The following is a 71,602-nucleotide window of genomic DNA, read 5'->3' on the forward strand; positions in this document are numbered from 1 at the left end:
TATCTTTTAAAAAAATTTAAATTTTTAATTAAAAATTTTTAAATATGTGTTTTGAGACAGGGTCCTACCCTGCTGCTCAGGCTGGAGTGTAAGTGGCATGATCACTGCTCATTGCAGCCTTGGCCTCCCTGGCTTAAGCAATCCTCCTGCCTCAGCCTCCTGAGTAGCTGGGACTACAGGTGCACACTGCCATGCCCAGCTAATCTTTGTATTTTTTGTAGAGATGGGGTTTTGCCATGTTGCCTAAACTGGTCTTAAATTCCTGGGCTCAAGTGATCCTCCCGCCTCAGCCTCCAAAGTGCTAGGATTACAGGCGTGAGCCACTGGGCCTGGCCTTCTCCATACCTTTTGCTCCTCTGCCATCTTCACTTCCATTGCCACTCTGCTCCACACCTCAATCCTCACCTGTGGCCACTCTGTCCAGCTCGGTCTCTCTGCCTGGCCCCTATTACGTCCTATGACCCACACCCTGCTTGCCCAGTATTTTCCTCTGCCACAGCCCTGAGCAGCTGCTCACCTTCCTGACTGTCATGGCTCTCGATGCCTCTGCTGGCCTATGAAGGGCCAAGCCCTCAGTGCATTCGGGCTGGGACCCCAGCCTTTTCTCCTAGTCCTCGCCATACCCTGTGCTATGGCCAAGTGAAGGTCTTGCTCCTGGTTCTCATGTGCTCTTCCACCTTCGTGCTGTCTCTGCACATTCAGCCTATCTCAGTCCTCTTATTGTAAGTTCAGATACCTCCTCGATGGAAAGCATTCCTTCATCTTCTCAGCCTGAAACCCTTTCACTTTTGTCAGGGAAACTTCTGCTCACCTCTTGTGAGCATCATAAACAGATTTACTAGATACGTCTATTTGCCCTCAAAATCCTAGGTGAGAAAGGAACATCTCTGGGCATCAGAATTGGAGGGGAGGGGCTAGAGAGAATCTCAAAGTCAGAGGTGTTAGGTTAGGAATGGGGGCTCCAGGGAGAATTGAGCCCAGCCAGAGCCCAGCCAGATAAAGTCACCAAGGGGCCCCTTTAAAAAAAGAGTTTAATTGAAGTATAATACTTACATAGAAAAAGCCATACATCATAAGCATGCAACTCCATGAGTTTTCACAGTGAACACATCATGTGCCCAGCTCCTAGAATGCCCATGCAGCCATAGGAAGGTGGAGCTAGGACCAGACCCCTCCATGAAGCAGGGCTGCAGAGGCCCGGCACTTCTGTGAAAAGTAATCCAGAAAATTGGCCCTCTAGCCCAGAGAAGCACAAGGAAGCCTGCCATCTTCCCAGGGCTCTGGGGAATGCCTACTCCCTGGCTGTGAATTTATACAACTGCAGGGAACAGGACAACCAAGTTGAGATATTCACACAAACTTGGTCTAAGACTGGTGGGACCCCTGGGTCCTTGAAGAAGCAAACAGAAAGGCCTCTTAGGGACCCTTCCACCACCCAGGAAGCAGAGAATGCTGGAAAAAATACTCAGTATGAATGAGCTAAAAAAAAAAAAAAAAATCACAATGGGCACTTTTTTTTTTTTTTTAGACGGAGTTTTGCTCATGTTGCCCAGGCTGGAGTGCAACAGTGCAATCTTGGCCCACCACAACCTCCGCCTCCCAGGTTCAAGCGATTCTTCTGTCTCAGCCTCCTCAGTAGCTGGATTACAGGCATGTGCCACCATGCCCGGCTAATTTTGTATTTTTAGTAGAGACGGGTTTCTCTGTGTTACTCAAGCTGGTCTCAAACTCCCGACCTCAGGTGATCCGCCCGCCTCAGCCTCTCAAAGTGCTGGGATTACAGGCATGAGCCACCACGCCCAGCCACAATGGGCACATTTAGTCATGCAGTATAAGTGAAGAATGGAGGTCACTCAGAAGACACAGTTTTTCATTACCTACAAAGTTCTACATCAATCCACCCTGGTTCCCCTACCTCCCGCCGCCCCCCTACTCAAGCCATGTGGCCTCCCTGCTGTTCCTTGACAGCCTTGTTATGGGGCTGAGTTGTGTTCCCCCAACAGACATGTTGACATCCTAGTCCCCAGGTACCTGTAAACATGAACTTATTTGGAAACAGGGTCTTTGCAGACGCAGTCAGGTTAAGATGAAGTTATTAGAGTAGGCCGTTAATCCAAAATGACTGGCATCCTTCCAAGAGGAGAAGACAGCCTGTGACTATGGAGGCAGAGGTTGGAGTGCTGCATCTACAAGCTGAGGAATGCCAAGGATTGTCGCCACCACCATGAGCTAAAAAAGAAAAGGAAGGATTCTCCCTTACAGGTTTCAGAGGGAGCACAGCCCTGCTGACACCCTGATTTTGCATTTCTAGCCTTCAAAACTCAAGACAACACATTTGTCTGCCTGGTTTGTGGTATTTTGTTCCAGTAGCCGTAGGAAATGAATACAAGCCTCAGATGTGTTCCAGTGCTTGCTGGTCTCTCTGCTTGCAAGCTCTTCCCCAGACAATGCCCTCACTCCCTGCAGGTCCCTGCTGAAATGCCACCTTTGCAGAGAGGCTGGTCCTGACTGCACTACTGACCTGGGCAGTTGTGGCCTCTCTCCCTTCCTCCACCTCCTTTAGCTTTCTTCTGGTCCCTAGCCATACCTGACAATACGTTGTATGTCTTTCATCTTTGTTGTAAAACGATCGTCTGCCTTGCCTTCTAGAAGGTACATTCCATGAAAGTAGGGACCGTCCAGTTCATTGCTACACACCCAGTGCCTGCCATGTGCCTGACAGACTGGAGTCTCCCATACGTTTGTTTCATAAACGAATGAGCTGTTTGAGAATGTTGTTTGTTTTCCTTTTCACTCTTTTATCCTCTACATGACCTAATGTTTTGCTCATGGTAGATGGTCAGGAAATATGGGCAGATGGATTAATAAACCCGTCACCACCACTGCGCTGAAGGCTCTGCATGGTGAAGAAGGGCAAGTCAAAATGCATGGCATGTTGGCCTGGATTTGGTGGCCTCTTTGTTGTAAAATGATTCTAGGGACAATTGATCAGATTTCTCTGAGTAATGATTATAGCTTACCATTTGTCACATGCAGCCACTGTTTCTATTGCCCTGAATCCCTCCTGATTCCTCCCTTCCCCAGTTCTTTTCCTGATTAAGGAATCAGAGTTGAATAATCTAAATTTAGTTTGTGTAGCTCAGAGGTGCCAATCATGGCAAATAATGAATGAAGAGATTTCCCACCCCTTTCCCTGAAGCACTGAGCTGAAACCAACAAATTCATTTTATTTAGGATCACAGGCTGCACTCAGAGTGGTGTCTGTGACAGGTGAGTGCTTTATCACTAATGAAGTCACCAGGCCCCAGACAAACCCTTTCCCTCCTGTTTGGGGTGCTCCTTATCTCTGTTAGCCCACACACTGTGCCTTTTTAGCCTTCTGTTTGCTAATGGAATTGGTGTGTCATTTTGTTAAAAATATGTCAAGTCGGAAAAAATTCATATTATGTATATCATATGGTTCTGCAAATTTCTTTAGCCTTTCAAGGGCTTTTCTGGCAAGCCAGTATTTAGAGTTCACAATTTCTGGGTTAAGGACTGTATTTTCTACCAGTTTTGAAAAGGACCAACATGAAGCACATTTTATCTGCTTTCACTGCATAAGAACATAAAAATTTACTCATTGGAAAGCTGTTATATTCAATGTTTGTAAGAAATAAGCCATAGATTAGGAATAACAATTGTTATGGTACTCTCTGTTGGGGAAAAAGAATGAAGTTCTGTTTTCAGTTATAACCTATGAGTTCTTAATATGTGCACCAGGAGGTTTTAAACATGAGGAATTTTGAATGAGTTTTTAAAAGTCAGTAAAGGCACCTGTAATCCCAGCTACTCGGGAGGCTGAGGCAGGAGAATCACTTGAATCTCGTAGGTGGAGGTTGCAGTGAGCCGAGATCATGCTATTGCACTCCAGGCTGGGCAACAGGGTGAGACTCCCTCTAAAATAAATAAATAAATAAATAAAAATTAATTAATTAATGAAAAAATAAAAAAACAAGAAGTCAGTAAAAATGAAAGTGCAAGATGTGAATAAAAGAAATGAAATGATGCTGATTCATTAAAATATTTAATAAAGTATGTCTCGCTAGTTCCTTAATCATTTCTGGACAGAAACAAATTTAACCCGTGCCATCCATTGATTTTGTATTGGTGAGACTTGGCACCTTTATGCCTTGTCACTAATCATCAGCGTTTGCCTGGGAGGGACCAGAAGCCCCCTTATCTCTACCGAGCAGGATGGCCCAGCACCCTGGATGGAGGGGATGACTTTCTCCAGGGCCTCCCAGAGGGGACAAGAAGAGCCTTCATAACTCAGACATCTAACACCCCTGGCCATTTTATTCTCTGGCCTTGTCTACACGTCTGCCAGCACAGCATTACGAGGTGTGCAGCCTTTTAATTTAGTTTCTTTAGAAGAAATGGGTTCAGGCCGCGCATGGTAACTCATGCCTGTAATCCCAGCACTTTGAGAGGCCGAGGTGGGTGGATCACTTGAGGTCAGCAGTTCGAGACTGGCCTGGCCAACATGGCAAAACTCTGTATCTACTGGAAATACCAAACAAACAAACAACAACAACAACAAAAATGGGTTCAGACTGTAGGTAGAGAAGTATGTTATCCATGAAGATCACCTCTTTACAGGGCAACTTAAGGAGACTATAACTTTTGTTATGAGGGAAGAGAATTAGCCACACATATGAGGAAGGTGGGTTGATACCTAGAGCAGGTTTTATTGTGCTTTTCTCAGGACATCCGCTTGGATATGAAGATCATGTAGGTAATATGAAAGGCTATCCATTTAATTTGACATTTTGCATTGGGCTTATAACCATCAGGAGGACCAACTTTAATAAGAAATAAACTAATTCCATCAGTAGCACATATTTAAGCTACAGAAAACTGGGTTTCAGCTGAATCTAGACTCCATCTTCCCTGAATGTTCCTATGGCTTGCCCCCTTTGCTCAAATGTGTATAAGGCCTTTGCTCGAATGTGTGAGACTCTGATCAACCTGCTTCAAATTGCATTAATCCCTTCTCCCACCTTACCCCATCTCTTTTACCTTGCTTCATTCTTCTTTTGTCCTGAGAGGGAAAAAGAAGAGGGGAGGCCATGGAAGGGCTCCATCATTCAAAGTATTACATATTGTGATTATTTTCTGTGTCTCACCTAACCCCATGTAAGCCCCCGTCTGCTCTTTTCACTACTGTTTTCCCAATGCACATAGTAGGTGCTCAATATTTGTTCAATGAATACCGATGCCTGAGACCTTTCTGTACCAAGGGCTGGTTTCCTACTCCACAATGCATTGAACACATATAGGCAGGGTGGGCTGGCGGAGGTGTAGGAATGAAATGTGCGCCTGTTCCTCCCCGTGGTCTCAGTGTGCGACCTTGGGGGCGGGCGGGCGGCTAAACTGGGAAGATGCGCGGATATGATACAGACAAACCTCATCATACCATCCCTCCAAGAAATGCACTTGCCAGGCTGGCCTTCACTTTTCCTAATGCTCTTCTGAGTCTCACCTGTCAAATTCAGCTGCACAGAGACGGTGCAGAGAAACTGAATAATCCCTTTTTCTATTCTGAAAATAAAGCAAAACAAAACAGGATCTGCACACTTGTGCTGTGACTAGGCAGGCAAACTGGAGAACTGAGGCAAAAGCATCCTTATATCTAAATAATAGTAATGGAAACATCGAAAAAAGTTATTTGCTGAGTCATGGCTGAGGATCCTGACTTCGCTAGTTTGGCAGATGCAACCAGGGCACGCAACTAGGAGTCCAGCAGGTTTTGCAGTAACTTGCGATGGTGGTGGGGAGCGGGCTCATAGCTCAGCCCCCGCGCCCATTTTCACGCAGGGAGCGGCGCCCAGCTGGGGCGGGCTCTCCGAGAGGGGCGTGTCTCTGCCTGGCCTCGCCCGCCCCGGCCCGGCAGCGAATGAGCGGGCGCGCCGGGAGGGCGCGAGGTCAGGGGGCTGGGGTCGCGCGTGGGGATCGCTACCCGGCTCGGCCACTGCTGGGCGGACACCTAGGCGCGCCGCCGCGGGAGGAGCCCGGACTCGGGCCGAGGCTGCCCCGGCAATGCGTTCACTCGGCGCAAACATGGCTGCGGCCCTGCGCGCCGCGGGCATCCTGCTCCGCGATCCGCGTAAGTGGGTCTGTCGCGGCGGTCGCCGGGGCCAGGGTCCCTGAGAAGGCGTGGGCAGAGCGGGCAGCTGGCGCCCGGGCCCTGGCGCCCGGGGGATTCCGGGAGCGGCCTTGGGGGTGCTGCGAGCAACCGAGCGAGGGGCGTCGCGGAGAAGGGAGGGGTGAGGGCAGCACTCAGGGCTCGGGAGGCCGCGGGGAGGGCGCCCGGATCCAGGAGGCACAGGTTCAAGTCCCATCGGTCGGCTGGGTGGCTTGGAGCAGTGGCTGGAATTTCCCAGAGCCTTGGTTATTGTCACCTACAATAACCAGACTGTTGAGAAGATTACGCGAGGGAAGGTATGTTATGGGCCTGCCATAGAGGACAGTAAGGAAGGTATCGTCATCATCACCACCATGGACATCTGCCCTGCAGTTCCCTCCCTGCTGAGGAAAGCCCATGGTCCTTGGTCCCTCTGTGCCCACTTCTCCTTAGCAGCGGGACCCACCGTGGGGCAGCCTGGGCTAGCGTTTTCTAGAGATATCTGGGGAACTTGTAAGACCCAGGAACAGCCTCCCACGTTTCTGATGCAAACCGTGAATAGGTTTTGACCACAGGATGAACTGATGGGACTGTGGATCGCACACACCTGGCTGGGACAGCATTTCCAACTGTGACACCTTGAACAAGGCACCTAACCTCGCCAGAGCTTTGGTAAATGTACATTGAAATCCTAATTTTTTTTTTTTTTAAGGCTTGCCTTGAACATGAGCACCTTGCCTGGCACACAGTAGGTACACAGGCATCCTCAAGATGTCTAGCCATTCATGTAGAAGGCTGCCACACACAAATAAGATGCTTATTTAATGCATCTGAACGGTGACTCAGATTGGACATATTTTTCTAAGAAGTTCATCAGTCTGACACCTACTTGGAGTGGAGAGAATCCCCTCTGAACCTCCATATCTCATTAGAGGTGCCTTTGTTAGGAGAATAATAAGGACCCAGTGTACAATGAGGCTAGCTCACTAAGGGCGCTGGGGGACAAAGGGCATTGTTTTTTAAGAAGAGGCAGCGCAGTGCCAGTCGTGGGGCTGAAAGAAGTATTAAACTAATCTTTTCTTTGACTGACCTTTCCTGTGGCAAATAAAGTCTGACAGGTCCTAGATTTGAGGTTGTGGAACAATATGTGAAACTTTAAATTATTTGTAGTCTAGGTTAAAAGTGGAAGGATTCAGAAACTCTAGCAGAAGTAGATTTGGAGTCTATTTGTGTTACAGACTTTGATTTGAAGGTGTAGTTATAATAATTTATCATTTTGGTTGATAGGAAAAGATCAACTTCTGTGTGAGAAAACACTGAGGATTATTTCTGAAAATGAGTTCTGAAAGTAAAAGTGGAAAAGCAAAGTTTTATACTTTATGTATTTAGCATATTACAGAATTAATAAGAAGCTTCTGGGAGTGGGCCATATATTATCTGTCTGTTTAGCTATCTATATAAATTATTTTTTTCCTTGGTGCCTTTTTCTTCCCAAACTTCAAACGTTTTGTTTGTTTGTTTTGTTTTGTTTTGTTTTGTTTTTTTAAGAGATGGAGGGTTGCTCTGTCGCCCAGGCTGGTGTACAGTGGTGCCATCATAGTTCACTGCAGCCTTGAAATCCTGGGATCAAGTGATCCTCCCTCCTCAGCCTCCCTGGTAGCTGGGACTACAGGCATGATCTAGTGTGCCTGGCCCTCCAAACTTTTTTTTTCACTGAGCATATATTGTCTTATGTAATTAGAAAAACAATTCCAGGATAATAAAAGAGTTGTAGGGTTTACATAAAAGACATTAGAACATTTTGGCTCCATATCAGCAACTAACCAATATTTTGAAGTACCCACTATGTTTATTAATAGTTACAATATAGAACCTTATTTCTATAAGGTTAATTTTAAAATGGTGCATATTTTATAAGTACTTTTGAAGTAATCCTCATCTCCTATGTGATAGAAAAGGGCCATTATAGATTTCAGTACTCGTGTATCTCGCCTTCTACCCTCTTCTGTCTCACCCGCAAGGATACAAAATATTAATTTGGTTTTGAAGAACCAGTTGATACTTAAGGACTTTTTTTTTCTGTTTTTCCTTTTTCTTTATTTCTTTTTTTTTTTTTTTGAGACAGAGTCTCGCTCTGTCACCCAGGCTGGAGTGCAGTGGCGCGATCTCGGCTCACTGCAAGCTCCGCCTCCCGGGTTCATGCCATTCTCCTGCCTCAGCCTCTCCGAGTAGCTGGGACTACAGGCTCCTTTTTCTTTATTTCTTTTTGCAACAACATGAAGTCATAACTTAGGAACTTCTTAAGTCATAGGTATACTTCTGAATGATAACCTGCTGGATTTGTCCAGGAATTATGAAGTTTGTTTTTTGAGAGTTGTTTTTTTTTTTTTTTTTTTTGAGACTGAGTCTCACTCTGTTGCCTAGGCTGATCTTGAACTCCTGAGCTCAAGTGAGCCTCCTGCCTCAGCCTTCCAAGTAGCTGGGACTACAGGTGTCCACCACTGCAGGAGATATGAAGTTTTGTTTTCTTTTTTTTTTGAGACGGAGTCTTGCTGTGTCAACAGGCTGGAGTGCAGTGGCGTGATCTCAGCTCACCACAACCTCCGCCTCCCAGGTTCAAGGGATTCTCCTGCCTCAGCCTCCCAAGTAGCTGGGACTACAGGCGCGTGCCACCACACCCAGCTAATTTTTTGTATTTTTAGTAGAGATGGGTTTCACTGTGGTAGCCAGGATGATCTCAATCTCCTGACCTGTGATCTGCCCGCCTCAGCCTCCCAAAGTGCTAGGGTTACAGGTGTGAGCCACTGTGCCCGGTGAAGTTTCGTTTTCTTATGTCATCTTCTGTTTTGCTGCTTATCTCTCGGTTTGATCATTTTTATTGTCTGTAGGCCTTCTTTTCTTCTTTTTTTTAATGAAAAAAAATAGAGATAGGGTCTCTCCACGTGGCCTAGGCTAGTCTCAAACTCCTGGGCCCAAGTAGTCCTCCTGCCTCAGCCTCCCAAAGTGCTGGGATTACAGGCATGAGCCCCCATGCCCAGCCTGTTTGTAGGCCTTCTAAAGGTAGATCAGTTACCCGTGTAAGGAGGAGGGGCAGAATTACTTGGTCTTAGTTCATAAATGGGCAAGTCTATACTATTGGATATTCTTCACCCCTTTGCTTAACCACATGCAGTGTGGCAAGGCATTGCTCTTGGGGCTAGACATATTTTTCCTGTCTTATCTTCACAGCAGCCCTGCAGAAGTAGCCTTATCACTGTTTTGCAGATGAGAAAAGTGAGACTCGCAGCATCTCAGTGAGTTGCCCAGGCCCAGCCATACGGCCTCTTGGTCCCGTGTGGGATTTCTGCTCAGATCTCTCTGGTTTCCGAACACGTACTCTCTACGCCACGCAATGCTGCCTGTGCCATCAGATTCTCTTCAGCTGTGAGCTGAGTCTTTTCCAGAGTCTCAGTTGGCCCTTTGAATGTTTACTTTAAACTCCTTTAGCCCGGACAAATGCTAATTGTTTGGTAGGAGACACTCTTCATTTTTCTAGAATCTTCAGATCATTAGGGGAGAGGAGTGTTTTGGATGAGTCCTTGAAGGGTGAGTGTATTAATGAACCTGAGTGGAAAGGGTCCCTTGGTAGCAACATCATTCTCCTCTCTGAGAATCTGGAGAACCATGGAGAAAATAATTTTGTAAGTAGGACATGGTAATAGTTACGCAGCTTGAAAAGCTACTAGCTCCCAAATTTATTAGGAAATCCTCATCTACTAGTTGGAAAATCTAGTCCCTCCCCACCGCTTCCTTCTTTTTTTTGAGACGGAGTCTCACTCTGTCACCCAGGCTGGAGTGCAGTGGTGTGATCTCAGCTCACTGCAAGCTCTGCCTCCCGGGTTCATGCCATTCTCCTGCCTCAGCCTCTCGAGTAGCTGGGACTACAGGCACCCGCCACCACACCTGGCTAATTTTTTTTTTTTTTTGTATTTTTAGTAGAGATGGGGTTTCACCGTGTTAGCCAGGATGGTCTTGATCTCCTGACCTCATGATCCACCCGCCTCGGCCTCCCAAAGTCCTGGGATTACAGGTGTGAGCCACCACGCCCGGCCTTTCTTTTTTTTTTAACTCCTTAAATTTTGTGTAGAAACGAGTGTCTTGCTATGTTGCCCAGGCTGTCCCCAAATGGCTGGGCTCAAGCGATCCTCCCACCTCAGCCTCCCAAAGTGCTGGGATTACAGGTGTGAGCCACCACACCTGGCACTCCTTCCTTTTTTTAGGTTTGAAGGAGGAAATGTCATTTTATTACAGGTTGAGTACCCCTTATCCTGAATGCTTGGGACCAGAGATGTTTTGGATTTCAGATTTTTTTTAGGTTTTGGAATATACTTACAGATTGAGCATTCCAAATCTGAAAATCTAAAATTCAAAATGCTCCAGTGAGCATTTTCTTTGAGTGTCATGCCGGTGCTCAAAAAGTTTCAGGTTTTGGAGCATTTTGGATTTTGGATTTTCACGTTTGGGATGCTAAACTTGTACCAGCAGTCAAATTGTGGAATGCCAAGGTTTTATTCTCATAGCCCATGGAATCTGATACAATCTCACTCATATAAGGAATTAGGGACATTGCAGCGTGATTAGGAACCTGGTTAAATCCCACGATGAAGTTCAGAATTAAGCTTACGCAAAAAAGGAGATGTGAGTTGGTTTGAATTGAATTTTTTTTTTTTTTTTAAAAAAACACCAACTCAAACCAGATGGAATCGAACTTCTTTATGGAATCTTTGCACTTCCACTTTGAGTTGGTAAAGATTATTCAGCATAAGCTGACATAATTGGCTCTGCTGGGAATGTGCACAGTCTGGATGGTTGGAAATCTAATGGCCTGGAGATATAATTCTCTTATGTTTTACAGACATGCTAGGGGATAAAATCAGAGCAGGTATAGTTCCCGTCCTCTAGAAACTGACAATTGAAACTAACACCAGCACTAATCACATGGTGGACACTGCAGAGCGCTTCACTCCTCTGCTCTACTACTCCTTACAAGAATGCCTGTAGCAAGGTATCATTTTACAGGTGGGGAAACAGGCTCAGGAAGACCTGGCCTCAGGTCACATTGCTAGTAAGTGGCAGAGCTGAATTCAGAGTCAGAGCTGCTTGACCCATAGCCTGAATTCCTCCTCAGGGTACCTTTGCCTCTTAGGAGGAGGAGGGCAGGAGACTGATCGCAAGCTGGTTTCTAACCGGCTGGTTTGAGAATGGGGAAGAGGTCATGTGCATAGCACCAGGCGCCATAATAACCGCCCTCTCACATGGCCATCTTCAGTACTTCCTATATGGCTTCAGTTTCATTTCACTGGATGTTTAAAGACCAGTACTCTTCATATGACAGCTGAGTATGGCACATGATCTCCTCAATTCGGGTGGGTTCTTCCGGCCCACTGCCACCTCCTGTGGGGCCCAGGACAAGGGTATACTTGAAGGCACATATGTGGTATGTGGGATATAGCAAGCTAACAAACTGGGAAATACGTTCTGTCCTCCTGTGTTGACAAATAGACCTTGATCACAACCTGGAAGGGTGAGCTCTTGAACTCCGAGCTCCTGCAGAAATGTAGAGGCCTTTGGAGAGTTGCCTCTGACTCACACGCTTTCCTGCTTCTCTTCTTGCCGCCGGCTCTTTCTGGCCTTGTAGGGAGCCTCACACACAGCCTGGATGGACTCTCTGATCTTCATGCCCAGTTCCACTCTTGCCCCTGCAAACAGTTATCCCTTGGCCACCATTCAGGTCAAGACTTGATACACTGATGGCACAACCTCCCTCAGGAGGATGGATCCGAAAAGATGCCTGCACAGACCCTGGGAGTGGGTGTGGAGCTTGGGGGACAGGGAATCCTGGGGCGCTGGGAGCCTGGTCTGGCACGTGGGATGTGGACTCCTGGGGTGGCATGTCTCCTTGGTGGTAGAGACTGCATACCCCGCGGGGTGGGGTGCAGTGGGAGGAGGGCCAGAACAGGTCCTGGGAAGCAGAGGCCCCTTGTCAAGGTTCAAGGGCACTACTGGGTTCTCAGCACCAGTGCTTTCTGAAGAAGCCTTGGAGGCAGAAAGGAGAACTGCAGCTATTTGAAAACTGGCCCACTTGCCACTCCCGAAATTGGCGGCTTTTCACTTTTCTGCAGCCCCTTCTCCTTCCACAGGAGCAGCACGCTACTGTCAGTCATGTTGGTCTCATGCAGGGGTTCTCGTGAAGCATTGTATCAAAATCTGCAGCCGAGGTGGGGAGAGGAGGTGTGTGTAGTTTCTAAAATGCTTCTCTGCAGGCTCTCATCGGCCATCCTAGGGGAGCGATCCTCCACCCCATCCCCTTGGAGAGGCCTTAAGTTCCTTTACCTGCCTGCAGAGAAATGCTAGGAAAATCATTTCTGCCATGGCATCTCTTTAAATTTGAAAGTCAGGAATTATGCTCTGAGGACCTCTTCAGAAGAAATTACTTTCTAGCTAGATTTCATGCGAGCACTTTACTTTTGTCACAGTGGCGTCCAGCAGCTGGAGGGTCTGTCAGCCATGGAGGTGGAAGTCAGGTGCAGCTGCAACGGCTGCCGCCACAGAAACAGCCCAGCATGCCCAGGGTGCAAAACCTCAAGTTCAACTGCAGAAGAGGTATGAGTCTAACATCAGGTACAAATAAGAATTTCTCTTTATCGATGCAGACACCAGTAGACACAAGCTGCCTAGGAGGAAAGGTGCTGGGAAAAGCCAGTGTGGAAGGAGCGATTTTCTTGGCTTCCTTTCAACAGCTGTTAAACCATAGATTTTACACCCTCCTTCCCCACTGGATCCTTCCCCGCGACAGGGCTATTCTTAAAAGACACAGAGTTGAGTGCAAACAGTCTGCAAATTGTGTTAAGAATTTGGTTCTGGAATATGTCACATAACACAAATTATATATACTGGAAATGTATTTACGAACCTAACATAATTATGCCTATGAAATGTATGTTCTGTACAGGATAATGAATAACTGATCTACCAAGAATTTCTATAGGAAACTAGAGTATGTTTTTTATCCCTTAACACAGTGAACGTAATTATAAAGGAAGTAATAGGATTTATCATCTATTAAAGAAGTGAAGTACACGTTTCATACCTCACCTCTTCTGCTGCTGGTGGCTGGCAGTAGGCATGGCATTATTGCAAGGGTCCTCTTTAGTAACAGGAGTCACAACTGCTCCCAAGACTTCCTCTGTACAGAGGCAACAGAAGACTATAAAGGGAAGTTATCGAGATGAGCACATAGAAACAGCACCCTTTAACATCAGGCAGAGTGAGAGAAAGTAGCTGGGACCTATTTAACTCCATGACCTTTCTGCTAGATCACACATTGTTTGATGAAAATTATACAGGTATGAATATATATATATATATATACATATATATGTATATATATATCTTTTTTTTTTTTTGAGAGAGTCTCACTCTGTCTCTCAGGCTGGAGTGCGGTGGCACAATCTCAGCTCACTGCAGCCTCCACCTCCCGGGTTCAAGGAATTCTCATGTCTCAGCCTCCCGAGTAGCTGGGATTACAGGCACATACCACCACACCCGGCTAATTTTTGTATTTTTAGTAGAGATGGGAATTCACTATGTTAGCCAGGCTGGTCTCAAACTCCTGACTTCAAGTGATCCGCCTGCCTCGGCCTTCCAAAGTGCTGGCATTACAGCTGTAAGCCTGTAATTTTTTTTTTTTTGAGAGGGAGTCTTGCTCTTTCACCCAGGCTGGAGTGCAGTGACTTGATCTTGGCTCACTGCAACCTACACCTCCCAAGTTCAAGCCATTCTCCTGCCTCAGCCTCCCAAGTAACTGGGATTACAGGTGCATGCCACCACACCCAGCTAATTTTGCATTTTTAGTAGAGATGGGGTTTCACCATGTTGGCCAGGCTGGTCTTGAACTCCTGACTTCAAGTGATCCACCCACCTTGGCCTCCCAAAGTGCTGGGATTACAGGCGTGAGCCACCGTTTTTATTTTGAGAATGAGTGTAGCACTGTCACCCAGGCTGGAGTGCGGTGGTGTGATCATGGCTCACTGCATCCTTGAACTCCTGGGCTTAAGCGATCCTCCTGTCTCAGCCTCCCAAGTAGCTAGGACTACAGGTGCACGCCACCACACCCAGCTAATTAAAAAAAATTTTTTTCTTGTGAAGATGGGGTCTCACTTTGCTGCCTAGGCTGCTTTTGAACTCTTGGCTTCCAGCAATTCTCCTGCCATGGCCTCCCAAAGTGCTGGTATTACAGGCATGAGCCATGAGCCACTGTGCCTGGCCAGAACCAAAATTTTCTCTTTTTCTTTTCTTTTTTTTTGAGACGGAGTCTTGCTCTGTCGCCCAAGCTGGAGTGCAGTGGCACAATCTCGACTCACTGCAAGCTCCGCCTCCCGGGTTCACGCCATTCTCCTGCCTCAGCCTCCCGAGTAGCTGGGACTACAGGTGCCTGCCACCACACCCAGCTAATTTTTTGTTTTTGTATTTTTAGTAGAGATGGGGTTTCACCATGTTAGCTAGGATGGTCTCAATCTCCTGACCTCGTGATCTGCTCGCCTCAGCCTCCCAAAGTGCTGGTATTACAGGCGTGAGCCACCGCGCCTGGCCAAAATTTTCTTATTGTATATTATTTTTTGCTATATGATCATGGGTATGATGATTGAGTACTGTGTAACCTGGGGTTAGTTGGGGATGGGCATTAGATACCTTCTTCATCTGGCAGCCTGCCAAGCACGGCCCATTCTGTTTCTCCTTGCCCCTCCCAGCCCCTCTTCCCACCTCAGCCATATGTACTGAGGGTTGGGATTTGATAGAAACTGAAGAACTGATTCAGTTTGGAATCCTAGAAGAAAAATTATTTCATTCGTGTGTTATTCTAGTGGCAACTCATTAATATAAGTAGGCTTAATATTATTAAAATTAAATGAAAATCTTTAAATTCTACTAAGTAACTTTAGATCATATTTATATAAAATAAATGGGATCATTTTAGAGAATACAGATAGGCAAAAAAAAAATAAACATTATGAATAATCTTACCACCCAATATTTTGTCTCTGTCTCTCTTCTTAAAAAAAAATAGAGACGAGGTCTTACTGTGTTGCTCAGGCTTGTCTTGAACTCTTGGGGTCAAGCAGTCCTCCTGCTTCAACCTCCCAGAGTGCTGGGATTACAGGTGTGAGCGACCAGCCAGGCCAATTTTGTCTGTATGACTATTAATATTCATTCGGTATGTATTTAGCAAGATGTGACCATACTGTACATCATATATTTATAATGCCCTCTTTTTATTTATCATCATATAAATATTTGTCTATATTATTTTAGTAACTGAAGAGTATTTTATTAAGTCATAAACTACCCTGTCCAACATTCTGGGACACGTAGGTGATTTCTAGTTTTTTAATATTAGAAATGGTGAAGCAGTGAGTGTCTTTGTGGATTCTTCTGATGGCAGACATTATGAAGGCATTGTGCTGCTTAATGCTTGGGCGGGACTAGACTGCAATACTAGAGTAGACACTACACTAGGCTAGGGGTTGATGGATTAGTTCTGTAAAGGGTTAGGTAGTAAATTTTTCAGGCTTTGTAGGCCCAACTCTCTCTTTTGCTGCTATTCAACTCCGCTGTTGTAGTGTGAGAGCAGCCATAAATATTACATAAACAATGAGGGGAGCTATGTTCCAGTAAAACTTTATTTACAAAAACAGGCAGTAGGGGTGTATGCGTGTACACAGATTTAGTGCATGGGCTATAGTTCGCCAAATTCTGTTCTAGAGGCATCATAGACCCACAGGCCAATCATATCTTAGAGGTTTAATGAAGAGCTGGGATCTTACTACTTTTTCTTGAGGCTGACCATATAGAGTAGAATAGAATTATTGTTTATTAATTGACAAGCTTAAGTTTCTATTACGTGCATTTAATATTTCACGGAAAAACCTTGTATTTTGAGAGTCCTGGGATATAAAAAATGGCAAAATGTTGAAACCTTTCCAAGTGAGACGTTTTAAATATATTTTGCTGTATACACTTTTATATTCAAACAAATGGAACATGAACGTTCAGACCTTGGTCTCAGGTGTATTCTGTCTGGAGGGAGAGGAGATGGAGACCCTTGACTAAAGCTTTCACTTCACATTCTGGAATAGAGGGGTGTCAGACTGGGGCTTACTAATGCGCTATTCATCATGCACAACACAGTTTTGAATTAAGTGCATGTGTATTTAGGTATTTTCAAGTCGTGTGCGTCTCTTTCATGTGTAAGATCAACATGCGTTTGCAAAACCATGAGCAGGGCAGACTAGCATCCCCTTTAAAGCCACTCTTGTTCTGAGCTCAGGTGTTATAGATGAAAAACAGCTCTAAATCCCGTTTGCACACTGATACCGTCTGTGGCTTAGGTAAGTCTTTTAGCCTGAGGTTTTTTAACCAGTAATCTGTTAACTGGCAGCAATCCATGGGAAAATGCACTTAATTTATTGTGAGTCACAGATTTTGAGGGCAAAAGACAGGATCCCAGGAGAAGACTGGTGGTCTAAGTAGAAAGATTAAAGGAATATTAGTTTCACAAAATAATGCATCTGGAATTTTCAAATATCAAGGAAAGAAAACTTAACACACCCGTTAATGCAGTTGTAGGACTCAAGCCTGGAAGAGTTATATAACAACCACATCTTCAGTGCAGTTGCTTGGTTTTTTTAAAAGGGCATTAAGCCCTCTTTCTCTAAGACAGTGATTATGAATAGGGGGAAGGGGGCATTTTTGCCTCCTGGGGCAGGTTTGGCAATGTCTGGAGACATTTTTGGTTGTCACACTGGGGTGGGGTGTGTGCTGTTGTCGTCTACAGGTAGAGGCCAGGTATGCTGCTAAGCCTCCCGCATTGCACAGGGCAGTCCTGTACAACAAAGGACTCTCCAGCCCCAAACGTCAGTAGTGCTGAGGTTGAGAAACCCTGGTCGAAGGCAATGATGTGGAAAGGGACCTTAGTTAATCTTTATAATGGGGTATAAATGAGAAAATCCCTGACCTCATTGTAATGCCATATTTCTCCTTCCCCAGGAATTGATTCGTATTCTGAAATATTAGGTTGAGAATTCAGATTTTTACCTCATCCACTTACAACAGGTTTGATCAAGAAAACAGTGTCCACCTGTTTACATTTGACATACCCTGCTGCCTTACATTATTGCCAAATGTTGTTAATAATTGTTTAAAAATTGCCCATTAAGATGTCATCATAAGCCTGGGGCAATGGCTCACACCTGTAATCTCAGCACTTTGGGAGCCTGAGCCAGGAGTTTGAGACCAGCCTGGGCAACACGGCGAGACTCCGTCTATATAAAAAAATTTAAAAGTAGCCAGGCATGGAGGCATGTGCCTGTGGTCCCAGCTACTCAGGAGGCCGAAACGGGAGGATCACTTGAGCCCGGGAGGTCGAGGATGCAGTGAGCTTTGTTTGTGCAACTGCACTCCAGCCTGGGTGACAGAGTGAGACCCTGTCTCAAAAAAACAAAAACAAAAAAGATGCCATCATAGTATCATTAGTTTTCGAGCACATAAAGAATGTTTTTCTATACAGGCTCTGTCTCAGCAGCGTTGGTTCAGTAACTGCAGTAGTCAGAGGTAGTCTGGTGCAGGGGATTCAGGAAGTAGACCCCTCAGCATTAATAATAACAGTGTTTAGATAAACTTCAGGCTGGTTATTTTTCAGCTGCTTTATTGAAAGTGAATAGAGGGTATTACCATATAATGAAATATTATTTAGCAATAAAGAGGAGTGAAGTGTACTGATTCACGCTACGACACGTAGCATGAACATTTTATGCTGAGTAAAACCAGACACAATCATGAACATTTTATGCTGAGTAAAACCAGACACAATCATGTGATTCTATTTCTATGAAGTGTCCTGAATAGGCGAATCTATAGACACAGAAAGTAGATTAGTGGTTGCCAAGGGTGAGAGGGGAGGGAACGGGGAGTGGCTTTAATGGATACAAAGATTCTTTGTGGGGTAAAGGTGTCCTGGAGTTAGTCGTGATGGTTTCCTGCCCTTCCTTATGTATTAGAAACCTCTGAATTGTTCAGATGATGGTGAATTTTATGGTATGTGAGTTATATGTCAATTTTTAAAAATGAAAAAAAGATGAATTAATGAATGGAAGAAATGCTCCTTGTTCTTTAGCTCCCCAGTTATTGCCATCCCATGGCTACCTGTTCATGGGGACACACAAGGTCTTCTGGTGGCTCCTGGCAGCATACCAGAGGCACCTGGTCCTGCTCCGGCTTCACCTTTCCCTCTGGCGGGGCTTTGGAGTGGGGAGCTCCGGGCCTGGCTCACTTTGGGCTGTGTTGACTCCGGAGCTTGATCTGGATTTTAGGTTTACATTTTTGCATAGTACTTTGTTTTTTTAAGTTTCCAGAAGCTGCTTGACGTAAAACTTGTTATGGAGCTCTGCTTTCTTTTTGCTTCTTCCTGTTCATTCAGGGGTTGATTCTGTAGCCTGGGACTAATTCGAACGTTAGCACCGGTTCTTGCAGGAATTATCTACACAGTGAATTTACATGCAGGATGGAGAGGAGAAGTTTATCATAACAGGAGCCATGGATGAAGGAATAGAGGGAGGTCCTGGAGAAGGAAGCAGAGGAGCAAGCAATAACTTCAGTCAGTCTTGCTGTGGTGGCTCACGCCTGTAATCCCAGCACTTTGGGAGGCCGAGGCGGGCTCCCGAGGTCAGAATTTTGGGACCAGCCTGACTAACATGGTGAAACACCATCTCTATTAAAAATATAAAAGTTAGCCTGGGTGCCTGTAATCCCAGCTACTTGGGAGGCTGAGGCAAGAGAATTACTTAAACCTGGAAGGCGGAGGTTGCAGTGAGCTGAGATTGCACCACTGCACTCCAGCCTGGGTGACAGAGTGAGACTCCATTTCAAAAATAAAATGTAAAAAATAATTTCAGTCAGTAGTCATTTAATTTAATACTTGACTAAAGAGACAGGAGCAGATGCAAGAGTGGGGATGGGCTGGTATTAGACTGTGGAGGTTTAAAATTATGGGGGAACCCTGTCCTGTGTAGAGTAGAACTTACCGTGTGCCAGCACGTGCTAAGTGACTGAAGATGTTACCCACTGAACTCTCAAAACAGCATTTTGAGTAGGTGGTGGGTGCTGTTTTCCAGATGAGGAAACCTCAAGTTGGGAAGGTCAGGTAACCTCTGTATTCATATGGCATTCACATGTACAGGTGCTTTAGCCACAGGACAATTTTAGATTTCTACCTTGACTCCCAGTCCCTAAAGATTTGATCTCTGTTCAGGCTAAGACTTTAAAAGGGAAACATTTCCAGCCGAGTGAAGACTGATATCATGGATTAAGCCAAAAGACAAAGGTCCGAGTCTGAGCTGGGACCATGGGGAACTGGAGGCCACAGATGTCCCTGAATAGGTATCCATGTGATGGCAGTGAAAAGAGCTGTAGTATTTACCTTTGTATGGAACAGATTAGATAAGACTTTGCTGGCTGAACCAAGATTCCACCCTGGAAGAAAATAAGAAGTGTGACAAATCAACTGTTGTATTTTATTTTATATAGGAAGCCGAAAACTGGAATATTAATGCTAAACATGGGAGGCCCTGAAACTCTTGGAGATGTTCACGACTTCCTTCTGAGACTCTTCTTGGACCGAGACCTCATGACGCTTCCTATTCAGAAGTGAGATATATATAAACACCTTGATTATAACCTTGGCACTACATTGACATGTGTCTCTCAATTCTGTGGTTTCAAACCAGTAAATAGTTTTAATGCATATCTGGTAATGGTTAAACAGCAGCATTGTTTTCTATTGGATATCAGAAGGATATGATATCAGAAAATTGCAGGGGGAGAGAGCAAATAAGTTAGTGAGGATTCTCCTTGAGCCCTTTGCTCGCCAGAGCCCTGGAAGTTGCAGTTGTCTTGACATAGCCTAAGTACCTTTAAAGATTTTTAAAGATGTATTTGTACTTGGCACTTAACGGCTGATTAACACTCAGGGAAGCAATGATTATTATGCATTTGTACTATAAATATGGATTGTTGCTGCCCTTCTTTTCCTTTCTTCCTTCTTTCCCTTCTTGCTTCTCTCCTTTTTCTTTCAAAATAGATTTTTATTATGAAAAATTAATACATGCATGCGATAAAAACTACAAATAGTATAAAAGTAATTACAGTAAAAGGCAAGTGTCCCTTTCACCTTGCACTCCCAGTTATCCACCTGGAGGAAAGTGCTGTTACATCCAGAAATAGTCCGTGCATATCCAAGCATACACATACATACACGCACACACACGCACATACATACATACACACACACCGTCCCCCACTTTGTTACACAAATGTGAAGGTACTTATGTACTATATTTGAAACTTTGCTTTTTTTTTCTTTTTTACGTATGTATACATGTGTCATGTTGGTGTGCTGCAGCTATTAACTCATCATTTACATTAGGTATATCTCCTAATGCTATCCCTCCCCTCTCCCCCTACTCCACGACAGGCCCTGGTGTGTGATGTTCCCCTTCCTGTGTCCAAGTGTTCTCATTGTTCAATTCCCACCTATGAGTGAGAACATGCGGTGTTTGGTTTTTTGTCCTTGCGATAGTTTGCTGAGAATGATGGTTTCCAGCTTCATCCATGTCCCTACAAAGGACATGAACTCATCCTTTTTTATGGCTGCATAGTATTCCATGGTGTATATGTGCCACATTTTCTTAATCCAGTCTATCATTGATGGACATTTGGATTGGTTCCAAGTCTTTGCTATTGTGAATGTGTAAAATTAACACTGTATCTTGTTTCATAACATTATATCAATATATAGGTCTGGCTCATTTTTTGATTACTATTTAGAATTGCATCATATGGCTGTAACTTAATTTGTTTAATCCATGCTTCATGGTGGACAATTAGGTCGTTTACAGTGTTGCAGTGAACATTCTTATGCATACATCTTTGCTCCTATATGCAAGTGTATCTATAAGATTAATAGACTTTATTTTTTAAATTAAGAGAAATGTCTACTTCATTTGTCTTATATCCTAGTTCTCGTTAGGTGTGGGATCAAAATGTGTTACGCTAGTAGCTAGCACACATCTAGGGTTCTCTGCATGGGTGTTGTGTGTCCTGAATCTTCAGGTGTGCTACTGGAACAGCTTGTGGAGCACAGCTGGGTATTCCTCAGAGAGGGTATAGCTTTAGCTCCTTATTCTACAACAAGAGAGCTGGCTATTGTCAATGACCTCAAGCTTCTGTTTTAAAGGCTTAATCTTGTTAGGCTCTCTAAAATTTTGCTTATTTTTTTTTTATTGAGTAGAAAACATTTCTCAGGTTGCTAAGGTGGAATAAAATCCACTTACCTGTATGTTAAATGATTTAGTAAGCTGGCACCATTCATCGCCAAACGCCGAACCCCCAAGATTCAAGAGCAGTACCGCAGGATTGGAGGTGGATCCCCCATCAAGATATGGACTTCCAAGCAGGGAGAGGGCATGGTGAAGCTGCTGGATGAACTGTCCTCCAACACAGGTATGGTTCATTAACATTTAACTAGATTAGTTCTTTCGAAGTAGTTATGACATTGAAAAGAGTAGTAGATGCTAAATGCTTCATATGTACTGGCAACTCAATTTGTGGTGTTTCTACATAATACATGGTCACTTAATTTAGGTCTCCAGGCATTATCCCTTGACCTTTAGCCTTTGCTGTGACATCTTACATTACAAGTAAAAAAAGCTAAGGATTTGGGACATGAGTTTCAAAAGGAAGTTCGAGATGTTTGTTAAGTTGAGCTAGAGTATAAGGCATAAGCAACATACTATGAATAAAAGATGCATATGTCATTACACTGGAAAGAAATCTTTGGGAAATGGATTGAGGCTCCTGCTATTGCCTTTTCTTTCTGATTGGATAGCTGATTAGAATATTTAGAGCAGTATTAGCTAGCTATCATGGAAGCCACAGGACACTAAGCAACTCGCAGTGATGCTTTCAGCTCTCAGAATACCACCATCGTAAGGTATTGAAGGTCCTTGTTGGACGTGGCACCAAAAAGAGGATTATGCACATCTGAGAACCTCTATCCAGAATAATAGTGTGCAGAATGAACCACCAAATGCATGGATGAAGTAAAAATGCTGTATTAAACACATCGAAGACACAATCGATTGCAGGACACCCTGTTTTTGTATAATACTAAGACACAAAAGCACTACCAGTTAATTTTAAGACACCGTCTATTGTAGACTGGACTGATACGAGAAATGTTAAAACCAAAAAAATGTACATCTTAGGACACATGAATTACATTCATTGCAAATACATCTTAGAGCTTTGGGATCAGGATAGGTGTGTGACACTGGGAACCCTCAAGGAGAACAGCTCCACTAGGCAGAACCAAAAGGGGCATTTCACTCTTTTCTGACATCACTGAGTAAGCATCCACTCCAGCTGCTCTCAGAATCCACCGGTTCCCATGGCACAAAGTAACAAAGGGCCCTGGCCCCTTCTCAGATCACCTCACTTCGAAAATTGTTCAACTGTGCCTCTGCATATTCGGCTTGCTTCCTGCTTTCAGCTGTGGCTCAAGGGCATTTCTTTCTTTCTTTTTTTTTTTTTTGAAGTGAATATAAACTCAAGATTTTATTGTCTTCACAATAAAAGATGACACTTAGAACTGGATCACTTGGCCCTTTCTCTTCTTATCTCCTCCCAGTTCAAAATGCTTGCATCTTTTAATAGCCAGCATTCTCTCAGATCTGCACTTGGGCTCAACGCACTCAAGCCTTAGCACAATCTTCTTTGTAGTTTTAGCCTTTTTCCGGAAAATCGGCTTAGTTTGCCCACCATAGCCGCTCTGCTTCCTGTCATAACGCTGCTTTCCCTGGGCATACAGAGAATCCTTGCCCTTCTTGTACTTTGTCACTTTATGGGGTTGGTGCTTGCCACACTTCTTACAGAAAGTCCAGCGGGTTTTAGGGACGTTAACCATGTTTGTGTGAGCGCTATCGGCACGGAAAGCGGCTCAAGGGCATTTCTTATGCAGTTCCTCCGTGCATGCCGCAGTGCACCTTTAAAATGTCAGCCCTCCATTCACACCTACTTAATAGAGAACAAACTCCAGTCATTAACAGTTTATCATGATCAGAGGTTTCCTGTGGGCCTGGCACGGTGGCCCACACCTGTAATCCTAGCACTTTGGGAGGCCAAGGCAGGTGGATCGCTTGAGCCCAGGAGTTCGAGACCAGCCTGAGCAACATGGTGAAACTCTGTCTACACACACACACACACACACACACACACACACACACACACACCCCACCAACAACAGCAACAACAATTAGGCATGGTGGTACACGCCTGTAGGCCCAGCTATTTGTGAGGCTGAGGTGGAAGGATCGCTTGAGCCAGGGAGGTTGAAGCTGCAGTGAGCCATGATCGTGCCATTGCATTCCAGCCTGGGAAACAGAGTGAACCCTGTCTCAGAAAAAAAAAAGGTTTATTATGAACCAGATTTGCAATTGCTATGCTGTCTTCAGTAGGAAGAGGAGGCAGAAAGGTTCCCAATTTTTCCTGTTTTTATGTTACTGTAGTACCCATCAGTATAAAGAACCCCAGTGAGCATGGGGGTGGGGCACACCCCAGCTGTTTGAGAGGCTGAGGCAGAAGGATTGCTTGAGCCCAGGAGTTAAAGCTCTGGTAGAGTTGTCAGACTTGAAAAAGCAATACAGACAGAAGGGCATCCTTCCCGCCACCTCCTGTCTCTGGTGAGGCTGCTGGGGTACCTCTCCATCTCCTTCTTATTCCTCTTCCCTTCTGATCCTTTCTTTCCTATCCAGTTGTAAAGTTTACTTTTGAACTATGTCTATTCATTTATTTCTATTAAGAAAAATTCTCTTTAGGCCAGAAAATGTGATGATTGCAAACAGATAAACACGTTTCATGCTGTCATTTTTTAGGGAAGTGGTTGTTGCTTGGTAGCCAGTGTGGATGTTTTGAGACTTGCACTGGTTTCATAGAATTGACCAGTTAACTAAGACAGTGAGTTATATCAGGAAATGGTTTCATGTAGTTACATTGCATTGCAGAAATGTAGAGAATAGATATGGAAATAGATGAGAAGTGTAATCCTGTGATGGAAAGTCTAAATCTCAAATATGCTTTACAAATTATAATTTAACTGTTTAGCTTGTAACTGCTTTTAGTGAAGTTGTAAGTAAGGGCTGCTCATGAAATAATTCTGTTCTTTTCCGGATGCAGCATGGGTAGGAGTATGGGTTCTATTCTCTGATGGTGTTGGCTTCCCTGCTCTGGTTCAGGCAGTTTACTTACTTCACTAAGCCTTAGCTAGAAAATGGGGATGGTAACATAACCCAACTCCTAGATCCTTGTGAAAATTAAATGAGATAATCCTGAAAGGCATTAACATGACAAAAATTCAATATACCTGAGCTTTTTAATTCATCATTGGCACAGGGTTCATGATCTGATACAAATTAAGAAGCATTTGCTACATATTTCAAACTTTTCTTTCAAAAAATCATGTACAAATCGGACATTTGAACTATTATACATGCTAAATTAATGAAGTTTTTGCTGTTTAAAAATCTAGTTTCTCTGTCTTTTAGTAGTTCTTGCTGAAGACTGTTCATTGAACAGCTGCTCTGAGGGTACCTAGGCTAGGCCAGTGAGTGATGTGTTTTGGGCTCACTCTGGCCAGATGTGCCCACGAGATGTGGCACTGGTTAACATCAGAGAGGCTCCTTCCTATCCCTGCGTCCTTCCAGGGACAGCCAGCTGCATTGTGAAACCCACCCTGATGGACACGGGTCCTTCGTGAACACTGTTTGTTGGTTCCTCAGGATATGCCCAGTTGGAGAGTACATTGCCGCTTTTCTCCAATATGTGTTTACAGGTTGTCTTTAGAAAGCATTTAGAAAACATTATCAGTTCTTTCCAGGGTATTTTACTCTGTCTCACTTTAAAATGTGGCCACCTGCCATGTCTTTATCTGCAAGTGCAGCCTTTCTACCTCTTAGTATGCACGATTTGAGGAACTCCCAGACCCCAGGCATTTAGACTGTAACCTTCAGATACTGGACAGGCGAAAAGAAAATGTGAGAAGCCGGTTGACCTGCAGCACTGGGGATATCATTCTGATCATCGTTTTGTTTCAAAGTAGATTTGAAAGCAGTTTCCACTTGCTTGCTAAACCTCAGCTCAGATCACCAAGAGTTGCTTCAAGGGATTTGATGGTATTGTAATAGTTGGCAGTTTTTAGCACAAAGCACATAATCTTTGAGCAATCAGTCATTTGGAGTTTGCTTATGGGATCATGTCCTCTGATATGTTTTAACTGCTAGTCACCATTTTATGCAAGACAGCATGAAATTGGTGGCCTGAAAATGGACAGAGCGCTAAAAATGATTCAGTTTTACTTGCTTCCTCTTTTTTGCAGTACCCAACCAGAGAATACTGAGTCCGACCAGCCTTTCTGTGCACACATATGCTTCTCTCACCTAACAGCATTCTGCTTCTCCCTTGGGAATGTGTTCCATTGGCTCTTAGTTCTCTGGGTCAAGTTAGGAGGAATGTCATCCTTGTATATATCTAGGTATAAATGAGATAAAGTCCCATCTTTTCCTTCACTTTAACCTAAATGTGGCAATTTATGTCACATTCGTAGTTGCAGCCCCTGCTGATGCTTTGGACAGTGACATTATCATGGTCTTATTATTACCTGACATTCATGTAGTGATTCTCACTGTCATCCCTGAGTGTAAGTTATATGTAATCCTATGAAAAGGCAAGGAAACAAGACTAAGTAAGTTTAGGAAACTTGTAGTTTTATGACTTTATACATGCTTAAGCAATTACGTGGTGGGGATGTTTTTGAACTGCAGGAAAGGAAGATGCGGGAGGATAAAGAAGATAGAGGAGGGTATTCGTGAAAGGACAGAGAAAGGACAGGGGGAAAGAACATGAGGATATGCAGCAGGTGTGGGCCATTTAGGTACCAAGAACAATGGCTTTCAATCCCACGTGGCACCTCCAAATTAAGCACTGTTTCATATGTGTAATGAGGAGAATCATTTTAATCATTTGTTATCAATGAATTTTTTTACGTATCCAAGAGCTCTTGCTTTTTTTATATAAACGAAGTGGCCTGGGGGTTCAGGGAGCTGGGTAATAGGAGCAGGGTGAGGTGGGGTGCCTCGGAGGAGTGAGAAGCATGGGGTGGGAAACCCAGGCTCTAATTCCAGCTCGACCACTTGCAAGGTATGACTTTGGGTAGTTCAGTTAACCTTCAGAGTCTCTGTTTCCTTATCTGAAAAATCAGGTTTAAATGATTAAAAAAATAATGCCCAGTGTCTACCATAGTATCTGGTATGCAAGGGGAAGTTGTATTTTAGAATAAGTGTTGTTTTTTCCTCCTTTCTCTTGAGGCTCTCTTATGCCAGCCAAGAACAGAGAATTAGGAAGAGAAGTTTGAGTTTTAAAAACCACTGTGCAGTAAAGGTCTTTGGGTGGGGTACTGATCCTAGAAAGTCATGATTAAAAGTCCACATACCAGCTGAAGAGTGGATAAGATCCAAGAAATATGCTAAACTTGCCTTCACCGTCAGTGCCGTAGGAAATTACATGAACTGTTCTTTGTTCTGGGCATTGCATTATGTTTGGTGACTCTGAGGATTCTATATAAAGATTAACACTTTCTCCTTTCCACATGTGCTTCCTAATAGCCCCTCACAAATACTATATTGGATTTCGGTACGTGCATCCTTTAACAGAAGAAGCAATTGAAGAGATGGAGAGAGATGGCCTAGAAAGGGCTATTGCTTTCACACAGTATCCACAGTACAGCTGCTCCACCACAGGTAAGGGCATCTCTCTGACAGTGGAAAGGTAGATACGGTGCTGGCAAAAATAACCAAGGAGTCTAAGTACTGAAGGGAAGGATGAATCATTTGCAATTTGAATGGCAAATTCAACCTGTCTTCTGTAAACACGAGAGTTCAGGTCAGTCCATTTGAAATCTCATGGTCCATCTGTCCCTTGAATTATTGGCCACTTGGCTGGGAATTACAAATGGCGTGGGTGGTAGGCAGTGGCTGTAAGTGTTCAGTGCTTTAATGCCATTGTGTAATGGATCAGTAATGAACCTTAAGACTCTTTCTAGGTTTGTGTGATAAACCTTTTTATGGCTACCCAGATTTTCTTACTGATGTAGCAAAGATTGTAACTGTTCGCATTTTGAAAGCAAAGATGCCCATACAACATGGGAAATACTGATATTTTGTTGCTGTTGTTGTTGTTTTGCTTCAGTTATGAGTTGGTTGCTGGTAGAACTAAAGCCCAGTTTGGGGTTCCCTTTGCAAAATTTTCTGTGTTCTTGATTTTGGAAAATGTTACTGCTTGTTGTTTTCTGTATATTTAACTGGAGCTGGGGAATAATCGGTGTTTGGCAATCTGTGTATCATTCATTGTAGGCAAAGCTGCTACTGTCACCCACAGATACATATGTTTGCATTCCATTGCAAGGATTGAAGTCAGCACATTCTTAGTCCCAAATTGCTTTTGGATATTAATGTTTATCATTTCTATAACCATAAGGAGAATCAAAAGGCTGTTGGAAAAAGTCAAAGCTTGTTATGTGCCTTAAATATTTGTTCAGAGAACCCATTAAAATGCCTGAGTTCTCAGATACCCTCGAGAGTTTGAATTATCATTCCTTTCTTCTTCTTTTTTTTTTTTTTCTGAGACGGTGTCTCACTCTGTCATTGCAACCTCCATCTCCTGGGTTCAAGTGGTTCTCCTGCCTCAGCCTCCTGAGTAGCTGGGATTACAGGCATGTGCCACCACGCTTGGCTAATTTGTGTATTTTTGGTAGAGATGGGGTTTCACCATGTTGGCCAGGCTGGTCTCAAAATCCTGGCCACAAATGATCCACCCACCTCAGCCTCCTAAAGCGCTGGGGTTACAGGCGTGAGCCACCGCACTCGGCCTGAATTATTATTTTTCTTTTTGAAATGCACCACTACAACTTCAAAATGTCTGGTCATATGTCACTGGAGAAGGAGTCAGATTTTATGAATTTTTAAGCTCTACTTTTGCCTTGTTTTAAGAAATATACCTCAATATGTAAATGGCTGCTCTCACAATTAGATAAATTAAGAAGATTGTTATTTACATGACGGAAGATTGACTATGGTTTTTATTTCAGGGCTGGCTCTACCAAGTGACAGTGTATGCAAAACTTCAGCTTATGCTTAGTTTTCCTTGAGTGTATCTCATATAAGGACAGGTACATCCGTCTATCCAAGTTGTGGAATGCTTTGGGAAGTACATTAAGTCTTCGAGGCCACTCAAGTGCTGTTTATCTGTTGTATCTTTTAGACATGGACTATTGTGGCAGAGCCAGTGTATCTCTTTATCACAAACACATTTCTCAGTCACATTTTCTCCTTCTTAATGACTTTTTTGGGTTGTTTGTTGAATGTTTCCACACAACCTGAAAGAGCTAATGTAGCTTCCAAATGCCCCCTTGCACATATGAAAATGATATCCACCTGTGAAGTGTGGTTGGTAATGTGGATATGGTGGTGACAACTTTTTGATTTCTGGAGAGATTGTTTTTGAACCTTGAATGGAGTCCATTTGAATTCTTCTGATTCACTGTATTCTACTCACCAAAATTGAACCTGTTTATCTTTTTGGAAGTTGAGTCTTAGTCTGAGAGTATATTTGATTTAAAATATGCTCTCTCCTGACTAACATTTTAAATTGGAAACCCAACTAACAGTTCTTATAGTTAGCCCAGTGGATTGGTGATGGAAAGCATGGAAATGTTTTGGGACTTGCCCTATGTTAAGATTGAGGAAGAGGCTGTGTGTTAGGCTTGGTTTCATAGGATTCAGGTGTGACCCCAATGCTAACTCCCCTAGACAGGAAAAAGCTGCATTGGGTTGACACCATCTGCCTTCCTTTAGGCTTTGAGTTTTCATGATTTCCATCTCTCTCTTAGAAATATAAGTTTATTAGATTACTTGTAAGGATTTGGTGTCCATTTAGCTTATTCTAGGGAATGAGAACTCACAGAAACCTCAATAATTTTCTCTCCTTATCATGAGGCCATTAATAACAATAGTTATGCTGGGCGCGGTGGCTCACCCCTGTAATCCCAGCATTTTGGGAGGCCCAGGCGGGCAGATTGCCTGAGGTTGGGAGTTTGAGACCAGCCTGACCAACATGGAGAAACCCTGTCTCTACTAAAAATACAAAATTAGCCAGGCGTGGTGGCACATGCCTGTAATCCCAGCTACCTGGGAGGCTGAGGCAGGAGAATCACTTGAACCCGAGAGGTGGAGGTTGCAGCGAGCCGAGATTGCGCCACTGCACTCCAGCCTGAGCAACAAGAGCAAAACTCCGTCTCACAAACAAACAAACAATAGTTACAAAGCTTTTATCGTAACATGGAAAATATTTATTTCATAATATTAAGTAAAGATGCTCAAAATACTCAGCATGCAGAATTGCATATGTATTAAAAATTACAACTTTGTAAAACAAAACATCTATAAAGAAAAAAAAGAACCACATTAGAGTAAAACAATGACTATAATTAGCATGCTGGGATAATGGTCAGTTTCTTTTTTGCTTTCTTTCCCATCCCATACATTTCCTATAATGGGATTGATAACCTTAGTAACTGGAAAAAAAATAACATAGCTTTTTTTTTTTTTTTTTTTTTTTTGTGATGGAGTTTTGCTCTTGTTGCCCAGGCTGGAGTGCAATGGTGCAATCTTGGCTCACCACAACCTCCGCCTCCTGGGTTCAAGCGATTCTCCTACCTCAGCCTCTCGAGTAGCTAGGATTACAGGTGCACCACCATGCCTGGCTAATTTTGTATTTTTTAGTAGAGACAGGGTTTCTCCATGTTGGTCAGGCTGGTGTCAAATTCCCAACCTCAGGTGATCCACCAGCCTCGGCCTCCCAAAGTGCTGGGATTACAGGCGTGAGCCACCGTGCCTGGCCAACATACTTTCAGTTGTAAGACTTGGTCCCTGCAAATGTGACTGCTTATATTTCATAACTCTACAGCCATTTTGTTTTTCACTAGAACTGACATCAATAATCTTTGAAAGTCCATTGAAATTGATTGCTTTTTAGTGATCTTCATTTGCAGGGTAGTTGAATCTATATGCATTTTAGAGTATTGAAATGATTGTAATTAGACTGATTCAGTATAGAAGGAGTTACCTGCTTTGAACTTATATATACTATCTTTACGAGTCTGTTTTTTATTTTCACCATAATCAAAATGCATCTACTAGGTGGCCTCTGTATATTTCAGGCAGCAGCTTAAATGCCATTTACAGATACTATAATCAGGTGGGACGGAAGCCCACGATGAAGTGGAGCACTATTGACAGGTGGCCCACACATCACCTCCTCATCCAGGTAAGCCAGTGCTTGCCAGCTGCCTGTCACCCCAGCATCTAGTGTGAATCAGCTTCTCATGCCTTCTGGGTTTGTGGATGTCCTTCTGAGCTTTACCGTTCCCTTGCTTAAATTGTGTGTTTGGGATTAAATAAAAGTATTATATTCTTGATTTATTATGAAAAGAGAAAATACATTTAAAGATTAAAATGACTAGACTCTTCTTTCTTCGGATTAATGCTATTAGTCCCAAACCATAACAAAATGATATTTTGAGTTTTGTGTTTCCTATGACCAGAAGAGCATTAAAGATTGTGCATGGTGTTTCAGCTAACTTACATTTGTAGGTTCAGTGACTGACCAACGAATTAAATTGTCTATTTTCTAAATCCTTTAAAATGTCAGACGATTTTAATAATGTAAAAGTAATATATCTACATGTTCTGAGACATGAAAATAAATTGAACGTTTCAATTGAGAAAGTTTCACATATTAAAAGAAATTTCATATTCTATACAATTTACATTTATAATATTTTTATTAACAGATGCTTGATTTTAGGAGAATAAGTTAAAATTACAGTTCTAAAGTTAATAGCTTTGAACTGATGTTACCATATTCTTTTCTGCCTCTCAAATATGAGAGGGCAATTGGTAAAATATTGCCCTAAATTATGCAAATATAATTTTGTTCTGCTGGTAGAAGTTTCTGCTTTTGAGTTATTTTAGGTAGGGGAAATATTAAGTCATTTAGATTTTATCCATTTTATTTTTCGTTCAAAGAGAAAACTCTTTGAACGTTTTCTGACTCCTGGCAAAAAACCCTACTAACAACTTCTTTAGAAGTCTGGTGTCACTTAAATGTGTGACCACTAGATGGTGCTAGACATCATTGAAATCAGGCCGGCTCTCCCCAGAGCAGTGTTCCTTAGGCATATAAAGGGTTAACATTTGGGTTGAAATCCAATTTTAAGTAAAAAGTGAAAAGAAGGAGCTTACCCTAGGGGTGGGTGTAGTTGTGGTCTCTGTGTGCACCATTGATGGCTGTGTTGCTGGGTCCAGCCAGTACTGCCTGAAGCACCAGCAGCCTGGGTTTTGCTTTGGGAGGCCTGCAATTGGAAAGGAGGGGGGTTTCAGGTCAGCATTGACATGTGGTAGCAGGGAATGGAGGGATCTGCACAGCATCTGCCTGCCCTGATCAAGTGAGTAATTAGATTTGCATTAAAATTCAGCCCTTTGAAAAGGAGGGAAGCAAAACGATGGAAAGGTCTCTTAACTGAGGAAGTCTCTGTTCATAAAATGAAGGGGAATTTTAGAGGCATTTATCTGCCCTCCTAGATGGTGTGATTGAAGGCTCTGAGAGGCTTGGTGCCTCTTTCATTCTGCAGAGAGGTTGGGAGTAGAAAATACCGCAGATGGGTTTTAGGTGATTTAAATAGCACTTCTCCTTGCCCATGGCGCCTCAGTTTTGAAGATGGCTTAGAGGCTGTTGCAAGCCATATGATTTGTGTTTTTACTTGCAGCTTTGCAAGCTGAGAAAAGAAAAACACTAAGCTTTGGATACGTTATGACATTTTTGGAAACCAGAAAACAAAACCTTAAATGAAAAATATAGTTTAAAACTACAAATTCTGTTTTGAATCCACATTTCTACTGGGCATAGGTAGTAATTGCTCCAAATATTATTTTATTACTGTTTTCTCTAATATCGGTATTTATCTAGCTGTTGGGTTAATTGGAGCAAATTTATCTTCTAGGCTCCTGTATAAACCTTGCAGTGGGCCTCCTTATCTAGGCTGAGGTCCAAAAATAATCCTTTCTGAGCATCCTTAGTTTCCAAACACTGCAAAGACCAGAAAATATTGGTTTTGTTTGTATCTAATCCTATCACATTTACTGAGAATTTACATTATAAATTCTGAAAAGGGAACTTAACTTTAGGTACCATTTTATGCCTTAGGATATTTATTTACCAAATTTCGAGAGTTCTGGAAAGATTAATAATATCTCGATATTTATTAGGGAATAGTTTGCTTATCCCATAGTTTTCACTGACCACTGATATATCAAAATACCAACAAGTGCAGATTTACATGTTAATGATAAATTGTCCTTTATAATTTTTAAGAAGTTACAAAGGACAATTTAGAAATAATTTTAGATACGCAGAAAAGTTACAAGATTAAGATAGTATAAGGAACTCTCATCTACTCTTTTACCTATATTACTGTATTATTATTATTTTGAGACAGGGTTTCACTCTGTTGCCCAGGCTGGAGTTGAGTGGAACGATCATAGCTCACTGCAGCCTTAACCTCCTGGGCTCAAGTGATCCTCCCGCCTCAGCCTCCTGAGTAGCTGGGACCACAGGCATGTGCCATCACGCCCTGCTAATTTTTAAAAATTTTGTGGAGATTAGGTCTTTCCATGTTGCCCAGGCTGGTCTTGAACTTCTGGGCTCCAGCAGTCCTCCCACCTTGGCCTCCCAAAGTGTTGGGATTACTGGCGTGAGCCAATGCGTCTGGCCTATTGATGTGTTATTAACATGTATATACCACTCGCTTTATCATTTACATACCCCGTGTGTGTGTATGTATGTGTGTCTCTGTGTTTGTATATACATGATTTTTTTTCTGACCCATATGAGAATAAGTTATGCATATATCACCATCCTCTACACCTAAACACTTAAGTGTGTTTTCTAAAATCAGGAATATTCTCTTACATAACCACAATACAACATTCAACTTCAGTAAATTTAACGTCAATATTTAAACTTTTACTTAATTTACATTCATATTCTGATTTTGTCAGTTGACCCATTTGTGTCTTTTGTAGCATTTTTTATAAGTCAAATGACAGAGAATGATTAAAGTATAAGATGAAAGAAAGCCCCTTCAGTTCTGGTATTTCAGCACCTATCGACGTGAATCAAAGTGCCGGCTAGACGAAGGGAACTCCCTGGTCTGGTGGACAGAGGTTTGGAGGGAGAGGCAGGAACCATGTTCTTTCCCAAGTTCCACAGATGTGACTGACTGGGCCCCTAAGTTTACCACATCTTTCCCCGCCCTGTGAATTTAATGGGTGTGTATCACCTGTCATCTGTTGTTGTGAAGGTTTTTATAAAAATTGACTTGACGGGGATACGAGGCTCAGAAGAAAATGTTATAAAAATAGAACAGCATTTTCTTATTTCCCTACTATTCCTGACTAATGTATTTAATGTGGTATTCCTGAAAGCCAAACTAAGGAGGCTTTAGAAAGACCCTGTAAGCTGTTTTCCTGCTAACGGAGCAAATGAGAGGTCTTAAAACAACTTCTCCTTCCCATCTGTGTTTCCTTTCCATCTGGAAGTGTGCCCTGTCCTTCCCGAGGGGAAGCAGATCCACAGCGCGCATTTGCAGTGAGCCATTAGTGAGCTTTAGAAGTTTCCCAGCAAATTCCCTAGGCCCCTGAAACCGTTATGATCCATTTTGATGATAAACCAATGCTGAGAGGCTGGACTGTTTGCAATTTTTTTAAAAAGAGAGTTCTGATTTTTGAGGGTTGCTCTGAGATTTTTGGTGTAGGCTTCATTTTAAAAATATTTTCTTTTTCCTTCCATTTCTTTTTTCCCTTCCTCTTTATCCTCCTTTCTTGTTACTCACTCAGTGCTTTGCAGATCATATTCTAAAGGAACTGGACCATTTTCCACTTGAGAAGAGAAGCGAGGTGGTCATTCTGTTTTCTGCTCACTCACTGCCGATGTCTGTAAGTAAGAACATTTTCTTGGATGACCTAGTGATAGAGGATTGGGTAATTTCATTTTCTAAATGTGTAAAATGGGTCCAGCTTCCATTATGTCTTAAGCCCAGTGCAAGAATGAATTCTCAAATCTCAGACTTGGTGCTAACTTAACTAGCCACACTTCTTAAAACCTCATAACAATGAATTCAAATTATAATGTTGTAAATAGATCTTTTCCTCTTTTCTTTTTTTTTTTTGAAACAGAGTCTTGCTGTGTCGCCCAGGCTGGAGTGCAGTGGTGCAATCTCGGCTCACTGCAACCTCTGCCTTCTGGGCTCAAGCAATTCTCTTGTCTCAGCCTCCCAAGTAGCTGGGACTACAGGCACCTACCACCATGCCTGGCTAATTTTTTATATTTTTAGTAGAGACCGGGTTTCACCATGTTGGCCAGGCTGGTCTCGAACTCCTGACCTTAGGTGATCCACCCGCCCAGGCCTCCCAAAGTACTGGGATTACAGGTGTGAGCCACCACACCCAGCTCCTCTTTTCTTTAAAATGATAACTTGAAAATATATTCATATATAAGACTTTCTAATAAGTGGGACAGTTAAGAGAAGGCTGCTTTTGCTTGCCCTGTCAGCAGAGCTCAGCTCGATGTTTCTGTGTGTTGAGTGGGAGGGTCTCCATTCAGACGAAGCGCTCTCGATCCCGTGCTTTTGTCCTCAGGACTTGTTAGGCAGCCATTGCAGTTTGCTGACTCAGGACCACATTTTTGCAGGTGAACATAGAGGATCAAGTTGGGATCTGGCTGCTCCTTAGTTCATCATATTACACTAGGCTATTCATCCAGATGCTACAATCTGTGCCATAGCTGTTGTATTGTTGGAAACAAGAATGATCAAGCTAGTGTACTGTATGATATATAGAAGTGCTTGGAATAAGCAAACAGTTTCATCTGCTCAGGACTAGCATTGTATCCTAAAACCAGTGCTTTCCAACCCAGAGAGGTGGATAATTACATCTTCATAGGGGTGACTGAGGTTTTAACAACGTCGGGAATGGAGTCAGCCTCAGTGTCTGGGCCACGCTTGTAACTGGGCCTTACCGCCCCCTGGTGGCCACTAGGGCCAAGCCTCTGCAGATTTTCCACTCATCGTCTCTGCTGGGCCGCGTGTGGGCGGTAGGAGGCTCTGGAGATAAATTCCTCTCTTCTGGAAGCCTGCCTATTTTAATGGGTTTGCTTTTCCTTTTATGGTGTCATGCAATCCTTTTCACGTGTCCATCCTCCTGCCACCTCATCATAGGTAAGGTGAGACCTCGCCTGAGATGCCAGAAGGGGAGCTCTTGAACCAGCCCGGAGCAAACACATTTGCTTTGCTTTTTTTTTGAGACAGGTCACACTGTGTTGCCCAGGCTGGAGTGCAGTGGTGTGATCACAGCTCACCGTAGCCTCCACCTCCTGGGTTCAAGCGATTCTCCTGCCACAGCCTCTTGAGTACCTGGGACCACAGGCACACGCAACCACGCCTGGCTAATTTTTTGTATTTTTAGTAGAGACAGGGTTTCACCATGTTGCCCAGATTGGTCTCAACCTCAAGTGATCCACTCACCTTGGCCTCCCAAAGTGCTGGGATCACAGGCATGAGCCACCGTGCCCGGTCGAAACCCATTTTTGTATGTGGGGATTCCAGGTGCTGCCTTGCCTCCTATCACCCTGGCCTCGCTTCCTTATTCTTTCACCTGGGGGCGGAGCACGCTGCTTCCAGGTTTTGCTGCTTGAGCGTCCTTGTGGGACTGGGAAATGCTACAATGTCATAAGGATAAGTCAGGTATGGGGAGGACAGTTGGAGAGTAGAGAAAGAACACTGATCTAGCACACTCTTCTCTTCCCCTACGTTCCCTTCTGACAACTTTTTAAACTTTTTGTTTTGAAGAAATTTTTAGACTTACAGAAAACTGATTAAAAGAGTACAGAGTTAAAAGAGTACATATACCCTCTACTCAGCCTCTCCCAGTGTTAACATCTTACACAACCATTGTACAGTTACCAACGCTGAGAAACCAGTGCTGGCACAATGCTATTAACTGCACTCCAGGCTTCATGTGGATGCCACTTGTGTTTCCAAAAATGTCCTTTTTCTCTCCCAGGACCCAGTCCAGGGTCCCACACTGTGTGTGGCTGTGGGGTTTCCTCAGCATCCTCCAATCTGTGACAGTCCTGGTACTTGGCTTGCCTTTCATCACCTTGTTTTTTTTTTCTTTTTGAGATAGGGTCTCTGTCACTCAGGCTGGTGTGCTGTGGTGCAGTCATGACTCACTGCAGCCTCAACCTACCAGACTTGGGTGAGCCTCTCACCTCAGCTTCCTGAGTGACTGGGACTACAGGTGCACACCACCTCACCTGGCTAATATTTGTATTTTTTGAAGAGACAGGGCTTCACCATATTGCCCAGGCTGGTCTCGACCTCCTGGGCCCAGGTGATCCACCCACCTCAGCCTCCCAAAGCGCTGAGGTTATAGGTGTGAGGCACCACGCCCCACCACACGTTGATGTTTTTGAGGAGTCATTTTTAGGATGTCAGTTGTTTTGTGGTGCGTCCCTCCATCTGGGTTTGTCTGAAGTTTTCTCATGATTAGATTGCGGTTATGCATCATTGGCAAGAACCCACAGGGGTGCGGGGCCCTGCTCTGTGCATCACACCCGGGGGTCTGTGATGCCAGTGTGCTTTTCTACTGGTGATGTGATCCCTGGTCACTGTTTAAGGGTGTGTCTGCTGTGTTGATCCATCCTAAAATTACTATTTTTCTCTTTGTAATTAAAAATATCTCGGAGGAGATACTTTGAGACAATACAGAGATTCTGTTATTCCTTAGACTTTGCCCCTAATCTTAGCATCCATGGGTAGATCATGTTTGTAGTAATTACCACATTGCTGTCCTAATGGCAGCTTTGTGTTTCCTTCATTCCGTCTACATTTATGCCTCCCATGGCTTTTAAACAGACCAGTAGTAATAATCATAAAATAGTTTGTCAGTATATATATATAATTTTTTGTTTTCGAGATGGAGTCTTGCTCTGTCACCCAGGCTGGAGTGCAGTGGTGCAATCTCGGCTCACTGCAACTTCTGCCTCCCGAGTTCAAGTGATTCTTCTGCCTCAGCCTCCCGAGTAGCTGGAATTACAGGTGTGCGCCACCACACCCGGCTAATCTTTGTATTTTTAATACAGACAGGGTTTCACCATGTTGGCCAGGCTGGTCTCGAACTCCTGACCTCAGGCGATCAGCCCACCTCGGCCTCCCAAAGTGCTGGGATTACGGGCATGAGTCACTGCGCCCGACCTATCAGTATATTTCATTTCACCAATATTTATTGAGCACCTGTTATATTCCAGGCACTGTTTCCAGCCATATCATAGGATATAGGAATGAAGAAAACAGAGAAAAATCTTTGTCTGCAGAGAGTAGGGAGAAAAGATAATAAACATAATACATATGAAAATGGCATGGTAGATTAGCAGGCAGTATGTTATAGAAGAAAATAAAGCCAGGTGAGGGCTAGGGAATCAGTACACAGTAAATATTTAAAGCATTAAAATTTGCATTGAAGATTTTCAGAGGTATTAACAAGGGATCATGTATGAAACATTTGCTGTACACAGAGTGTTTGCCTGTTGTCCATTGTTGCAGGAATAGTGGGGAGAGAGGAAGTGGAAGGTGCAGGTCACACACTTGGAGGTGCCTGTAACCTGCAGTGATGTGCTGCTGCTTTCCTCCTCTAATTCCACCAGGGTTTACCATAAATCCAGCAGTTCTGTACATTGTCCATGCAGCACTGTTGCAGTTCCTGTTGTGAAATCAACTACATATGTGACCACCAGGGTAGAAGTTCCCATCCTGCCCAGCTTTTCTGTGTCTTCTTCATATATTGGATGAGGGAGAGAGAACCATCCTCTTTAGTTAGATCTTGTGAGTCTCCCATGAATAACATGGAACATGGAATTCTCCACCCTCTTAGGGACCTTAGAGATGATTGACTGCGGTGTTTTTCTTTGGCTGATGAAGAAGTGGAACTAAGGAAGTTTGGTGATTGAACTCAGACCATATCGTCATTGGTGCAGGAGGAAGAAAGGGAGGGCTTTGTTCCAGGGCCCACACCGTGTCAGCACATAGTCAGAGGCTCTCGGGGCCTTCCCAGTGTTAATGACTGAACACCCATTGTGTCTCTGCTGCAGGTGGTCAACAGAGGCGACCCATATCCTCAGGAGGTAAGCGCCACTGTCCAAAAAGTCATGGAAAGGCTAGGGTACTGCAACCCCTACCGACTGGTGTGGCAATCTAAGGTAGGTGGCTTCCACACTGGCGGGCAGCCAGCTCTTTTGGTAAAGTTTATTTTATGAGTTATAAAATGGTTAGATTTGGCTCTTTCACATAGACAGGCTCTTCTATAACCTGATTGCTTACCATGGGCAGAAAGAACTCTGCAAGTGGGTAAGATAGAAGGGGAAATCAAGTGACTCGTGGAGCTCCATTGGTTTAATATTTTACCTTTAGCTGCAATGACAGAAACTGTTCTTTATTTATATTGAGGCAACTTCTAGGATTCAAGTTTCCATGTGAAAATATCAAAATCCATTCAAGCCAGTGTAAAGAGTGGATCTTGCCCCCAGGGGGCAGTGCATGTGTCCAGGGGGGCAAACAGGGGTACTACAGACCATCAGGAGGCATGGTCCACTTACGCATTCGTCTATCTTTCGCATAGGTTGGTCCGATGCCCTGGTTGGGTCCTCAAACAGACGAATCTATCAAAGGGCTTTGTGAGAGGGGGAGGAAGAATATCCTCTTGGTTCCGATAGCATTTACCAGCGACCATATTGAAACGCTGTATGAGCTGGACATCGAGTACTCTCAAGTTTTAGCCAAGGAGGTAAATGCACCCATCTGCCTTTATCCCATCATGACTTGTTTTAAAAGGAAATTTTCTCTGCAACTAACTAATGTATCATTCAGAAATATTGTTTACTGTGTTTGTTTGCATGTACGGTGTCCTCATTCTCCTGAATAATACTTCATCTGAGTAATAATCTCAACACATTGAGTTAATTCCATGCAGTGGGAGGGGAAACCTGTGCTTTGCTTAAACCAGGTGCCCCGGGGATCACTGTGGCTGACATCATTTTGTTTAGTTTGAGTTACTGGGCTACTCAAAAGTAATAACAACTATATTTCTTTAAGAAAAAAGAAATTTACTTCTCACTAATTCCAAAGGAAAACATTTTATTGTTTTATAATTTCTTTGCCTAATCATGACCTTTACTCAGAGCTATTATTACATGGCTTCTTGTTGAGTGTCAAGGCTCTTCTGTCATTTAACAGAAGAGCGTGAAATGAACGCGGAAGCAATGTGCGGTGTGATTTCCTTGACCTCTTTTATGCACTCACTTAATTAGCTGTTTGCTGCCATGTTGTGATCAATCTGATTATTGAAATAACAAATACCATCTTTGGTGTCTTGTAATATGAGATGGATGTGAATTGTCATTCAGGGCGGAGAAAAACTGTTGTTCATCTATGTCCTGGCTTTTGAGAGCTGGCCTAAAACCTATTCCAATTTATAGCTTTATTTTTATGGGAAGTGTGGAAGCACTGGGACCCAAGAAACCCTTTCCTCCCTCTCTGCCAGAGTTTCTGGCCCTGGTCACTCCAAGTGTGATAGATGGAGGCCCATTCTGCAGGAGACTTCACGCTCTCTGGGACTGGGCAGCATGTGTAGGGCAGGGTAGAGAGTGGGTGGGGAGAACTTGAGCCAACACCCGACCCCCGTGGAATATGAATTTCCGTGCTGGACATCAATCAGACATGGGTGAAGTTAGGGAGCACCTAAGTTTCTTGTCAGTGGTTCTGACACAGTATTTGCAGGCAAGTTGTAATTGGCTAAGAAGCGGTTGCAGCATTGTCTATGGATTTTGTTTAAAGATGCCTTCTGTATCTCACCATGAGCTTGGCTAATTGTGAACTTGCTAAAACTTCAGTGAAAATATAGTTTATACCAATATGTTTGGAAAACAGTTTTTTTATTTTAAATTTCTTATGATTTTATAAATTTGCTTAGAGATGAAATCTGGCTCTATCAACCAGGCTGGAGTGCAGTAGCACAATCATAGCTCCCTGCAGCCTCAAAATCCCGGGCTCAGGTGATCCTCTCCCCAGCTACCTGAGTGGAATTTCAGTGTTGATATATATTTTTCTAGTCAGTGTATCGCTGACTCTCCCATCAACATCGTTGGAGAATGCCCTTTGCCAACACTGTTTATTCTGTTGTAACTTTTATATGAAGTTCGAGAATACAGCCTCTTCAGTTGAGATCCATGTGTTTGCTGAATCTCAATGTTTTTCCCATGCCAGTCTCCTGATGTTAATGCTAATCTAAAAGATCAAGTAACTGAGGCCAGGTGTGGTGGTTCACACCTGTAATCTCAGCACTTTGGGAGGCCGAAGCAGGTGGATCATCTGAGGTCAGGAGTTTGAGACCAGCCTGGCCAACATGGTGAAACCCCATCTCTACTAAAATACAAAACTTAGCCAAGCGTGGTGGTACATACCGGTAATCCCAGCTACTTGGGAGGCTGAGGCAGGAAAATCACTTGAATCTGGGAGATCGAGGTTGCAATGAGCTGAGATTGCACTACTGCACTCCAGCCTGGGCAACAGACCGAGACTCCCTCTCAAAAAAATAGATAAATAAATAAATAAATAAAATAAAATAAATAAAAAATAAAAGATCAAGTAATTGAAAAGCTATCAGAAGAAAAGGGAAAGAGAAGAATTCTAACTACCTGAGTAAATCATAATTAGACCATTTTCAGTTATTAGGCAGTGGATATTTTTGGAGCTGGGAGCAGGGATGGTACTGAAACAATCCTCCCACTGTTTTCCTTTAGATTTTTCTCCATAAGAATATATTTCAGGCCAGACTCATTGGCTCACACCTGTAATCCCAGCGCTTTGGGAGGCCGAGGCGGGTGGATCATTTCAGGTCAGGAGTTCAAGACCAGCCTGGCCAACGTGGTAGAGGCAAGGCCAGCCTTTGCCTCTACCAAAAACACAAAAATTAGCTGGGTATGGTGGTGGGCGCCTGTAATCTCAGCTACTCGAGAGGCTGAGACAGGATGATTCCTTGAACCTGGGAGGCAGAGGTTGCAGTGAGCCGAGATTGCGCCACTGCACTCCAGCCTGGGTGACAGAGCAAGACTCCATCTCAAAAAAAAAAAAAAAAAAAACAAAGAATATATTTTAAAACCCAACTCTGAATTGGATCCAGTGTAGGTCCAATATACATTTTATAGTCAATAAGTTAATTTACCTCATTTTGGCACTTGTCATCAAAACAAATATGAAACTATATTTAAAGCAACATTCTGCTTAGGAAGAGTCTGTAAAATTATGCACTAGCAAAAGAGAATAAAAAAAGAATGGTAAACAGATTTAAATTGCTTGAGAATTTCATCAAGTGTAACCACGAAAAGGATTTGCAAACAAACCACCTGTAGGAAGGTAATGGGGAAGGGGAAGGACATAAGAATTGAGGAATAATTTATGATAACAGAATCAACATACAGCCCTTCCCCATGACTATTTTTCATTAATGAGCAATCTGTGAACAGTTGAAGTCAGACTTTGAATTGTGTGTGTGTATCTGTGTGTATTTATTTTTTTGTAGCAGTTTCTTTGAAAAAAAAAAAAAGGAAAATAAAATATGTCTGTGTTTTTCCTCCCTTTTCTCATTTGATTCAGTGTGGAGTTGAAAACATCAGAAGAGCTGAGTCTCTTAATGGAAATCCATTGTTCTCTAAGGTATCTACAGTGTTACAATCGTTTTAGTAGAACATACCAGAGAGTAATCCTCTGAGAAACTCTTGCAGAATATTGGTTTTTCTCACATATTAGAACATTTGGAGTTCCAATTAATTACAAAAATAAAATCGAATTCCTTATCTGCTCAGTCTTTTTTCCTTCAGATAGCCCCAATTTTCTGATTTCTACCCACCTGTAACTATGTCTGATTTAAAACCTGCTTTCCAGAGAAAAGGCCTAGTGGGTGGGGTAAGAGGTTTTCATTTCCTGAAATCTCTGTTTTAACTTTCTCTAAGCTAAGGATTCTCAGGAAAGGAAGATGCTGTAGAATTTGGTTCAAAGGGCTCACCACTTGGATGAAAAGAAACCCCAAGCCAGAGCGCTGACCTGGGCAGCCAGAGGAGGGGCATGGCAGGCGAGCAGACCCTGTGCTTCTCATGCATCTTTGCCTCTTGTCTGTCTTCCAGGCCCTGGCCGACTTGGTGCATTCACACATCCAGTCAAACGAGCTGTGTTCCAAGCAGCTGACCCTGAGCTGTCCGCTCTGTGTCAATCCTGTCTGCAGGGAGACTAAATCCTTCTTCACCAGCCAGCAGCTGTGACCCCCGCCGGTGGACCCCGTGGCATTAGGCAAATGCCCAACCTCCAGATACCTCAGATGTGGAGAGGATGTTATTTAGAGATCAAGGAAGGAAGTCATCCTTCCTTGATATATATACAGCCTTTGGGTACAAATTGTGTGATTTCTTGAGGATTGGACTCTTGATGGATTTCTATTTTTATATAACTATACAGTAAGCATTTGTATTTTCTCTTTCTAGGTATAAGTTACTAGTTTGGAATGTCCACTAGGACCTTTAATAAATGAGTTAAAAATTTGTCTTATGAGACACACCTATTTTAAGTACAGATTTTGGCTTTATTGCCCAAAACCCTCCTGAAAGGGTACAGAGAGTCCCCTCTGTGGGCTGGCAGTGTGAATGAGATCTGTTTAGTCTCGTGCATATAGTTGCTGTTTTTTAAATGAACATAGTTGAGTATTTGAAGTGAATTTGAAAAAGAAATGTTACTTAATCTTTCCCTAAGCCCATGGGTTACAGAATGCTAGGGAGGCAATTTGGTTACCTGCAATGGCTGCTTTTGCCAGTGAGGCCACCATTCATTGGTCATCTTCGTATTTGTGTGTGAATCTCACTTTCCTAATGTAAAAAGGAATCAAGTACGGATTTCAGAAGTGCTCTGAGATTCCCCATACACCCAAGGCTAATAAACGTGTACAAGTACAGTGTTCGTGATACGTGCCTTGGTGGGAGTCCGCGGTGCCACAGGGAAGGGGCTCCCACTGCTTCTGGTCTCCAAGGACAGTGCTGCTGGAAAGGCTAATGATGAGCTTCACCCTGGAGCTCCTCCCGGGACTTTGCAAGCCTTTCCATCCAGCATCTTCTCTATCTTAGTTGAATGCCTTCTTTGTGCACATTTGTTTTAAGAATTATTTTATAAAGTCAACAATACTTTGCTTGAAGTCTTTCTTAATTTACAATTTTTTATTATAAAAATTTATAGCCATACAATGGGACATGTGAAGAATACAGAAAAGTAACCACTTTAATGCAATAACTACTATCATAATATTGTATTTTGTGCTAGTCCTTTCCTGTAAATATTTTTTTTTTTTTTTTTTTTTTGAGACGGAGTCTCGCTCTGTCACCCAGGCTGGAGTGCAGTGGCGCGATCTCGGCTCACTACAAGCTCCGCCTCCCGGGTTCATGCCATTCTCCTGCCTCAGCCTCTCTGAGTAGCTGGGACTACAGGCGCCCGCCACCACGCCTGGCTAATTTTTTGTATTTTTAGTAGAGACGGGGTTTCACTGTGGTCTCGATCTCCTGACCTTGTGATCCGCCCGCCTCGGCCTCCCAAAGTGCTGGGATTACAAGCGTGAGCCACCGCGCCCGGCCCCCTTTCCTGTAAATATTTTTAATGCCATTGTCACCTTGGATTTGTGAGTGAAAAGTGTTTCTAAAAATAGAGAAATAATGTCAGATCAGAGTCTGATCTTCTATGTTTGTATTTAAATGGATTAAAAGATCCCTGGTGGTTCCATGAAGAATTTGTAAAGATCACTTTCTCTTTCCTCCAAGCCCTGAAACTTTGTTCTTCAAAAGAGCGTTTCTTTTTTTTTTTTTTTAAGCCAGTTTATAAAGTGGAAGTATTAGGAGATTAATAAATCTTCCATATTGAGAATTGGCTATGTTAGTAAATATTACAACATCATTAAGGTTTTAACTAAGTTTGATTCATGCTGTCTGTCAAATCAAAACTGATCTAAATCAAAATTATTAAATGTGAGGAGCTTTTTTAATACAGGAAAAGAAACATGCCATCCACTTGAGTTAATAGTTTTCCTACGTTGATGACAGCCCTCATGAGTAGCATCCACATTTTTAAAATTTCAAATTGGTTTTTCTATTAGTAGATTGTGTTTCTAGAGAAAGATACAAGGCATAGGTAATTGTTTAGGATTTTCCTCTAGCCTTTTCCATTACCTTTTTGGGAATTAGGTTTGCAGTAGACTTTGAGTGACCATCCCACCATGAAGTGAATTCTCTGAGTTAGTGGTGTGGTGCTGGAAGGAAGGTTATTTTTGGAGCCACTCTCTCTCCTTCAGGAAACTTCTTTAGGGTCTGCTTCAATTCTTCAGTGACTTTAGAGGTGAAAAAATATTTTTATGGAGATGATGCAGAAAACTCCAATTCAGGAGCCCTTGTGAGTATATCTGAAGCACTTATTTGCTAAGGAAACCTGAATTGATAGCAGTACTGTGCTGTCTGGAATAATGTCCTTGATACTGAGTTGGGACCAGACTGGCTTTTATAGTGACAGGCAAAGAGGCATTTATTGAGATCACTGCTCATGGCATTTGTTGCTGTAAGAAGTGTTGCCTTTGATTGTTACTAACCATGGATGGGTAATGGTCATACATTAGGCTAGCGTTTGGTAGGACAAAATCTTTTTAGAGCTTTGAGAATTGTCATCCTGTTGGTCAACTTTAAAATACAAATGTTTGCCCTGGTAATTAGCAATGAACTGCTGGCAGTTTCTTCAAGCTATGTATATACAGATCTGGCTTTTAATTGATGAATCAACTTCTACAGAAACTTTTGCAGGGACAGTGTTGATGAGGCAGTTTAGCTTGCCAGGGTGATGATAAAGCCCAGGTCCCTGCATGTATAGTGCTCTTCTAAACAATATGCATTCTCGAACTACTTAACTTTTTAAAAATCAAAATAAATTTTTGCACTCAAAGTTTGCTTCATATCAGGAGAAATGAACTCATTGTGTTTTGTTTTGTTTTTTTAAGATGGAGTCTTGTTATGTCACCCAGGCTGGAGTGCAGTGGTGCGATCTTGGCTCACTGCCACCTCCACCTCCTGGGCTCAAGTGATCCTCCCACCTCAGCCTCCCAAGTACCTGGGACTACAGGAATGCATCACCATGCCGGGCTACTTTCTTATATTTTTTGTAGAGATGGGGTTTTGCCATGTTGTCCAGGCTGGTCTTGAACCCTGGGCTCAAGGGATTCTCCTGCCTCAGTCTCCCAAAGTGCTGGGATTACAAGGATGAGCCTATGCACCCGGCCCTAAACTCGTTATTAAACGCCCTTTAAATGTGAGGCTGGGTGCAGTGCCTTACATGTGTAATTCCAATACTTTGGAAGGCCGAGGTTGGAGGATTGCTTGATCCCAGGAGTTCAAGACCAGCCTGGGCAACATAGGGAGACCCTGACTCTACAAAAAATAAAAATTAACTGGGTGTAGTGGCACATGCCTGTAGATCCAGCTACTTAGGAGGCTGAGGTGGTAGGATTGCTTGACCCCAGCAGTTTGAGGTTGCAGTGAGGTGTGATTGCACTACTGCACTCCAGCCTGGGTGACAGAGGAAGACCCTGTCCCAAAATTAAAAAAAAGAAAAGAAATACGGAGACTGGGTCATTTATAAAGGAAAGAGGTTTAATTGACTCAGTTCGGCTTTCTGAGGAAGCCTTAGGAAACTGACAATCATGGCAGAAGGGGAAGCAGATGTCTTACATGGCAGCGAGTGAGAGCAAGCAAGCAGGGAAGATCCCCTTATAAAACCATCAGATCTCATGAGAACTCACTATCACAAGAACAGCATGGGGGAACAACTGTCTCCATGTTCCAATCTCCTTCCACCAGGTCCCTCCCTCAGCACGTGGGGATTATGAGGATGACAATTTGAGATGAGATTTGGGTGGGGAACAGAGCCAAATCATATCATTCCACCCTGGCCCCTCCCAAATCTCATGTCATTTTTACATTTCAAAACCAATCATGCCTTCCCAACAGTCCTCCAGAGTCTTAACTCATTCCAGCATTAACCCAAAAGTCCAAGTTCAAAGAAAGTCTCATCCGAGACAAGGCAAGTCCCTTCTGCCTGTGAGCCTGTAACATTAAAAGTAAGTTAGTTACTTCCAAGATACAATGGGAGTACAGACATTGGTAAATGTTCTCATTCCAAATGGGAGAAATTGGCCAAAACACAGGGGCTATAGGCCCCATGCACCACTGCACTCCACTGTGCAAGTCTGAAACCCGGCAGGGCACTCCTTAAATCTTTTTTTTTTTTTTTTTTTTGAGATGGAGTCTTGCTCTGTTGCCCAGGCTGGAGTACGGGGGCACGATCTTGGCTCGCTGCAACCTCCGCCTCTCAGGTTCAAAGGATCATCCTGCCTCAGCCTCCGGAGTAGCTGGGATTACAGGCGTGTGCCACCATGCCTGGCTAATTTTTGTATTTTTAGTAGAGATGGGGTTTCACCATGTTGGTCAGGCTGGTCTCTAACTCCTGACCTTGTGATCCACCCGCCTCGGCCTCTGAAAGTGTCAGGATTACAGGTGTGAGCCACTAACCCCGGCCTACTCATTAAATCTTAAAGTTCTGGAATAATCTCCTTTGACTCCATGTCTCACCTCCAGGTCACGCTGATGCAAGAGGTGGGCTAATCTTTCTCATAAACTGGGTATTTAATTCAAGAAACCATAACTTAAGGCATGTAAAAGAGATCCTTTGCTCAATGTGATGCCATCGTGCTTATCCAAAGTATATTATTATTACCCACAAAGGGTGAGAGATTAGGCTGCAGCCATACCCCAAGTGGAGTGAGCAGCAAGACCTGCCCCCTGCTCAGAGTGTAGATGACTGGGGGCACCTGCATTCCTAGGGGCTCTGCCGTATGAGCTCCTGTAGATGCAGCAAAGGACCACCTTGCCCAACGACAGCGGGAAGGCAGAATTTAAAGCTGGCAGCCGTAAGCAGACGTCTGTGTGTGTGCACGGGGGCACGTGAAGGCACAGGTGCATCAGCCAGGAGCCTCCAATTCACCTCTTAACCTTCTCACCTCACCTGAAACCCCTTCTGCCAGAATCCTGAAGGTGGCCCAGGAACATGGCTCCCAACATTAGGTGGAAATGGGAAATTTGTTGAGATGTCACAAGCTGGAATAAGAAAATTCTGAGCTCACCCGGAAATCAACGCCCTAAATTAAGATTATTCAGCTTCTCAGTTGTTAATAGCAAAATGGAGACCTGAGCGTGGATAACTTCTGGTATCTGTGGGGGATCCTGGAACCAACTCCCTGCCAGTATAGAAGGACAACTGTCTACAGTACTTGAAGTATTATTAACTATATTCGCCATGCTGTATGTTAGATCCCCAGAACATATTTATCCTGCATATCTAAAATTTTGGTCATTTTACACACCTTCTATTTTTTTTTTGCCCATTTTCTCCAGCTAGACACTTGTGCAATATGGCTATTATCTGATCTTCGCCTTAAATGTTGTGCTTCTTTTCCATATGCACGTATTTTGCAAAATATAAAGTGTGTAGAGCTATATAGCAATGAGCCAAGTGGTGGGTACCTGCAGGTGCTTCGGAGAAGTAAATTGATGCTGCTAATATTTGTTGAATGGCACGAATATGATGAGCAATAGCAGGTGGTGCCCTTCAGCCAGACCATCACTCCGTGCGTGTGATGCATCTTTGCCAAAGACTAGTTCTGGGAAGTGGTTGCCTCTAGAGAACACATTCCTAATATTCTGAGGTCCCGTGAGAGAAAGAAATGCTTTTGCTTTTGATATGGGACTCTTATTAAGCCTTTCTTCGGAGAAAAGGAAGTGAAAAATGCACCCCATGATAATCAGTTTCTTACAACATACTGTGATAGTACCGGCTTCATTGTTTTTAGCTGGAATCATTAGCTTCCATTTTTAGAATAACAGCTATTGGCTAAATTAGGCTACAGTAGGCCATTAAGATGGATGTTGGAATTAAAAACATTTTTGGAAAAAAGCCTGCTTTGAGCCTTTGTTATAAGCCCTTGGGTAGAGATCTGGGTCCTGTTTCTGATTTCTTGTGAGCCTTCACTCTGACAGTTTTGTTTCCAGAAACACACTCTTAGCCTGCTCCTGAAATGGGAACAGACAGGCCAACTTCCCCTCTCCAGTCTCCCCTGCGGGTCAAAGCTTTACTTTCCTGTCATGTTAAGAAAGAATAGATTTAACCTTGATAATCCATGTAGTATTCTGTATTTTTACCTTTTCCTTATTTAAAAAAAAGTGTATATATGGCCTGGAATTGATTGCACAGGCACATGGCATGTTGGCTTGTGAACCAATTGTTAAAATTTCAAGTTAACAATCATTAAAATAATATCTTTCAAATTAAGTTATATTAAAAACAAAGGTAACATTCTAAATTCATTACTTTCTAATTATTTCACCCTATGTTTTTGTTGTTGATTAGACTTAAGAAAGTGATGGGAGAAGTGTTCATAACACAGTACATAAGTTGTTTCTGTAGCCATTACATTGTGATATTCACAAACACTTGAACACTTGAATAGTCTTCCATTATTTGAAAACTATTATTCAACTTATCCAAGTGAAGTATCGGCATACAAAGAAGTTGTTTCATATTTGCATTGCTCATTAATGTAAACAAAACGTCGATATGTGTGAACTGTAGTTGTTGATCAATTGCAAGTGGCTGCAGATACAAGAGCTTGGTAAAAATCAACAAAAGCACTCTCTGAGAATGAATTGGCTATATGGAATTTATAGGAAAGTGTATTGTGTATTTTATTATTATTTGTAAATTGTGTGTTCCACATCTTTTAGATTAGTAAAATTTATAGTAAACATACTCTCACACATACATTATATGCATAGACTGTTTTTCAGATTGCTGGTTAGTCACCATTTACCAGCACACTGCTGCCTAAAAGGGAACTTTTCTGGGACGATGGAAATGATATCTATGGATTGCATACTTGTATTATTCTCTGCATTCATGATAGAGGCAGCTGTCTCTATAATCACGGCCTATGTGGAGCAAAAGTTACCCCCACAGTGACTAGGGGGTATAAGTCTTTTTAGTAAGATTCCATTTGTCTCCACCAAAAACCCATGGGCCTGTAGTACTAACAGAATCCATGGAAAGTGATTCCCAATTAACAGTTCCAGCCAGAGGGCTAAAAGAGACAAAAACTTTCCGATGACAAAGGTCTGTCTGAAAAGTACGTTTTGTTTTACTTGTCGTCTTATCTGGCCCTGAAAACTTGTCACAGGGAAAACCAGCGCAGCAGTGGGTAAGCACCCACTTCAGGGGAGCATGAATTGCTCATTCTGAAGATCAGACAGTGGGGAACAAAGTGGTCTCTTCCCGTCCGTTCCTCTGGGAGGGCTCCACCTTATAGTATCCATGACTACACTGGAGAGAATGAGACGGAACCCTGTGTGCAGAGCTGTAGAGTTCCAGCTGGCTCCTGAAGGCAGCCGACCTTTTCACTAACACTGGTGAGACTCTCACCAACGTGTCCCCATCATACTCTAGAGCCTCGGGTTGCATGGGTCCTATTTTTCCTGAAGCAAAGCAATCTTTTCCCGAAGCTACACTCTGCAGACAAGCAGCTTCTTTTATTTGTATCTTTCTCCTGTCAATTGCATGACAGAAAAGAAAAACTGTGTCAAATAGTGAATTCTAACCCCTTCCTATGCCTCAGAGCTTGACAGAAATAAAGACAGCTGCTCTGTGCAGCCACTTCACCTTTTTGGGTCCCCCAAGCCTCTCCCTGGGCCTCTTCTGAACTCCTGGTTCACTCTGTTTCTGCAATGCTTTCTCCTGTTTCCAGTTGCGGTATTACCCTTTGCTGCAATCCCTTGATCCTCAGTAGCTAGGAATATATTCAAGGTTTTATGCCTGATCCCTTCTGAATCCCCCAAAGGCCAAGTACCGAGCTGAGCGGTGGTGGTATCCAGCAGCAAAGGCTGGCCTGGCTTTACCTTCCTAAGAGCTGAATGTCTCTCCAGGAGCGTGATCAGACATCTCATTGCAGCTGTATAACATGAGGTAGCATTTTGAGGGTATGTGGCTGTTTGGTTACATTCCCTTCTCAAAAAAATTTAAATGGGTTTCCCTAGACTAAGGATATGCAGAGCCAAATGCTCCTGCCTGCATTAGAGCCATCTGGGCCAAATTATCTCCTGATCATGTTTCACTCCCAGCTGAGTCGTCTTAAAGTGCAGCGTGGAGGTTGTTCAGGAAGCACCAGTGAAGACGGCCCAACGACTGGGAAGCCGGAGGACAGGGGCAAACACGTTATCAAGCCTTTTGGCTCAGCGAAGTCTGACTTCGGGGCAAGACTGGGTCGTCTGACACAGACGTGGGCACTGCCATGGTGAGCAGGACGTTCTTCTGTCCCTGTTCAGAGCTGGGCTGTCTGTTTCAAACATTGTTTGGGTCCACCAAGTTTATAAACAAGAGAACTGTATTAGGTGGGCTTTCTTCGACTCTGGGGGAAACACAGCAAAAGGAAACAAACTTAAGTGACTTCAAGGAGGGATGGAGAGTGGGCAGATTGGCAAGGTTGGTAAATACATAAAACAGTTTTCTGAATAATATGTTATTTTAAAACAACGTTCACAGCCTGCTTAGTCTGTGCAGCTGTAGTCCTGCTTAATTAAAGCAGGGGTCTGGAGGGATTGACCTTCATTTGAATATACGAATTTTTCTTTCTGAGACTGCATCCAGTGGTGTGCTGATAAATGTTTAACAACGGGCTCTCTGGGAGAAAAAGGAACCCTGATTTGTAGCATTTGCTGATTTCCATGGTGTAAATACTACCACTCTGCTGGCTCCAAACTACCAACGTGACATTACTGATCATAGAGTTGGGAGGAGTTGTTAAAATTGGCTTTCCTGAGCCAGCACGAGCCAGCTCCTGCACATTGCTGACTCTATTACTTGTCAGAGGTCTTACTCACTATGTATTCTGGAATGTTCCCCCACCTTGCTCCCTTCCTGTCCTAAACAGAGCAGAATCCTACAGAACCTAAGAAGTAATTGGAGCATGGGGAGCCCAAGGAGTGATAAGTCGGATTATTTTCATGGCAGTTGGAGCACCCCCACAATGGACATTGGGAGCCTGGAGCAGACACCCTGTGGACCACAGCCAAGGGCAGCCTCTCTTCAGAGCGGCCTGAGTGTGCCTGCCTGTGGGTGACAGGGAAAGGCTCTTGGTTCGATGTATTACTCTCTTTCTCTCTTTTTTTTTTTTTTTAAACAGATGGGGTCTCCTTTTGTTGCCCAGGCTGGTGTGCAGTGGCGCCATCATAACTTAACTCACTGCAGCCTCAAACTCTTGGGCTCCTCCTGCTTCAGTTTCCTGAGTTGCTGGGACTACAGGTGCATGCCACCACACCAGGCTAATTTTTAAATTTTTTTTTTTTAGAGATGGGGTCTCGCTATGTTACCCAGGCTGGTCTCGAACACCTGGCCTCAAGTGATCCTCCTGTCTCTGTCTCCCAAAGTGCTGGGATTACAGGCATGAGCCACTGCACCCAGCCTTTTAATTATTTTTTGTATGTTTAAAAATCTTTAGCACTGTAAGACATCTGCTCTGCCCACCTGAAAAGATGGTGTGAGAATCATATGAGACAACGTGTAAAACCAGAGTGTAGACTAGAAAGGGCTTTGTATCTGTAGTGGGCTATTATTCATTAACATCTATGAATATTTGGACATAGTACCTAGGTCATAATTTTAAAATATATTTTTCTTACTAAAAATTATTTTAAAATGTAGAAAGTAAGATACATGAAAAAGGGTAATTATCCATGATCTTATGACACTTTGATGAAACTAACCCCACATATTTTATGCATACTTTAAAATTATAAAAATACTCATATGTTTCTTCTATACTCTGTATTGCTCATTTAACATCTCATGGACATGTCTTATTTGTCATGACATATTACTAAGCAATGATTTTGACAAATATCCTTATAGACAAAATCTTTGGACATATCCTCGATCATTTCCATAGGGAAAGTTGTTGGAAGTGTGTTGTCTGAATCAAAGGCTATTCTTGCAGATTTTGTTTTAAAGGATGAAATGAGATCGCATATGTAATGTGTTTAGTACAGTGCAGTGCCTGAGATATGTGTGTGTGCATGAGTGTGTGTATGTGTGTTGAAGGCCCAATAAATGGTAGTGATTATTAACTTGTATTAATTTGGTTAGCACACTATTGCTGTATTGTTCTTAGTGGTGTTATAGTTTTTTTCTGAGAGTATTATGAAGAGAGTGTGACGGCAGGAATCTAGGGTATCAGTTCTCTTGTCCTGTTTGGCTTTTGTTTTTTGAGACAAGGTCTTGCTCTGTCACTCAGGCTGGAATGCAGTGGCACAGTCCTGGCTCTCTGCAGGCTTGACCTCCTGGGCTTAAGTGATCCTCCTGCCTCAGCTTCCCAAGGAGCTGGGTGTATAAGTCTGTTTTCACACTGCTATACAGAACTACTTGAGACTGGGTAATTTTTGAAGAAAAGAAGTTTAATTGACTTGCAGTTTCTGCAGGCTTAACAGGAAGCATGACTGGAAGGCCTCAGGAAACTTACAGTCACAGCAGAAGGCAAAGGAGAAGCAAAGACCTTCTTCACGTGGTGGCAGGAGAGAGAGAGAGAATGAGAGAGAAGTGCCATATACTTTTAAACCATCAGATCTTGTGAGGACTCACTATCACGAGATCACCAAGGTTAAATCTGCCCCCATTATCCAATTGCCTTCCAGCAGGCCCCTCCTCCAATTCTACACGAGATTTGGGTAGGGACATAAATCCAAGCCATATCACTGGGACTACAGATGCACCACCATGGCCAGCTAATTCTGTGTGTGTGAATCTGTAGAGATGATGTCTCCCTATGTTGCCCAGACTAGACTCAAACTCCTGGGCTCAAGAGATCCTCCCACCTCAGCTTCCCAAAGTGCTCAGATTACAAGCGTAAGCCACCACACCTGGCCTATCCTGCTCTTTCTGTTCCTTGTTACCATTTACTTTTGGTCACTTGCCTTGATAGGGTTATAGGAAGAATGGGATTGATGGGCATAGGAAGAAGAGACAGATGACAAAGCCATTTTTTCTTATTTATCAATAATTTTGCAAAAAGTCTGAGTGTTAAGAAAGTTGAGTTTCAGGTTAGAACAACTTGGTGGATTATGTGTGGATTTTACTTACCCTTTGCGGGTCTACAGGTACCTCAGTATTGCCTGTGTGTGTCCTGAGTGCCCTCCTGTCCCCAAACAGCTCTCAGCAGCCTCCCAGAGGGGAGAGCCATCCATCAAAGCTGGGCAGGTCTCCAGCTCAGGTAACCACCGCACTTACACAATTGTCCCTTATGAAAAGGCAGCGGGGAATGTGTTCTTCCTGTTTCTGCCCTCCTGAAGGTTTTCATGTCCATGCTAACCCACTGTGGGCCTGGGCCAAGGCCAAGTTGCCCATCAATATTTTAAAGTAGTGGTGTTATAAAATTTATGGAAGACGCACAAAGAAAAATCCCCTGAAGTGACAAGCCCGCTGAGAAGGCATATTGGCTAAAAGGAGATCTCCGACTTTGAAACAGTGTGAGATCAAGTGCCCGAGCTGGTGAGGCCCTTTGTATGCGTAGGGCCTGGAGCTTGGTGGGAAATCTGACGTGGTTTCAAATCCCACCTACAACTGTTAATTTATTTGGTTATCTATTAACAGTCTCCTGGCAGATTACTTTTATGTTTAAAATTAAGTGCTCGATTGATTATTTTCTAGAACAGTGATGGGATGTTTTTCTATATTTAAGCCAATCCATTAGTGGGCTCTCTCATTCCTGATCTCTTTTCCTTCCTTTCTTGGTTCATTTTGTGTGTGTGTGTGTGTGTGTGTGTGTGTGTGTGTGTGTGTATGTGTGCGCATGCGTGTGTGAGCACACTTGCATGTGTGTGCACCCGAAGTTTGTGGGAGTCAGAGGATGGAGGAAGAGTCTGTATTCTGAAATCAGAGGAAAGTAAGACTTTTATATTTCTTCCAAACTATATATTTACAAGGATTTTTCAACACCCAATGAGAGGTAGTTATTTCTTGGCATGATTCATAGGTGGAAGCAGTGTCTGACTCTATTCCTTGTCAGAGGTCTTACTATGTATTCTGGAATTTTATATTATGGGGAATTTTATATTATGGGGATTTCATTTTATCAAAAATCTTGCATAAGCTGCTATTTTTGAAACCCTCTATTTTCCTTTTATCTGCTTTGGAGGCATCTTCAAATATTTCCATATTTCCAAGATTTGCTTCTGAGGATTGAGACTCAATTACTTTTTTAAAAAATTGGGTTTATTAAATATGGACTAGATAGAAAAAATATGACATATGTAAGGCAGAGCTCCTGACTCTCGTGCTTGGGCAGGTTCCTCCGTGTGCTTGGAACTTATCAGTTTCTTCAGCCTGGAGTGTAGCCAGGTGTGGCCTGAGGTAGCCTGAGCTCCCAAGCAGGTCATCTCTGGCCATTCATGTGATAGTGAATGACGGCTCATTCACTATCACGAGAACAGCGTGGGGGAAACTGCCCCCCATGATTCAATTACCTTCACCTGGTCTCTCCCTTGACACATGGGGACTGTGGGGATTATGGGGATTACAATTCAAGGTGAGATTTGGGAGGCGACCAAACCCTAACCATATCATGGAAGTTTTAAAAATCTAATTGCATTGAACACGTGTTTGGGAGGGTTAGGGATCTATAAGAAACCTTCACTGAAGTGAAGAATCTTTCCCCAACACACACTTGACTTGGACAATTTGTCAATCTAGATATTTGACTCAGGCTAGAATATGTCTTGGCTCAATTGCCAAATCTTACTAAGAGTAAGGAACTGGGTTCCACTGGGCAAAAGGCCTTCTGTTCTTAGAAGCTGTGTAATGGTAAAGAGCACAGCTGGGGCTGGGGCTGACTTGCCAGGGGGCTATTCAGCGCCCATTCTTACCAAAGTGTGGAGATTTCAGTTCTGCAGAACCTAATGCCTTGGCCTCAGAAGCCTAAGTACCCAATGACTCTCATGCTATGCGGGCCTACAAAGCTTGAACAAGAGATATTTATTCTCTCACAATGCTGGAGCCCAGAAAGCCTAAAGTCAGGGCGTCAGCAGGGCCAGGAAAGAAGCTTCCTTGGGTCTTCCAGCTTCTTGTGGCTCCAGGCATACTTTGGCTTGCGGCTGCATGGCTCCATCTCTGCCTCCATCTTCACATGGCCTTCTCTCCTGTGTCTGTGTCTTCTCTTCTGATTTTATTTATTTATTTTTTAAATTTTTATCATAGCTGACTGCAGCCTTGCACTCCTGGGCTCAAGCGATCTTCCCACCTTGGCCTCTCAAGTAGCTGGAATTACAGGTGTGAGCCACTGTGCCCGGCTCCTCTTCTCTTTCTTGTAAGGATGCTTGTCATTTGGGTTAGGACTCACTTGGATAATCCAGATGATCTCTTTAAGATATACTTAAACTAAAGTTGCAAAGTTGCCTTCTCCAAAACAGGTCCCATTCAGAGGTTGTGGGGGTTAGGATGTGTTAGGATCTCTTAGGGGGGCACCATTAAACTCACTGCATGCCCCCTTGTTCCCTTCCTCTGAGACTGTTCCTGCTCAGGTTCTGTGGGCTCATCATCTCCTACGTGTGAGGCTCCACACTGTGGCATAGAGATGGGGTCTCAGGGCTGAGGTGGGTGCTTACAAGTACAGGCCTGGAATCAGACAAAGCCTGAGCCCAATCCCGGCTCCTCATGTATCAGCTGTGAGATTTAAGCAAGTAACTGAACCTCCCAGGACTCTAGCACCTCATCTCTGACATGCAATAGTAACATCTACCCACAGTTTTGTTGTAGAGATGAACCAAGATGATGGGTAAGAAGCCAGTGCCATGGCCCAGTGTGCACTGGGGTTGCTGTTAGCCTGTGCTGGCACTGGAGGAGCTTGAGTTTGGGTCCTGACTGTGCCTAATTAGCCCTGTGACCTCTGGTGAGTGTCCCCTAGCCCTGTCCAGAGAACATGTGGAATGTGTAAAGAGGTCGAGATTAGCCAGGATAATTTCCTAGTCTTTCCAGCCACAATAGTCTTGGGCCAGAAAGACTCTGAGACCCTGGTTAATCTTATTTTTGAGCAGCTTAAGCAGCAGTCATATATATTCCTTAGACTGGGCTTCCAAAATTGCACGGAGAATTTTGCAGAACATTTCAACATCATGTTTGCTGCTTAGGAATCATTTGGAAAATGGGGCTTCGTTCACTGGGTTGCATTTTGCCTCTCCTGAGTAGGAAACAGGTTGTGAAATCCCCTAGTTAAAGAATGGGGGTAGAGGAGGAGCTGTTTAGTTCATTCTTTTTTGTCTAAGTAAGACGCCCCGGAAACAGAGACGTCATCAGTGTTAAGTCTGACAGGATAGAGGTTATCCCAGCACCTGGGCAGGACCTGTGCAGAGCAGGCCCTCAGAAAGCACCAGGACCATTCAACTTTCAGAAATGGGAAAACAGGTGAAGCGACTTGACCATGGTCACACAGAGTTAGTCTTCCAATTCTAAGGCCAGGATTTTTTCTTTCTAGGGTCCTTTCTAGGACTCTTATTTCATCTGAAATTGCTTTGGGGTGCCACTGTTGAAGGCACATTTTTATTAGACACAGCTGTGGTACTGTTCAGACAGAGTTAGTTAAAAATACATTCATGGCTCTCAGAGACATTAGAATCTGGTGCAAAGTTAAAAAGAAAGGAGGAACCTGGATGAGATAGAGCAGAGATTCTTCCAGATGCAACATCCATGATGAAGATCTAGATGCACCTACACGATTTTTCAGTTTCACTGTAGAAGACACAAAGGCTGGACACGGTGGCTCACACCTGTAATCCCAGCACTTTGGGAGGCTGAGGCAAGAGGGTCACTTCAGGCCAGGAGTTCGGGACTAGTCTGGGCAACAAAGTAAGACCTCATTTCTACAAAAAAATTTAAAAGAATAGCTGGATATGGTGGCATGCACCTGTGGTCCCAGCTACTTGGGAGGCTGAGGCAGGAGGACTACATGAGCACAGGAGGTCGGGGCTACGGTGAGCCATGATTGTACCACTATTCTCCAGCCTAAGTGACACAGTGAGATCTTGTCTTAAAAAACAAATAAACAAAAAAAAAAAAAAAAGGAAAAGAAAAGAAAGAAGACACATTTTAACTGCAAATCCAATCTTCATTTAAAAGGGGATCTCTTTTTCACTCTCCACGGTTCTGGTCTCTGAACATTTGCTACTACAGACATACTTGGCAGACTTCTCAAGATCTATTACCCAGCATCAGCATGTTATCTGGACATCTAGAAACACACTTAAATATTTCTTTTTTTAAAAAGCAAAACTTCGATAGTCATGAGAAACAGGAGCACCTCCTCTCAGCTCTCTAACTATTTGAACAGTATTTCTCATCAATTCAGAAATTAGTCTGACCTTTGCCCTGGGGACATGTGTGCCAGGTATTAAGGACTGTTGAGGGACAATCTGTGTCGTAGGGGAGGTGACATCTGTTCTACAGAATGTGGCCTTCTTTGTGGGGCCAGCCTTTTACCTATATGGCAAGTCCTCATCTTCCTTATCTGGCTGCCTGCCCTATGGACTTTCTGCCTGTCTCTGAGGATGGTTCTGGGGGCCAAGGAGGAAGCTCTTGGCTTTCAGTTGCTCTCCCATGTCTGTCCATGGTAGACTTAGCACAGGGCAAACCTTTGGAAAGGAAAATGCTGGATTTCCTGATGGTGCTGTGGTATTGACCAGCGTGTGTGTGAGTGTGTGTTTGTGTGTAGACGGGATGGGAGGAGGGCAGGAAACAAATGTATAAATCACATCTTGCAAATCCTTCCATTCTTAGCCAGCTGTAAACTCATGTCTTTGCTTTTCTCAGGCTTTGATTTATGTATTGGGATCATGGGGTTTGTGTCCCTTCTTCTGGTTGTAAGTTTGGATTTAGCAGGGTGCTCCATAAAAATGTTATGTGATTTGCATGCTCTGGGCTGATTGAGTTGCATTCTTTATAGGATCATTTTTTAGATGGATGGTCTCTGTGGGCCTCCATTCTTTTGTTTTCTGGGGTTCAAAGGTCACATCAAAAACCTCCCAGCCTGCTGCCTGATGTGACCTTTGAACTCCAAAGGGCACAAGATCATGAGGCCATAAAATAAGGCACAAACACTAAAGGTGTCATTCTGATTGTCCTCAAAGGACAGGAGTTTAAGGCTTGGCCACATGATTCAGGGTAGAGGAAATATTGAGAGAGCAAAATGCAGGGAGCATCAAACAATGAAATCTCAAACCATAGCCAGGAAGGATGTAAAATCGCCTCTGGGGCTGGACACTGGGCTAATTACTAACAATGTCAGCCACATGTTTCTACAGCGATTTCTGGTAAGACAGCCCCAGAAAGCTCAAACATGCAGACTGCTAGGTTATTTTTTTTTTCATTGCATCACCATCAGTGGGTCCCTGTTTCTGTACACTGCCTGCCCTGGCCCGTGTAAGGCCAGCAGGAGGGTGTTGGGAGGGCCTACATGCTGGCACAGCGGAGTTCAAACTCACAGGAAGGACATCAGGGCAAGGCTGAAATCTGATCCTGCGACCTGGTGGCTTGGAAGGAAGAGCTCTATCTTTGCTGTTGGTTTTTTTAAAAGGGGAAGAAGCACTGGCTTGGAGTCAAACCTCCTAAGAGTGTGTCATTGGGAAGGGGAAGATCTCTTTGGATAATGATAAAGGTCTCCTCGTGGCCGGGTGGAATTTCAGGGCCAGCCAAAACAAACATGCAAGGGAAATGCAGCAGAGCCCTACAGGGCCCAGCTTGGAAATTGAAGGCTCAGGCTCAGGACTTTGACACCAGATAAATTAGCCAGAATATTCTGAAACCATAAATGAACTTCTACTGATTTATGCAGAGGTTTCCAAGGTCTTTCAAAAATGCATGTGAGGAGCGTTTATACTCCCTAGTGGCATGGAAAATCTTTCACGGCAGCAGAAAGAAGCAAAGCGAGTGTGGCTGAAAGCCTACAGCTGCAAATAACCTGCTGTCCTGGAAAAAGCTCATACTCAGTCAGGATAGGGTGTGTGCGTAGGGTCATCCTTAGAGACAGGGCAGAGTCCACTCCCTATTGCACAGAGGGGGAAACCAAGCCCCAAGTCGGGATGATTCAGACACATCTGTCCCCAGATGTTATTCTCAAACCGAGTAGAGGGAAGGGATATTTTAAAAGTGGATGGGTAGAAATTTGAGCTCCCCCAAAGGGCAGGAGAAAGGGACACTCCTGACCTGAAACTCAGACCCGAGGTTGTGGGTTTGAAAGCTTAGCAGTGCCAGGTGGATGTTCAGGAATTGCAGGCTGAATAATTGGGAGTTGATCGCAGCTGAGGAATAAGGGGTCCAGATAGGGAGATGGAGAGAGGGAGAATGGGAGGATGAAGGGATCAGCCGAGGGAAAGAAGAAGAGACTCAGAGGGAAGACGGCTCACGGGGTGGCTAGTTCCTCTAGAGCTGGGGAGGGATTTGTGAACATGGAAATAGAGGAAAGACATTTTCTTTGGAATGACTGGGTTTTATTTTAGTTTTTTTTAAGAGACAGGGTCTCACTCTGTTGCCCAGGCTGGAGTACAGTGGAGCTACCATGACTCGCTGCAACCTTGACCTCCTGGGCTCAAGCAATCCTCCCACCTCAGCCTCCCAAATAGCTGAGACTCCAGTTGTACACTACCACACCTGGGTAATTTTTGAATTTTTATTTTTTGTAGAGACAACATTTCGCTATATTGCCCAGGCTGGTCTCGAACTCCTGGCCTCAAGCGGTCCCCTCACCTTGGTCTGCCAAAGTGCTTATGATTACAGGTGTGAGCCACCACGCCCAGCCATGACTGGGTTTTATTCTTAGTCCAGGCCCTCAGTATTTAGGCTTAGCTCCTGGGAATAGTGAGCAGTGAGGGCAAAGCTCTTCCCCATCTCTGTGTCCCTAGAGCAGCTATTTTAAAGAAGGGGTACAGTTTGACTTTGAGTGGATCTGGGTTCCAGTGTTTGATGCACCTGTGTCTTTGAAAGGTAGCATCTGTGCAGGGGTGAGTCCAGGTCTCCTGTTTCCCCTAGTTACCCAATCACCCCCTTTGTCTCCTGATACCTGCTTTCTGAGAGGTTAGAAGACCTCACCTGGGTCTGTACCCATGCTTGGACTTGGGCCGCCATTATTAGTTCAAGCTTTTGAGTTTCTCTGGTTTGCTTGAGGGGTAAAAAATTCACTCTGTGGGGAACGAGGAGGACAGAGCCCGAGGCTATGGCTGAGAATGCCTTCTGTTGGGGCCTGTTCTGCACACCAAGTGCAGAGGGTGGCTGTCCGTCAAGCACCTACAGAGCTGCTTACCCTGTCCCATAGGCCTGTTTGAAACTCACCTTTCTTCACAAGACCAGGTTAAATGCCCCCAACTTCAGGAAGTCTTCCTGGACTAGCCCAGCCCAGAGAAATCTTTCCTTTCTGATCACATGGAGTGTCGCTCTTCCACTGTGTATGATGCTTGGTTTACTAATGTTAATCAAGTAGACTGTCCACGTGCATTCATATTTATATGTGTACATATCTACATCAACATCTAAAGCCCTCTCCAGCTGGACTAAATGCTCCCCCAGGCCAAGAACCTTGTCTTTCCTCTTATTCATCTCTCTTCCTAAAAATATTTCTTGGTTAATTGATGTATTGACTTCTTGGATGCACTGCACATCTTCTTTTGATGGACATTCATTTTATTAGAAGTTGAGTGGGAGGCCATTGATTTAACATGCGCCACCTGGGCCAGGCACAGTGGCTAACACTTGTAATCCCAGCACTTTGGGAGGCTGATATGGTTTAGCTGTGTCCCCACCAAACCTCAACTTGAATTATATCTCCCAGGATTCCAACATGTTATGGGAGGGACCCAGGGGGAGGTAACTGAATCATGGGGCTGGTCTTTCCTATGCTATTCTCATGATAGTGAATACGTCTTATGAGATCTGATGGGTTTATCAGGGGTTTCCACTTTTGCTTCCTCCTCATTTTCTCTTGCCATCGCCATGTAAGAATTACCTTTTGCCTCCTGCCATGATTCTGAGGCCTTCCCAGCCATGTGAAACTGTAAGTCCAATTAAACCTCTTTTCCTTCCCAGTCTTGGGGATGTCTTTATCAGCAGTGTGAAAATGGACAAATACAGAGGATGGCTTTTAGACCAGGAGTCTGAGACCAGCCTGGGCAACATATTGAGACCATGTCTCTACAAAAAGATTTTTAAACAAAGTTAGCTGGATATGGTGGCTTGAGCCTGTAGTCCTAGCTACTCAGGAGGCTGAGGCTGGAGCATTGCTTAGCCCCAGGAGTTGGAGGCTGCAATGAGCTAAGAAAGTGCCACTGCACTCCAGCCTGGGTAAAAAAAATGCTCCCTCTGGTAGGAAGTAGAATTATAGTTATCAGAGGCTGGGAAGTGTTTGTGTGTATGTGGGGGAGGAGGGGATGGAGAGAGAGTGATTAATGGGTACAAATGTGCAGTTAGACAGAAGGAATAATTTCTAATGTGCAATAGCAGAGTAGGGTGATTGTAATTAATAAAAATGAATTGTATATTTCAAAATAGCTAAAGGAGCAGACTTGAAATGTTCCCAATATATAGAAATGATAAGTGCTCAAGGTGATGGAGATTCTAAATATCCCGACTTGATCATTACACATTCTGCACATGCAACAAAAGATCATATGCACCCCGTGCAAATGCACGAATGTTATGTGTTAATTTAAAGCATGCCCCCTCCCCGTTGCTGTGATCCATGAGTCTATGTGTGTGTGGAATATCCACAACAATCATAGCACAGTTCTGTGTCACTTCTACACAGCAAGAAGGGACAGGGCCCGAGGTGGTGATCCTGGAGAGGGGATGCAAGCCCAGGACAGTTCACTTTTGTGGGTGTGAGGAGTGAGTCAGACTTGGGACAGGAGCTCGGACACCTGGACCCCATCCTCAGAGATTCCGACTGAAGTGGTCTGAATTGGGACTCTGGCCTCAGTATTTCTTAAGAACTCCCAATGACTCCACTGTGCACCCAGGGTTGGAGATCACAGATATACATATGGTGAAGTCAGACTGTCTCCTGGCTCCTATGTTTACCTGCTGCTGTTCCTGCCAGCACAGGTCTATGGGTCTCTGAATCGCAATCCCAAATTAGTGGGAGAGGAAATCTGATTGGCTGAGCTTGGGACCATGTGTCCATCTTGGTCCAATTAGCCACCACCAGGGGGATGAGCCATGAACTATAAAGCTGGCTGGCTACTGAGTAGCCCACCCCTTTAGATCTGGGGTGTATTTCCCATGAATGGGAAGGTTGTGGCTGGGTAGACATCCCCAAAGGTGACTGGCACAGCTTGTGCCATATGGTATGAAACTCTTGTTTGTTTTGAAGTCTGTGAAGTCTTTAAGGGCAGACATCATTTTCTGAAACCCCATGTATTAATCACGTTTTCGTTTTCTGTATTTTGGGATGCTTTGACATCTTGGGGCCCTGTGGACCCAGGAAGGGACTACCCTTCCCAGGGTTGGCTATTTCCTACAGGTAGCAAAAAACCTGCCTGCAAGATGCCTTCAATATGCAAACCAACTCATCCCAAGACCATTCCTCAAACTGGCTCCTTTCATCAGGCTTAGAAAACCCTAGACATTATCCTCCTGCCCAAAGTCACCCTAGGGCCAGATACCATTCAACTAGAGACCACCCTGATAGCCCAGAGCCTGCTGAAGTTATTCAGCCTATCCAATCCTAAACTTGCTCAGTGGCTTACCCTGCCTCGCCCATTCCTTCCTTTGAGAACCACAAATGAAGAAAAGACTTTGCCCATGCTTTTCCCTCACTCCTGCCTCCTGACTCGACCTGGTGCCTCCCTGTGTGGCTCTGAATGCTGTGGCGTGGTGTGTCCCCTTCTCTTGGGAACTGTAAGTAACAAACTATCTTTTCAGTTGTGGTCATCTCCTAATCTGCTGGCCTTACCATATGATATTGTTTGAATATTTGTCCCCTTCAAATCTTCTGCTGAAATGTAATCCCCAGGGTTGGAGGTGGGGCCTGGTGGAGGTGTTTGGTCATGAGGGCGGGTCCTTCATGAACAGCTTATTGCCATCCCCTTGGTGACCAGTGAGTTCTAGCTCTGAATTCACATGAGATCTGGTTGCTTAAAACATGTGGTACCTCCCCACTCGCTCTCTTGCTCCTGCTCTCACCCTGTGAGATGCCTGCTCTCTCTTCACCTTCTGCCATGAGTGGAAGCTTCCTGAGGCCATCACCAGAAGCAGGCACTATGCGCCATGATTCCTGTACTGTCTGCAGAACCGTGAGCCAATGAAACCTCTTTTCTTTATAATTTACCCAGCACAGGTTTTTTTTTTATAGTAATACAAGAACAGCCTAACACACCATCCCTGAATAAGAATAACCTCTTGGGTATGTTTTTAAAAATCTCGGCATCTGGCACAGTACCTGTTACATAGAAGGCAAGTGATAAATACTTGCTGAATTAAATATATGAATGGATAGATGGATGGATGGATAGATGGACAGACAGATGGACAGATGGGTGGGTGGATGGATGGATGGATGGATGAAAAGGCCCTTGAGAGTTTAGAGGGGGCATGGTATGAAGTTATATGCCTGATCCAGCCCTGGGTGATGGATGCCTAGGCCTGTCCTCCCATGCTCCCTCCTCTGTCTTAGCAACTACAGGCAATTACAGTGGGATAACTGAATGGAGAGGCCAGGTGACTCCCTGAAAAATAGCAATCAGACCAAGACCTGCAGAAGAAAGGGTGTGGGTTCTGTGTCCCAGCTCTTGTGGGCACTGTGTAGGTAGAAATGATGAATGGATGTGCACTGACATTTCTGTCACTGTGCTGGGACTTGCTCTCTCTTCCCCTCACAGTCTCTCTCTATAGGATAAAAGATTCTGAGCACCAAAGAATTGTCCCATCTAGTCAAACTGAGGGAAACTGACAAACTCCATCTTGGTTCATTAGACCCATGGATGAATTATGGGACGTAGAGGGAAGCTGTGCCTGGCGCACGCTTAATGAACCCAGGGTCTCCAGTGATGGATGGATGGATGGATGGAAGTGAACATTCATCTACTCTCACTTGCTCCAATGATGTCATTTTAAACCAACAGTGAACTTCACCCAGAAACCAACCTGGACACAGAGCAGAGATAAGGGGGGTAAGACTGCCTCAGGAGGAATGTTAACCAGATTCCAGAAGCCTGCCAGTCAGTCCTGCTGCGAGTTCATTTAAATGCTCAGTTTAGCTCTTGAATTAAAACAAGACAGTGCTAAAACTTTAATCAATCCAGTTCAGCTGCCACACTCAGGCACAAGCAGAGAATAAAATGAAGGTCACAGGAGAAGTCTGGGAGAGAGAATTTGACAGTCTGCACAGATGAATGAGGTTATGGCAAATGGCCTTTGAGATGAAAGGGAGGCCGAAGCCGGCAGTTCATTTAGAACAGGAGTGGCCATCTGTTGATAGCTGGGGCCAGATTCCTGATCCTTGCTCTTCTGGAGCATGCAGGGGTGTGTTGGTGTGCACGTGAGTGTGTGTGTGTGTGTGTGCGCGCTCACCTGCCAGAGTGGAGAAATAGGTAAGAAGCTGCTAAAAGGAAAAACTCCTCTTCCATGTTCACCTAGTTAGAGATTTATCTTGCTTAGCAACTAACTTCCATGGAGGGTTCTTTTCTTTTGTTTTCTTTCCTTCCTTGCTTTTCTTTCTTTTCTTTTTTTTAGAGTCAGGATTTTACTCTGTTGCCCAGGCTGGAGTGCAGTGGTGCAATCATGGCTCACTGCAGCTTCAACATTCTGGACTTGAGTGATTCTCCCACTTCAGCCTCCCCAGAAGTTGAGACCACAGGTATGTGCTACCACACCTGGCTATTTTTTTTTTTTGGAGAAGGGGTCCTGCTATATTGCCCAGGCTAGTCTCATACTCCTGGCCTCAAGTGATCCTCCTGCCTCGAACTCCCAAAGTGTTGGGATTACAAGCATTAGCCACCATGCCTGGCCTTAATTCATATTTCAATGTACATGTTACTTCTTCACATAATCAGTTGACTTCAGCCTGAATTCCTGAGCGCAAGGAAGGCGTGGGGATTTTGAAACTGGTGCATGTACATGATGGTGGGCCAAGCTAGCAGTAGTGTGGCCTTAAGTAGGAGCAAGGATGCTATATTACTCAGGGTTCTCTTGAGGGACAGAACTAATAGGATATATGCATATATGAAAGGGAGTTTATTAAGGAGAATTGACTCACAGGATCACATGGTAAAGTCCCATGATAGGCTGTCTGCAAGTTGAGGAACAAGGAAGCCAGTGGTGGATCAGTCTGAGTCCCAAAACCTCAAAAGTAGGGAAGCTGATGGTACAGCCTTCAGTCAAGCTGATGGTGCAGCCTTCAGTCTGTGGCCAAAGGCCTGAGAGCCCCTGGCAAACCACTGGTGTAAGTCCAATAATCCGAAAGCTGAAGAACTTGGAGTCTGATGTTTGGGGGCAAGAAGCATCCGGCACAGGAGAAAGATGAAGGCAGGAAGACTCAGCAAATCTGCTCTTCCATCTTCTCCTGCCTGCTTTATTCTAGCCTTGCTGGTAGCTGATTAGATGGTGCCCACCCAGACTGAGGGTGGGTTTGCCTTTCCTGTCCCACTGACTCAAATGTTAATCTCCTTTGGCAACAGCCTCACAGACATACCCAGGAACAGTACTTTGCATCTCTCAATCCAATCAAGTTGACGATATTAACCATCACAGATGCAAAGCAGGGGAAAAAGGGATGCCAGGGTCCAGAAACCAGCTTCTCCTCTGAACTTTGCTCAGCACCCTGCAAGCAAAGGTATGGAGAAAGCCAACTGTCTGCTGTGGCTTAGAAAAGGCCCAGAGGTAGGGAGTGGAAAGTGGACATAGAGGCTAGTGGTGCGGAGCCAGGAGGATGCAGTGGAGGCCTCGAGGATCCAAACACTGCCCCCCCCGGGCACACTACTCTCATTGCCTTGACCCCTCAGTGCCCTCTGGGACTTAGACACCATGCTGGGAAAGGAGGAGAGAGGCCCCGTGTTAACCAAGGCTGCCTCCATCCTGTCTGTCCAGACAGCCCATCCACTGTGCCTTGGCCTATCTGCTATCTCTCTGACTTTCTCCCTCCCACCATCTTCTTCCCTCTGTCTCAATGCTTCAGCCACACTGGTCTTCTCACAGGTCTGGCAATGCCAAGACACAGTTCTGTCTTGGCCTTTGCACTTGCTGTTCTTACTTCTTGGAATGCTGTATGCCCAAATATGCTCAGGGCTCCCTTCCCACTTCAACTGCTCATATATCATGTTTTTAGAAAGGCCTTCTGTGACCACCTTATTTAAAATAATTCCACCATCCATCACTCTCTGTCCTGTTTTATTTGTCTTCAGAGCACTTATCACCACTGACATCATATACATATATGCAAACACAGACATATATATATTACACACACACACATATATATGCGTACATATGTGTGTATATATGTATATGTGTGCGTATATATATGTGTGTATATGCATATCTTAGAGATATTGGGTTTAGTTCTGGACCTCCACAATAAAGCAAATATTATGATAAAGTGAGTTGCACACATTGCCCAGATCCATCACAGGCATCACTATGGCAGCTATATAGGCTTATAAAATGTATTTCTTAAATAATACAACCTGAAGCTCAAAATTACTCCTTGATCCATGAGCCCCAGAATAGATTTTGTGTTAGCAGGCATGAAAATGATATTAATCTTCTTGTATATCTCCATCAGAGCTCTTGGGTGCTTAGATGCATGGTCAATGAGCAGTAATATTTTGAAAGAGTTTTTTGTTTGTTTCTGAGCAGTAGGTCTCAACAGTGGGATTAAAATGTTCAGTAAACCATGCTATAAGAGGATGTGCTATTAGCCAGGCTTTGTTGTTTCATTTACAGAGCACAGGGAGAGTAGATTTAGCATCATTCTTAAGGGGCCTAGGATTTTCGGAATGGAAAATGAGCATTGGCTTCAACTTAAAGTCACCAGCTGCATTAGACCCTAACAAGAGAGTCAGTCTGTCCTTTGAAGCTTTGAAGCCAGGCATTGACTTATCCTCTCTAGCTATGAAAGTCCTAGATGGCATCTTCTTCCATATAAGGTGTTTCATTTATATTGAAAATCTATTAGTGTGGCTGCCTTCATCAATAATCTTAGTTAGATCTTCTGGATAACTTGCCGCAGCTTCTCCATCAGCACTTGCTGCTTTACCTCGAGTGCTGATGTTTGTGGAAATGGCTCCTTTCCTTAAACCTCCTGAACCAAACTTTGCTAGCTTCCAACTCCTCTTCTCTTCCTGTTTTCTTCTTCCTTCTTTTTTCTTCTTTCTTTCCTCCTCCTCCTCCTTCTTGTTCTTCTCCTCCTCCTTCCTCTTCTCCTCCTTCTCCTCCTCCTCCTCCTCCTCCTCCTCCTCCTCCTCCTCCTCCTCCTCCTCCTCCTCCTCCTCCTCCTCCTCCTCCTTCTTCTTCTTCTTCTTCTTCTTCTTCTTCTTCTTCTTCTTCTTCTTCTTCTTCTTCTTCCCTCTTCCCTCTTCCCTCTTCCCTCTTCCCTCTTCCCTCTTTCCTCCTCCTCCTCCTCCTCCTCCTTTCTCCTCTCCTGTCCTCTCCTCTCAGCATTTATAGAATTGAACAGACTTAGGGCCTTGTTCTAGATTAGGCTTTGGCTTAAGGGAATGCTGTGTCTGGTTGGATCTCCTATCCAGACCAACTACAACTTTCTCTACATCAGTAATAAGGCTGTTTTGCTTTCTTATCATCTGTGTGTTCACTGGAGTGGCACATTTAATTTTCTTCAAGAAGTTTTTCTTTGCATTTTCAACTTGACTAACTGACACAAGAGGCTTCACTTTCAGCCTGTCTTGGCTTTCACTGTGTCTTCCTCACTGTTTAATTACTTACAGCTTTTGATTTAAAGTGAGAGTTGTGTGACTTTTACATTCACTTGAACACTTAGAGCCCATTGTAGGGCTATTCATTGGCCTAATTTCAATATTTGTGTGTCTCAGGGCATAGGGAGGCCAAACAGTCAGAACACATAACATTCATCTGTTAAGTTTGCCATCTTGTATGGGTGCGGTTGGTGGTACCCAAAAACAATTATAATAGTAACAGCAAAGATCACTGATCACAGATCACTGTAACAGACACAATAATAATAATGAAAAAGCTCAAAGTATTACGAGAATTACCAAAAGGTGACACAGAATCATGAAGTGAGCACATGCTGTCAGAAAGATGTCCCGGACAGACTTGCACCGTGCAGGGTTGCCACAAACCTTCAATTTGTAAAATACACAATGTCTGTGAGGCGCACTGTAGCGAGGACTGCCTGCGTATTTGTTTATTTGTTTGTTGATGTCTATTTCCCCCATTAGAACATCATTCCGCAGAAGCAAGGACTTGGTCTTTTTCATTCACTGCCATATCCACAGTGCTCAGGACAGTGTCTGTGCAGGAACCCCTCCTGAATGAGTGGCATTTGCATACAGCCTTCTCCACTGCACCACGTGGACATGAGCAGTGTAGGGGATGCAGCGTCCATCTGCCCCTTGCTGCTCCTGTTGCAGCCTTCTGCCTTCAGGACCCACCATTTAAGCCTCTTCTTCCTTCTCTACCTCTCCACTGCCTCAGTCCAGGGAAACTTTATCCAGCCTGGGGCAGGGCTGTCTGGCTCTGACTGATCACACATTCTTCCAAATCTATTATTTATGCCTGAACCGTATGCCCTGAGTCTTTCAGGCCTGAGGCTTCTTATGCTCAAAAGCCAGGCTTTGAAATACAGAAAGCTTCTTCCCCCCTTAAAACTATGGTCTCTGCTGTGAGTTTCCAGAAGCCTATTTTGTAACGCAGAAGTGAAAGCTTGATTCCTTTTACTGTATTTTGCAATGTCATCACTTCACGAATGCGAGGCATGTGAATGTCCCTGCGGCTGCCTATATCAGAGGGCAGGCCAAAGGGTGAGTAAGTAGGGTGAGGTTCGTAGATCAAAATATTACCTGCCAGATACTCTATAGTATAGGAACTCTCACTAAGTATTGCAAGTGTAAATGACCTTGTAAGCACTTTCTAGTTGGTGCCACAGCATTGGCAAACAAAGCTAAAAATAATAAAACCCAGTGTTGCTGGAGATGTGGGAAACACCATGTATTGGGGATGCTGCACTCATTTGCTCCAATATTTCTGGAAAGCAGTCTGGTAATAGTGTAACAAGAACTATGAACATTATCCCCCGATAATGCATTGGTAATGCCACTTTTGGAAATATACTCCATAAGCATAAGCCAAAAGGAGCAAATGAAAAACCATAATTCTTTTTTAAAGACAATCATGGCATTATTTAGAAACAATGAAAATATCCAAGACAGGAAAGTGGATAAGCACTATGATCTGTCAAGACAATGGGATAGTCGCTAAGTCTTTGGGCTTAAGGTAGGACAACTACTTTAACAAATAACCACAAACCTTGGTGGCTTAGCACAATAAAAGTTTATTTCTTACACACATTGCAACCCAATGTGGGTCTGTTGGGGAGAGAGGTTTCTGTATGCCATCAGTCAGGGACCTAGGCTTCTGTGTTCAGTGGCTCCACCATTTCCTCCCTGTATCTGATAGATCCATGAGGGAAGAGAGGGAGAACAGAGGATTGCAAGGGAGGTTTCATGAGCCAGATTCAGAGGTCTGGAGGCAACATTACTTCTACCCACATTCTAGGAGTCAGAACCCAGTCACATGGCCACATCTAACTACAAGGGAGGCTGGGAAATGTAGTCTTGCTATAAGCCCAGGGTGAAATGGGAATTGTTTGGTGAACACACAGCAGTATTGCCATACTCTCAACAAGTTACGAATGTTGACTGTGTTGACACATGAGCACTTAAATATTAAATCATATTAAATAGACAAAGCAAAACACAGAAACACTAGGACTGATTGCTAATAACTATATACTTGGCGATTATGTATATTGACCAACTCAGAAGTGATTTTAAAGTATTGTGGGCTTTGTAGTTGTATGTTTTGTCCTTACTGTAAAATGAAAAATTCACAGGGCAGAAAAAACTGTGGTTATGGATTCATGTGACCAGGTGTGGAGTTCCATTATGATGTTTACCTTTTTGAAACTTTTTCATTAGAAACAGAGGAGCTTGTTTGCAGCAACATGGGTGAACCCGGAGGTCATTGTGCTAAGTGAAATAAGCCAGATATGGAAGGACAAATACTGTATGATCTCACACATATGTGGAATCTAAAAAAGTTGAACTCACTGAGGCAAAGAGTAGAACAGCAGTTGCCAGGGGCTGGGGGCTGGAGAAAACAGGGAGACAGGGTCAAAGGGTTTAACGTTAGTTATAAGATGACCAAGTGCTGAAAATCTAATGGACAGCATGGATGGTAATGGATGTATTAATTAATTTGATTGTGGTTATCATTGTACAATGTCTACGTATATCAAATCATCACATTGTACACCTTGAATATATTCAATCTTTGTTAGTGAAATATTTTAAAATAAAAAATTTAAAAATATAAATGGAGTATCAGTATGAAAAAATAAAAAGAGGGTTTTCTCAGTTCTGTTTTTCTGATTATAAAATAAATACCTGTTATTGTAAAAAATTAGAAAAGTGTTTTTTAAAGTATGTACTATTCTTCAACTCACTGGTAAACACTGTTGATACTACTTTACAGTTCTTTTTCCTAGGCATGTATTTATATATTTGATATACTATGGACTATTTTGCAGGCAGTGTTTGTCATTTAACACTATTGCATGGGTATTTTTCCTTGCCACTAAAATTATTTTTCAATTTTAATGTCTTTACAATATTTCATTA

General features: G+C 43.7%; 2 protein-coding genes across 4 annotated transcripts; one reads left to right on the forward strand and one right to left on the reverse strand.

Moving 5' to 3' along the window:
* Window positions 1-5,946: 5,946 nt before the first annotated feature.
* FECH (ferrochelatase) lies at window positions 5,947-43,781 on the forward strand. 3 transcript variants are annotated; one of them, XM_030810356.1, is made up of 12 exons: window positions 6,090-6,148; window positions 6,729-6,838; window positions 12,682-12,808; window positions 19,787-19,906; window positions 21,612-21,760; window positions 26,974-27,108; window positions 30,585-30,691; window positions 34,321-34,419; window positions 38,630-38,737; window positions 39,157-39,321; window positions 42,189-42,248; window positions 42,716-43,781. In XM_030810356.1, exons 4-12 carry the CDS (start codon window positions 19,809-19,811, stop codon window positions 42,848-42,850), a joined length of 1,056 nt encoding a protein of 351 aa, XP_030666216.1. In that variant the 5' UTR covers window positions 6,090-6,148; window positions 6,729-6,838; window positions 12,682-12,808; window positions 19,787-19,808; the 3' UTR covers window positions 42,851-43,781. The 3 variants fall into 3 exon arrangements, with proteins under 3 accessions (XP_003264320.1, XP_030666217.1, XP_030666216.1); XM_003264272.3 differs by lacking the exon at window positions 6,729-6,838 and having other exon boundaries at window positions 5,947-6,148; XM_030810357.1 differs by lacking the exons at window positions 6,729-6,838; window positions 12,682-12,808 and having other exon boundaries at window positions 6,070-6,148.
* LOC105739662 (60S ribosomal protein L36a-like) lies at window positions 22,837-23,247 on the reverse strand. Its single transcript, XM_012506284.2, has one exon. The coding sequence runs from the start codon at window positions 23,220-23,222 to the stop codon at window positions 22,902-22,904; it is 321 nt and encodes a 106-aa protein (XP_012361738.1). The 5' UTR covers window positions 23,223-23,247; the 3' UTR covers window positions 22,837-22,901.
* Window positions 43,782-71,602: the final 27,821 nt, after the last annotated feature.

The sequence above is a fragment of the Nomascus leucogenys genome, chromosome 4 (assembly GCF_006542625.1).
Source record: "Nomascus leucogenys isolate Asia chromosome 4, Asia_NLE_v1, whole genome shotgun sequence".
NCBI classification, from domain to species: Eukaryota; Metazoa; Chordata; class Mammalia; order Primates; family Hylobatidae; genus Nomascus; species Nomascus leucogenys.

What these genes read in the sequence shown, in the direction of transcription:
- FECH (XM_003264272.3), top strand. Translation starts at nt 6,082, where the DNA reads ATGCGTTCACTCGGCGCAAACATGGCTGCGGCCCTGCGCGCCGCGGGC. An exon ending in ATGACGCTTCCTATTCAGAA is followed by an intron (nt 19,907 to 21,611) that starts GTGAGATATATA and finishes TAAATGATTTAG; the next exon opens with TAAGCTGGCACCATTCATCG. An exon ending in CTCACTCACTGCCGATGTCT is followed by an intron (nt 34,420 to 38,629) that starts GTAAGTAAGAAC and finishes TCTCTGCTGCAG; the next exon opens with GTGGTCAACAGAGGCGACCC.
- LOC105739662 (XM_012506284.2), bottom strand. Translation starts at nt 23,222, where the DNA reads ATGGTTAACGTCCCTAAAACCCGCTGGACTTTCTGTAAGAAGTGTGGC.